Source organism: Medicago sativa, chromosome 6 (genome assembly GCF_051527215.1).
Source record: "Medicago sativa cultivar Bolivia chromosome 6, Bolivia_mono, whole genome shotgun sequence".
Lineage (NCBI taxonomy): Eukaryota > Viridiplantae > Streptophyta > Magnoliopsida > Fabales > Fabaceae > Medicago > Medicago sativa.
The window spans coordinates 64,894,419-64,955,366 of record NC_140754.1 but is presented as its reverse complement, the minus strand read 5'-3'; the positions used below and the strand labels follow the sequence as shown (position 1 = coordinate 64,955,366).

Here is a 60,948-nt window from a genome sequence, read left to right as displayed (position 1 = left end):
ATTGGATGTTTCTTAAAAAAAAAAACGTTGACGGTATGTAAATTAATTTAACTCTTTTTTTTTTGTTGAAGAAATTAATTTAACTCTTAGTCCAATGTTCGGTTAAGAAAAAAAATCTTAGTCTGATGAAATACTTCATCTAATCCTTATTGTAAGATGAAAAATAAAAACATTAAAAGCTAATTGTTGTAACTTTTTGAATAATTTTACAAATATAATTTTAAAGAAAATGCAAACCATTAAATAGATTCACTAATATTAAAAAGATAAATATTAAATAAAGGGTAAAAAAACTTTTACAATAACTACACCATAAAAGTTGTGACATTCTTTTTATAAATATGTCCGTAATTTTTTGAATTATTTTTAACAATAAAGACCGGAAAATATTTTAGACTCATCTCTTCACGATCAAGCAATGGTAGATGAAGTGATTAAAGGTGCATGACCTTGTATAAAAAATCTATTTACAAGAAAATTAATTATCAAATAGCAAATGTAAATTTACTTTTTTGGTATAAAAGAGCAACGGTAAATTTTTCCTTGAAATATGTCCATTCTCATCAAAATTTAATTAGACTTCCAAGGCTCTTTGATTCTAACATTTTTCACTTAATTTGTTTATAAATGATTGAAATGAAACTGATAGGAAAGATTGTCCATCGACATACCAACTTGTAATATATATCCACAAGAACAGTTTTCCTAAAAAGAAAAGGAAGAATAAATACATCATGTATACGTGGAGGGAAAGAAAGGGCCCATAATATCCACAAATGAAATGAGTAATTGAAATATTTTTAAAGGATCCAATCAAATAATTAATACCTCACAAAAATCACATATTATTCCCCTAAAAAAAAAAACACATATTATATTCCATGCACACTCATTTACACGTCCACTTCAATTACAAATTCTTTTTTCTGGTTGCAGCTATTGACAAGATCCTAATTAGAAATTTCCCTTTATGCCTTTTCCCACAAGATCCCCACCTCACTAGTTTGTGTCTTTCTTTAAATCCAAAATATTGTGTTTGTTTTGTGCTACAACTTCCCTTTTTATTGAAGCACCTTCTCTATCAATTTCTCCTCTTCCACTAAATCACCAAAAATCAAACCCCTTTAATTTCAATCTCTTAATTCTTCAATTTCATTAATAAAAAAAAAAAACATAAATCTTTCATTGATATGGGGGCTAGTATTTCTACCAATGATGATCATGAAGGATATCTTTCTTATTCAAAGACATGTCTAGATGATATTCCAGAAAGCTGCATCTCTTCCATAATGATGAGGTTGGATCCTCAAGAGATTTGTAAATTGGCTAGAGTTAACAAAACTTTTCATAGAGCTTCATCTGATGACTATGTGTGGGAATCTAAGTTGCCTCCAAGCTACAAGTTTCTTGTCAAGAAAATTCTTGGTGAAGAAAAACTTTGTTCTATGACCAAGAAAGAGATCTATGCTAAACTATGTCAACCTAATTTTTTTGATGGTGGTACCAAAGTAAGTAACTCAAAATTCTTGATCTCACTAGGTTTATTTTCAATTAACTAGATTGAGTTTTTATCCTTTTTTTTTTGTTAAATGTGATTGCAAATATTTTTTTTTTTCATTAGACAAATCCGTTTCTAAATTTTTTTTGTTAACTGTTCAAGATGCCAAATTTGTAGAACAATTTTATTTATTTATTTCCTATAATATTCGTCATTATTTTCACTTTTTCTCGTAGATATATAGCTTTGATATTATGCATAAAAAAGCTTATTGCTGGGGATTGTGGTTGCAAACAATTTTTTAAACTTTGCTTTTAGACTGCATTGAAAAAGTTTTAATTTGTTTCTTTTTTGTTTCTTTGTTGTGATTATTGTAGGAAATTTTGCTGGATAGATGCAGTGGACAAGTTTGTTTATTTATTTCATCAAAATCTTTCAAGATAACTGGAATAGATGATAGAAGATATTGGAATTATATTTCTACTGAGGAATCAAGGTGAGAGCGGCTCTGCATATTTAACTTTTATGATTTGTTTGGATGTATGTAAATATTATGCGATGAAATTGGATAAAAATGAAATTTTGATTATTTTATTCTATCTTTTAATGAAGAGAAAACTAAAAATAAAAATACAATATGAAATTTTTTTTTTAAAACTCGGTATCCGATCCAAGAACGAATTAATTCGAGAGAACCAATCCTACCTTCCACTTGTGAAGACTCCATTTAAAGCCATAACTATGCTCTGGACTTTGCCCACCGAAATTGACGTTAGAGGAAATCGAATATGAGACCGTGAGAATAACACACTATAAATTCCAAATCAACCGTAGGCCAACCAGAAATGAGTTTTTTTACATCATATTTTAATCAAGTTTAACTGCATATTACCTAATTTATCAATATATTTTTATTTCTAAATACCTTATTTCAAAAATCAAATATCAACTATTTTTATTTCTTTTCCCTCTTATTTTTCTCAATTCGTTGTTATTGTTTTTTTTTTTTGAATAAATTCGTTGTTATTGATTTGTTTTCATCTCAAGAGAATGAATGCATCTGTCAGGATGCAAATGACAGGTGGAACTAAAGCTTTTATTAAAAACAAGAGTAATGTTACCCTTTTCCTATTATCTTAGTCAGCAATTCATATATTAAAAATGCTATTGGCAATTTGCTTTTGCTTTACCATATTATATTTTCTCCCTAGCTTAGTCAGCCATTAATTTATTAAAGGTAATTAAAGAATAAGGAACAAAAGTGCAAGCAACTTGCCCATATAAAATGCTACAATGGTTAAAAATGTCTTCTATTGAAATAAAGTATTTAATTAAATATTGTTAAAAGTCTATTGCCAACTAATTTGTCCTAGTCCCCTTCAAAAAACAAAAACAAAAAAAAACTAATTTATCCTAGTCAGCCATTCCTATCTACAAGATAATTAAAATCAAGAGTGCAATCAAGTAGCACATTGAAAATGACATATTTCCAAAGAAAAGTGGTCCAAATAGCAAACTCTCAAATTATTTTTGAAGTTTGTTTTTTATGGGCAAATACTACTACTAGTATATTGGCCCTTTTTTATTTTATCAGAATTTGAACTATGAAACTACTTAAGCCATTGAAGTTTGATTTTTGCTGATATTTTAATGTAAAACTAAAAAGAATTGAAATTCAACCTTTGGAACTTTTCTTTTCTTCTGTCAATTGTAAGTTTTGTATAATGCATTCATAGCCGGTCTAAGGGCCAAGCCACCCAAGCAGGGGTTTTAGGCCTCAAGATTTTGGGTATAAAAAAGGCTTCAAAATAAGTCAAGTTAGCTATAAATATATTATATGACATACTAATAATCAATATTTATCTAGCTTAGTTGATCAATTTTAAGACCTCAAATCCTTTTAGTCCTAAGTTTAAATCTTGGATTTAACAAAACTTGATTTATTATGCTTTTAATAAGTATTGTGTTATTTTTATAATAAGAAATGTGTTATTTTTTTTAATTCCAAAATGGCTCTTTATAAAATTTGTTTTAGGCCTCTTGATATGTTGGGCCGGCCCTGAATGCATCACAAAACAAGCACTAGAATACAAATATATTTTCCTATTCACTTTTTTACATGGTACATTATGTAGCTTCTAATTTATCCAAGAGTGCAAAATCTCATTTTCAAAGGAAAATTGAACACCGTGCATATTTTTAATCCGGATCAAAAAAACTTTCAAGTCATATGCTTCATTTTTTTTTTTTAACATTTAATAATAGTGTTTAATGAACATGCAGGTTTAAAAGTGTTGCATATCTTCAACAAATGTGGTGGGTTGAAGCATTAGGGGAGGTAGAATTTGAATTTCCAAAAGGGAACTATAGCATATTTTTCAAGCTTCAATTGGGCAAGACTACAAAGAGATTGGGCAGAAGAGTGTGCAACCTTGAACAAGTACATGGTTGGAACCTCAAGCCCGTTAGATTTCAACTATCTACATCCGACGGTCAAAATTCACTCTCACAGTGTTATATGAATGGGCCTGGAGAATGGGCCTACTATCATGTTGGGGACTTTGTCATTGAGAAGCCCAATGGGCTAATAAACATCAAGTTTTCTTTGGCCCAAATTGATTGCACACACACCAAAGGTGGTCTTTGCATAGATGGGGCAGTGATTTGTCCTAAGGAGTTAGCACATAAGTTGAAACAATTTTAGCTACAGTTTACTCAATATTGCTTTTTCAGATTAAGCACGTTTGTAAGAGCAAATATAAGTCTTTGTGCATTTATTTTTGTTTATTATTTGAGATTTTTCGGATTAAAGATCATGGGGGAAAAGGGTTGTTGAAGAAAAAAAATGTTGGATTTTGGGACCAAACAACCTTGGATCTTGTGTGATGAGTGCCCCTACTTTTGTGTAGGTGTGAGTGTTCTTTTTCTAACTTGCATTTGAAGGAAATAGGATTGTGAAAAATAGTGCTAATTGTTGAAGCTGTTAATGTTGTAGAGATTGATTTGTTGTAATTTACTTTTGTGTCTTTATTGCCATATGTTATATGATGATCTGCTCATGTATATATGAAATGGTTGTGTTGATTGTACGAAAAAAAAAATGGTTGTCATTTCTTACAAAATAAAAATAATTTTTAAAAAATTAATTAGTTAATTAATTGTTGAAAATTCACATTTGTGGTTTTTTTTGTGGTGACCGGGGTCAGCGGTGGCCCTAAGGGCGGGCACGAGGGGCGGCAGCCCATGGCACCACTTTTTTAGGGACACCAAAATAATTATTTTTACTTAGTAGTTAGTACTATATAAATACATTTCTTTTTAATTAGCTTTGATTAATTCTATTGAAAATATATTTTTAGATAACTTTGATTATAAATGAATATTTTGCAACAAAAAATGCAAGAAGAAAATTAAAAGGGCATAATTTATTGTTTCGCCCAGGGCACATGAATATTTTGCAACAAAAAATGCAAGAAGAAAATTAAAAGGGCATAATTTATTGTTTCGCCCAGGGCACCAAAAATCTTAGAGTCTGCCCTGTCCGGGGTTTGAACCCCGGACCTTGTATATATTATGCATTATCCATACCAACTGAGCTAAGCTCACGAGGACTCACATTTGTGATTTTAGTCAAGTGGTAAGAGTTTAGTAGTATAGCCTTGACTTACAGAGTTTAAATCCTCTAAAAACTATTGTATACAAGTTGTTGAAAATTCAAGTGTTACTAATCGATAAGGGAATCGAGCTCAAGCGGGTGCCTGACTAAAAAATATGCAGGATGTACGTTTGGGAAACCCATATTCATTGATAACATGCTCCTTTTGTTTTCGGTAAAACAATACGTATGAGGGAAAACTCATCTTTGGTGAGGCGTGATTTAGAAACTATGTGTTAATATGTCTATATTGTCATGTTCTATCTTGAATGGATGAGTTTTTACGGTTTTTTTCTAACACTATCTATCTTTCCTTGTACATACGATACACGTATTTTGGACAAGATGGACGACATGAAGAACTTCTACGGGAAAGGTTTTCCTTCCCCTGCCAGTACTATCGATACTGCACCTGCCATCTCCGCTGCTCTGACAGTTCTGCCTACGTAGAAAGAGATGTTATCTACCAAGGTGGTCACTCGAGCTCAAATAACCCTTAATGCCCCTTTCAAGAGGAGGAATGTGAAAAGAAATTATCGAGGAGCCTGCCAAGAAGAAGAGTAAGGGCGACTCTACTGAAAATTATTGCACGATGGAAATGACAAGAGTCGTCATCTCCCCTCTAATTCTAAATGTTCTTGGTTGCTGATGACACATCATCTTACATTATTTTTAGCATATTTTTCAATGCGTGGAGGCTGTTCCATGATAGTGCGCCCATAAGAAGCTCATGAAACTTTCCATCATTTTTTTTTCTTCTAATTCTCATTTTTTTTTATAGCATATATGGGAAGGAATTGCCTCTTGGATGGAAATCAGAAAAGCTTTCACTCAAAATACAGTGCATCACTTTTTACAACATGAAGCAATCGTAAGAGGGAAAAAGGTAAGGAATGTAAAATATTTGTTCTAGTTGTCTAAATTGTGGTGTATATAGCTTTATAGGAATAAAATTATCTTTAATCTTGACATTCATGACTACACTTTCAAACCAAGCACCTTCCAAATCCAAGTTTACTCACAAAATGAACATTACCACAAAACAAAAGCAATCCAACCATTATACAAAACACAATCAACTGTGATATCAATTATCTCAACTTGGATCTACGTTGTAGCAAACTTAATCCTTGCCCTTCTTTATGCTTATGATATTGATTCTTACTCGACTTCACGATAACAAAGATTAACTACATCTTAAATTTCTAAAACACAGATTGTTTTATTAATACAAAAATAAAATACCAAAACTATTAAAGCTAAGGTACGAAGAGTTTTTTTTTTTTTTTTTTTAGGTAGGGGATGGGAAGATTGATAAATTAAGAACTAGTAGTTTAGAAAGATTTATAATAATCATACTTACATTTCCATATTTAGTGCTTTAACATAAAATGGGGAAGAGCAGAATTCCCATCAAGTCCCTTGTTATCATAGTAAGTGGCATATTCTTTTAGTGTAATTTCCTTATAAATTGCAGGATTATCTTCTGACAATAGTTCCTTAATAGGACCATACATTCTTGTTGTTGGATAAAAATCGAGAGCGAAAAAGCAGGCCACTGATATTCTGGGGGATTTATTATGGTTTGCCAGCACACGATGCTCCACACTTTTAAATATGTTATTGGATATTAGCTGCAATATTCAAAAATAAAATTCACGTTTAACAAATTATTTTTTCTTATAATAAATAATTTTGAAGTCATGCAAACACTGAACACACAAGGATTCCATTACATGCATTGATAGAACTATGCATAATCAAATTTTATATATATGTTATTGGATATTAGCTGCAATATTCAAAAATAAAATTCACGTTTAACAAATTATTTTTTCTTATAATAAATAATTTTGAAGTCATGCAAACACTGAACACACAAGGATTCCATTACATGCATTGATAGAACTATGCATAATCAAATTTTATATATCTTAGTGAATAATCTTGACTTACTTTATTGTTCATATCCATCTATGATATGTCCATTTGATCAAAAATATAATATTTGTTATTATGAAAAACAAAGTAAATAAAATTAATATGCAAGTTATGATCACAGTTGTGTTGATCAATATAAGTATTAATACAAAAACATAGGAAATACTTTCTTAATTATTAGGACATTTTTATTTTTTTAGGGGTAGGACATATTTATTTTATTTGTAAAGTTTGTATTCCTTTGATATTTTCTTAATTAGATGATATGATGTTTATAATTAGGTGTAAATGGTATGGGTCTAAAAGGTCCAACCTAAATATATCATGGAACGTCAACAAATGTAGCCACTCTCAAAATTAACTTTTTATAGTCTAAAATGATACATTAACTATAGATATTTAAAATGATCGAATATTAAGACTCTTAAGTAATTTTTTATCAATGAAAATCACTAAGAAAGAATTCCAGTAAATATAAAAATCATATAAGACTACATTGTAATGCAATGGAATACATTTTCGATACTATCCTTTCTTTAATTCTTTTGGTTTTCCTTTATTTTAAATTAGGTGATGCACAAAATGAATTATACAAAGAGAAGGGATTCATGTACCAAACTCTTTAAGTTGTAAAATGTTAAAAATAAATAAAGCACTTACTTGTAGTAAATCTCCGATGTTTACTAACAAAGCTCCATGAACCGGAATAACATCAATCCACCCATTAGGGCTGAGAACTTGGAGCCCACCAATGTGATCTTGAAGCAAAATCGTGAGGAAATCAGGATCGGAGTGTTGGGTAGTTCCCATAGTGAGATTAGGCTCTGGACATGGTGGATAATAGTGACTTTTAATTATATGCCCTTTTGTACAATCCATGCCTTCAAGATGGTCAGTCTTGAGTCCAAGTGCTTCTGATAATAGTTGAAACACAAGATGACCCAATTCTTGAACTTGCTTAGAGTATTCCATTGTTACATCCCTACAAATTAAATTTAATCACAAAATCAACACACACAAAAAACAACACTTAACTAAATATTTTAGGTGGGGAAATCATAGTTTTTTTTTTAATCAGAAAAATATATTGATAGGTCTTACCCAATCATACAAAGCTACCATAATGGGTAGAGAGTTGCTTTTCTGACATAGAATACTTCCTATTGACACATGAAAATGACCAAATTACCCCCAGCGGTAGTTAACTACCGTTGCTTAAAGCGCCGGTAGTTAACAGCTGCTGGCCCTCAACGGTAGTTAACTACCGCTGGAAATTGTTTTTCTGCACAGTCTTTTCGTTCTCTTTCTCTCTCTCCTCCAAATCTCTTGCCATCATTTTCATTCTCAGTAATTCCACTTAACCACCACAATCAAAATCTTAAATCTCATTTCATAATTCCAACCTTCATTTGTTATTTTATTCCCCCCAATCAAAATCTCAAAGCCATTTATTATATTCCATTTTTTTGTTTCTATTGTTTATTCTGTTTTTCTTTAAAATCTTGAACCTCTTTGTGTATTCAAGTCATAGATTTATTCTTTATCAAAACGTTAGAAGATTGTACAAATTGTTGTTGAGAAGACTGGAAGAAAGATGAATTTAATCAATGATATAAATTAACAAAAAGATAAGTACCATTAATTTTTCACCATTAAAGGAAGAAGAAAACGTAAGGGTTGAAAGTGCAGGATAAAAAATTGCAAGACAGTGAACATATGTTTGGCCAGATCTAGAAAAGGAACATATCAGTAAAGAAGAGTGATGCCAGATCAGTAAAAAAGAGTGATGTCAGATCTGCTGTATGAATTCAGTAAGAAAAGAAGAATTCAGTAAGAAAAGGAAGAAGAAAAGAAGACAGAGAAAATGAAAATGAGTAGGTTGTATGAATTCAGCGGTAGTTAACTACCGCTGGATCCTCAACGGTAGTTAACTATCGCCGGGTCCTCAGCGGTAGTTAACTACCGCTAGGGGCATTTTAGTATTTTCCATGTGTCAATGTGAACTTCTCCATGTCAGAAAAGCAATTCTCTAATGGGTAAAATTACAAGAATGAAGAAACAAACAACAATAACAAGAGCCAATAAGGACATGATGGGCTAAGCCATGTTGACTACCTACACCCCACAAACAAATGTCGTGTAAATACACACACGGGAAATACAAATGTCCTGTCAAAACCAACACAAAGTTCCAAGCAAAAAAAAAAAAACTAAAATGTCTAAACCAAAAGAACCATCAAATTGCACCTCCAAACACAAGAGGACAAACGACACTACCTCGTGATAAAGACAAACATTCGTTGCAACAGAAAAACCAGACCCAAAACAGTTTGAAACTGTAGAAAAATAATCTAGCGGCAAATGAGGATCCAAATACTCATTATTATAAAATAATCTACCTTGGGCTAAGCCATGTTGAACCCATTATAATAGATATGTGTGAGGATCCAAATACCACCCATAGAATGGGCAAATGAGGAATATTCAATCTATTTAGCCCTCAACACCACGATAAGAGCTTTTATATTATCAACTGGCTACTTTGGATCAATAATCCCATTTACAAAAATAAAATCATTCCTAGATTTTCAAATAGTCAAAGTTATCATAGAATGTCGTATCGACTAAAACCCTTTTTCTCTTTCTTACCTCTAGTCATCCCATTTAAACATTCAAACAGTAGGAACAAATTTAGAGGAATTACAATAACTGATATGAGCCATCGGAACACCTTTATCCACGCCTTTGAGGTAACATTATAGAAAAAATAGATGAAGGGATGTTTCGTCCGTATCAACATAGTGAACAAAGTTTATAGACAACCTTAACACAAACACTCGACGATGCGCTAGATTTCCTCTCATTGGGATCCGGTTATGTAAATAATTTCCTAGGGAAAGCAATCACCTTGGGCGAAGCCCAACTTTTTTAAAGATGGTGGAACACAAATAACTATGAAGGACCAAGCTCTATGCCATTCAACTTCTTCTTTTCTAGATAAGAATATGTTGATTTGACTGTGAAGTTTCATACATCGTCTAGGCCTCTAACTTATCTTCCTCCATAAACAAGGATAAGCTCGACAAACAACCCAGGAGTTGTTGTAATGATTCTTCCTCCCACATAATCAAGCTACTCTAGCATATCACACTATTTTAAACCTCTTTGAATATTTATTTCCAACAATGGACTACCGTTGACAAGAATTAGCATATTACTTGCATACACACAAGCACACATCCACTCTATCCATAAGCTACTAAAATTGAACATGTTGAGCATGTACTCAAGACAAACCTCAGTCCATTAAATCATAAGTCTTCTCGAAATCAACCTTTAACGTTATGTAATCCTAATATGTTTTCTTAGTCATATCAATCACCTCACTCACCACCATTATACCACAGTTGTCAAAGCGGAAACGCGGCGCGGGCGCTATTACATGACGCGGACACTAATATATTTAATACTAAAATACTATAATGTTGATTTTAGTATTAATATAGATGAAAAATTAAAGATTATTAATTCATTTTCACTAATAATTAGTTTATTTTCAATTTTAATAAAAACTTAATTGATTTTTAGTATTAATATAAATGAATAATATACTTAATATTAACATTTAGTATATTTTTATGAGCTTATTCATAATTAGTATTATTACACATTGTTACTTATTTAAATTAATTTTTTTTTAAATAAGAAACATAACTAATTTTTTGGTCTAGCACAAAGAAAGAAAAAAAGGGGTAAAGAAAAAGACTCAATGGTTGTTAAATGGGTAAAGAAGTCCAAATCAGAAATAGATTGGGCCTAGCCCAATACCCTACTATAAAACAAAATAATAAAACCCTAGCTTTCTCCTACAGCCGCCAGACCTCCTTCTTCTCCAACCATTCTCTGTTCATCCTCCTACAGCCGCCAGACCTCCTTCTTCTCCAACCATTCTCTGTTCATCATTTTCTTTCATTTCTTCTCATTCTTCTTTCATTTCGACCACAGATCCAGCTGTTCCGATCTCAGATCCAGCTGTTTCGACCCTGAAAAGTGGTTTTAAGTGAAAAGCGGCTGCCTTGACCTGCTTTTGGTCCGCCCCGCTCCACCGGATTGCGGCCGCGAAACCCGCTTTCTCCAAACACGTTGCGCGGTGGCGTTGTGACGTGGCAGTTCAGTTTTAGCCGCTCTGCGCCTCGATAGCGCTGGGAGCGGCCGTGTTTGACAACAGAGCATTATACCATCAACCAAATTCCTACCTTTTATGAAGGTTGGTTGTGCTGTTGTAACCACCAAATTCATCACCTTGGCTAACTTTGTTGCCAATACTTTTGTAAGTAAACTATACAAACACACCAGAAGAGATATCAGCCTAAATTGCCCCAAAGATGAAGGCACGACACCTTAGGAATAAGTAAAAGTAAGACAACAAATCTTAGAAGTCTTGCAGTCGTATGAAATTGATCAAACATTAGTCTTACCTCTCTTTTCAACAAACTCGAACTTAATAAAAGCAAAGTTAAAATATAGGGACCCGATATTTTATTTACATCACTCAAAACCACTAGCTCTCAATTTCTGTTGGTCTAACTGAGGCAATCAGAATTCAATTCTCTTCTTCTGAGAGTAATGAAAAATCTACTCCATCTAATCTAGGATGTTTCAACCGGGTAATCGAGACATGATTTGTAAAATAAGTCACCACCTCCTCTCTAATATGATTTGGCCTATCTTACCAAATGACACACCCCACCTTCAATGCTAAAATAGAATATTTCATTGATCTCAACTTCATACACTCGCAAAAGAATAATGATATTTGTACTATCATTTTGTGATAACTTTTATGGCAACATTCTTCTTCTCTCTTCTTATTGGTAAAAAATAATAGAGAGAATAAGAATACAATAAAAGTATAAATAAGATAGTTGTTCAAAAGTTGTTACATATCAAACCTAATTACATGGATTTTATGAATTTTTTTATTTTGAGAGATTTATGAATTTATTTTAAAAATCAATTAATAATTTTTTTAAATAAATTCATATGTTAAACAATTTTGCGGTATCGGTATCCAATCATACTCAATATAACTTACCTATTTTTTTTTTTAAAGGAATATAATTTACCTTAAGGAAATTACACCCATCAAGCACGAGTTCATGGATGCATATAACTACATCTTTTAAGGAAATTATTAAACCAGCATTTTATATTTTAAGAATTATTACATTTTATTTGAAGGAACTTAAGTCATCAACTCTCGATGCTAATTCCCTCAAGAGGAAATTCTCCATGCTCATATGATATATATAAACAGAAAATATTTATATTTAGTATAAAATGTGATGTAAAATATCCTTAAATTAAATTAAATTAATTAAATTAATTGTATAAAAAAAATATTCAATTTTGCCGAGTCTTTCAATTCAACTAGTGATCAATATAGTTCCACCAAATGACACATAACCGAGTATTTTGACCGAATGGATGACGACCGAACCAATTTTTTTTTAGCATAACACAATATTTAAACATATAGTTGGCCGTATGGAAAGCGGCTAGAACATTTCAGTAAACAACTCCAACTACTCGACAACAACATGGTAATATGTCTTAGATGAAACCAACGCAGGAAGATACAAATGTAACATTGATCTATCTTTTTCCAAACAGCTAAGCATGGATAGAATAGGTATTTGTATTAGAGATGAGTATGGTGCTTTCGTCCTCGCCAAGATTGAGTGGTTTAGTCCCATTTGTGATGTTCATATTAGAGAAGCTTTTGGTTTACTCTCAGCTTTAGATCATGTACATGACCTTAATTAGAGGCCTATTGAGTTCGAGCTGGATGCGAAAAGAGTAGTTGATAGTAATTTTTTTTTATATCATTAAGGCACTATGTTACTGAATGTGTAAGTATTATCCAAAATTGTAAAACTCTTTTTAGGCAAATTTATGAAAACTCGAGCTTGAGTTTGTGCGGAGACAAGCAAATAAAATTGCTCATTAGTTAACTAAGGCGACCTTATTGTCAGTTAGTTTTCAGATACTGTTTGAAATGCCAGATTGTATATATTGAACACACCTTAATTAATGAAATGTTATAAGTTTGTTTCTCTAAAAAAAATATTTGGTCCCAACTATTTTTTATTTAGTCCCTATTGTTTTTGTTTTTTATTTTAGTCCCTAAAAAAAATTAATGCAAATTTACTTCTACAAAATGTATTCAATTTAGAGCATTATTTCTATAATATATGAGTGATGAATTCCAACATAAACAACATTTTCAAGGACCAAAATGAAACACACCAATCATAAAAGTCAACATACCTACAAACAGGAGGAAGTTCTTGTGGATCAAGAGGTTCAGGACCCATGACACAAGACAGTGTGTCCCTCCAATTTGCAAACTTTGATTGATACAGATCAAAGTTGGATCTATACACCACTCTCTTCATTTTATGCCCATCCCTAGTGAAATACTCAGCCTTCATCTCTTGTGGAAGCTCATGGAACTCACGTACCACCGCCAACATCTCCTCCAATAGTTTCACCGGTATTCCATGATTCACCACCTGGAAAAACCCAGCTGTTCCAGCTGCCTGCCGGATTACAGACACAACATCAGCTCGTTTTTCGACGATATCATTAAGGTCTATTACAGGAATGTTGAACTGTGTTGAGGTCAGTTCGCCGGCTATTGGGGCGGTGTTGGCGATTTCTTCGGGTGGCATCACGAAGATTTTTGGTATTTTGGTGATGCCGGAGTCAATAAGACCTTTAACGCCGGCTTTTGTTTCTTCAAAGGCCTTCAGTTCTTTCAAACGATCGTAGATTTTAGAACTTCCGGCGTTGGAAACTTCCATCGCAAGATACTACAACTACAAGGTTAGCTTAGTTTTTGTTTTTATCAACGCAAACTTAGTTTTCTGATTAAGGAACCTCTATGGTATAGAGTTATATTTATATTGATCATGTGATTTTTTTATAGTACACTTAATTGATACTAATCTGGGTTTAATAACTTATATTATGTCGGTTTTATTAAAGTAATCAAGTGATCTCGGTTTGCCAGCTACTATCAGATTTAAGATAAGTTTTTAAATAGTTTGTATTTTTGTGATATGTCTATTTGTTTATTTATATATCTATCTATATAAAAATGGTATGAAAACTGGAGGTTAACTTCATTAACCGCCTCAAAAACTTGGGTAACTTAACCGAACTGAATTGTCTTAATAAATATAGTGGTTGATAGATAGTATGCCACTTGAAATTTCATTAAAATGATGATGGTTTTCAATTTTGGCAATAATGGTTTTAAATTAATCTCTTCCTTGTCTCACTTGATTAAGGTAAGATATTAAAAGTGTTAAAAGTTGAGTTTGAATCATAATGAGGGATAAAATATTGTCTCACTTGGTTGAGGTAAGACCGTAAGATATTAAAAGTGTTTAAATTTAAATTAAGAGTTTGAATCATAATGAAGGATAAAATACAATCATAACAATTTTAACCTTGCCTCATTTCATTCTCTAAAATGATTTGCATGCTCTCAATAAACAATTTTAACCTTGTATCTGTTTGCTCTTTTCACTATTAAATTAATGAGGTTTTTTCTCGCAATGGAGAGATAATAACAACATTTGTTTTTACCAACAAATATAATCAAACATCGGCAATTACAGAAGATATCAAAAGAGAATATAGAAATGACAAGAATTTCTGTGGATGGACATTGTGGTTGATCAATGAAAAGGAAATAATCTTCGATATATCCGTTTTATTACATTAGGGTTTAAAAATTAAACCACCTGGACTGAGGAACAATGAGTTGGGAAAAATCACCTAAGTAAATTGGAAAGAAAAAATGATCAAAAATTAAGTGAGTTAATACTCCTATAAAGAAGTTTTTTTTAGGGAATACTCCTATGAAGAAGTTAATTGCTAAAAAAAAATGGAATTAACAAAGTTTAAACGATGTTATATTATAAGGGAAAGTGCTTGTCAATTTGATAAAAAAAAGGGAGATTAGTGTTTAGTTAAAAAATAGAGCATGTGTTTGTGTTTTTTAAGAAGACCTTAAGGGAGGTTAGTGTAATTTGCCCTTGATTTTTTTTTAAAGAGTAATTAGCCCATCATAAAATCATTGAAATAGTTGTTATTAAATATTATGAAGTGGTAAAATAAAAATCTTGTCAAAAAAAAAGTGGTAAAATAAAAATATGTAAAAATAATAAAGATTTCATTATTGATAAAGATGTCGTTGACTCCCGTGTATGAATTGTACAACTAATCAACTATATTATTTAGTGACCCATTTATAATTTTTTAGTGTTTTTCATAGTTATATTTCGAAAAGATATTGGACCGTCATAATATTCCTAAAGGCCAAAGTCCCTCCATAAGGACCGGGACGCCCTCCATAAGGGCCTAGGCGCCCTCCTGAAGGGCCAAGTCGCCCGCTAGAGGGGCCAGGACCACTTCAGAAAGGCTATCCAGGCCCAGGCGCGTCTTCCATGAGGGCGCCGCCTCACTTAGTCTCCAGAACCCTCTAAAATCACCCAAAATACGTAAATACCCCTGTTGCTTGGGAACCAAGCAACCAAAGCCCAAGCCCATAGCAGGCTATAAATACCTCTCTTGAGAGCAGTCTCAAGGCATCTAATCATCAGTCTAAACCCTAGAACCCTAGTATTCCTTACCGTACTTTTTGCAAGTACAGTTGGCGCCGTCTGTGGGAAAAGGTAAAACTAACCTTGACCACGTTTCTGACCGCGAATCGCGATTCGGAAACCCTGAAACGAGACCTCCAAGTCGTGAAACTCCCTTACGATTTGGAAACCCTACCCCTTTTTCAACCAAACCTAAACCGCACCTCACGTACGGTTTAGAGAAAAGCCTCATCATGGCGACAGCCGAAGAATTAGAGTCCATGCGAACTCAACTCGCTCAGCTAAAAGAGCACAACGAAGCCCTGCAGGCTTCGATGGAGACCATGCAGCAGAAACAACAAGAAGAGAAAGATGAATCAAACCACGGCGAGATGGATGATCCAGAGCCCCAACCTCTGTCCGCCGAGATTTGGGGCGCACCAGTCCCTGAGAACTTTAAGCCTCCTCACCTCTCCGTTTTTGACGGGAAAAGCGATCCCATGGAGCACGTCACGGCCTTCAACACTCGCATGGCTGTTGTCGGAGCCCCTGATTCCCTCAAATGCAAATTATTGGCCGGTACTTTCTCTGATGCCGCCTTGCGCTGGTACATGAACCTCCCACGCTTCTCCATCCTCAGTTATCCAGATATGACAAGAAAACTTATTCAACAGTTCTCTGCTAGTCGCCACCGTAAGGTCCCCGCCACCAGCCTTTTCAACGTACGACAAGGGCACAACGAATCCCTCAGAGACTACCTGGCAAGATTCAACGAAACAACTATATAGGTAGTTAATCCTAACCAGGAAGTATTTGTGGGCGCTTTCCAGAATGGCCTTCGGGCGGGCCAGTTCAACGAGTCACTAGCCCAAAAACTTGCTGATTCCATGGAAGAAATAATCGCCAGAGCGGATTGCTATATCAAAGGAGAGGAAAGCAACGCAGAAAAGAAAGCGAGAGACGCCAAGGAGCGGGCGTCTACCAATACGGAGCGGCGACCTTACCAACCACCTTCAAACAGGGACCGCGCCCCCTATCAGAGAGCAGAAAAGCGAAACTATGCGCCTTATACTTACAGACCACGCATGGAGAACTTCACCCCGCTCAACACCAGACCGGAACGCATCATGAAGGAAATCTACGAAACCAAGCTAATTCCAGAACCACCCCCACCACGATTCAACACCATGGGAGCCGACAAAGACAAATGGTGCAAGTATCACAGGATAAAGGGTCATGACACTGATTCGTGCATACATTTGCGCCGCGAAATTGAAAGGTTGATACAAAATGGCAAGCTGAGGGGATACACCCAAGACCGGCGGGATGAAGACAAACACAAGGGGGAAAACAATAAGGAGGGGACGCCAGAAGGAAAGAGGCACACACTGAACACAATTTCTGGCGGGTTCTCTGGAGGAGGAGAATCGAGCTCATCTCGCAAGAAGTATGTAAGACAGGTCATGCTCTGCCAAGAATATGAGAAGCAAGTTCCAGAGCACGAACCTGATGTATCCTTTACTGCGAAGGATTACAAAGACGTCGTACCACATGACGACGATCCCATGGTGGTCACACTACAAATCTTCAAATGGGATGTAAAGAGGGTGCTAATAGACCCAGGGAGCTCCGCCGACATCCTTTACTACGACACGTTTGATCGAATGGGGTTAGATCCAGAGCAATTGCAACCTTTCAGAGGCACATTGGCGGGGTTCACCGACGAGCAAGTCCACGTCAGAGGCTACATTACTCTTAAGACAACGTTTGGTCACGGATCTCATGCCAAAACTGTTCGCGTACGGTATCTCGTAGTCAACTCACCAAGTTCCTACAACATCATCATTGGGCGTCCCGCGTTCAACCTGTTAGGCGGTTTCCTATCAACAAAATTCTTGGTCATGAAGTACCCTCTCGATAACGGAAAGATCGGCACTATCAAAGGCGACCAAAAACTGGCCAGAAAATGCTACCACAATAGCTTGCGCCTGCAGAAGACTCAGAAGAAATCCACCAATGAAGTCACACACGAAGTCAACATGATAGATATTGACCCCATGGAAGATTTCCAACAAGAACGAATAGAGCCCACAGAAGATCTAAAAGAGATCTCCATCGGTCCTGAAGCCCACCAAACGACGAAGATTGGCACGTCGCTCAGTGAAGAAGAAGAAACCACCCTCATCGGTCTGCTCCGAAGGAACCTAGATCTCTTCAGTTGGCATCCGTCCGAAATGCCAGGGATGGATCCTGATATCGCTTGCCACCACCTATCCATCAAGCCAGGAGTAAAACCAGTTGTACAACGAAAGCGAAAGATGGGCGAAGAAAGAAGGAAAGCCGTAGACGAAGAGGTAAAGAAGTTAGTAGACGCCCGTTTCATTAGCGAAATCAAGTACCCCACATGGTTGGCTAATACTGTTCTCGTAAAAAAGGCGATTGGCAAGTGGAGAATGTGCGTGGACTATACTGACCTAAACATGGCGTGCCCTAAGGATCCTTACCCGCTCCCGAACATCGACCATCTAATTGACAACGCCTCAGGTTACAAGACTCTGAGTTTCATGGACGCCTACTCTGGTTACAATCAAATTAGGATGGATCCCCTGGATGCTCCCAAGACTGCTTTTATGACCAATACGAAAAACTACCACTACGAAGTCATGTCCTTCGGCCTAAAAAACGCCGGAGCCACTTTTCAAAGGTCTATGGACATGGCTTTCTCCCAACAAATAGGAAGAAATCTGGAGGTATACATCGACGACCTGGTGGCAAAAACAAAGGAAGGACGCAGTCATGCCGACGACTTAGAAGAAATTTTGGGTCAAGTAAGAAAGCACAGAATTCGGTTGAACCCAGCTAAGTGTTCTTTCGGAGTACAGGCGGGAAAGTTTTTGGGATTCCTCTTAACAAGACGGGGTATAGAAGCAAATCCAGACAAGTGTCAGGCGGTTATCAACATGAGGAGTCCCTCTAGCATCAAAGAGGTCCAGCAGCTAACAGGACGACTAGCAGCGCTATCTCGTTTCCTATCTTGTGCCGGCGACAAAGCCTTTTCCTTTTTCGCATCCATCAAGAAGAAAGAGAAATTCGAGTGGACGCCAGAATGTGAAGACGCCTTCCAACAGATCAAACAATTCTTATCTAGCCCACCTATCCTTCAACGACCAAGTCCGCACGCCATCCTATTCTTGTACTTGGCTATTTCTGAGAACGCCATGAGCACAATTCTGGTAGAAGACTCGGACGCAGGAGAAAGGCCTATCTATTTTGTCAGCAGAGTTTTCAAGGGCGCTGAATTACGATATCAAAAGCTAGAGCGCCTAGCCCTTGCGGTGGTGACTACGACAAGGAAGCTCCGACCATACTTCCAAAGTCATAAGATCGTGGTGAAATCAGATTATCCTATCAAACAAGTCCTCGGAAAGCCAGATCTAGCGGGACGGATGGTCGCTTGGTCTATAGAGCTGTCAGAGTACGATGTTCAGTTCGTACCAAGAGGAAGTATCAAGTCTCAAGTTCTAGCGGATTTTGTCGTAGAGCTCACATCACCTGCATAAGCACGCCCCCCATTTGTGTGGCTTTTATCCGTTGATGGCTCCTCCAATTTAAAAGGAAGCGGGGCTGGCGTCATCCTGGAAGGACCAGATGATATCCTCATAGAACAATCCCTCAGATTCGAGTTCAAAGCGAGCAACAATCAAGCAGAGTACGAAGCGCTAATTGCTGGCATGATTTTGGCACAAGAAATGGGAGCGGAAAACCTGAGAGCAAAGAGTGATTCTCAGCTGGTGATGAGTCAGATTACGGGCGAGTATCAGACTAAAGACCCCCAACTCATCAAGTATTTGGCGAAAGTACAAGACCTCGCCAAAAGATTTGTGTTCTTCGAAGCAGTCTACGTACCACGAGAGCAAAACGCCAGGGCTGACCTACTGGCCAAACTCGCCAGCACCAAACGGCCAGGCAACAACAGGACCGTCATCCAAGAAGTTGTTACGACGCCCAACACCAATTAGTGCTGGATCATTCACGCCTAGAAACAACGAAGAAGAGCAGACAGTGCGGAAAAGAGCCTCCAAATTTGTCATCATATCAGGAAAACTTTACAAGCGAGGGCGAACGAATCCGCTGCTACGCTGCCTAGGAGAAGATGAGACCCAATTAGTGCTGCTCGAAGTACATGAAGGTGTTTGTGGCAGCCACATTGGAGGGCGGGCGTTGGCGGCGAAACTCCTCCGTGCAGGGTACTATTGGCCCACCATGCTTCAGGACAGTTCAGACTTTGTGAAAAAATGCGACAAGTGCCAAAGATTCTCCGACAAGAAGCACACCCCAGCTCAGGAGTTAACGTCTGTTTATTCTCCATGGACCTTCCACAAATGGGCGGTTGACATCGTTGGACCTTTTCCTCTCGCCCCAGGACAGCTGAAGTTTCTTATCGTGGGCGTGGACTACTTTACTAAATGGATCGAGACGGAAGCAGTCGCCAAGATAACAGCCGAAAGGGTCAAGAAGTTCTACTGGAAAAAGATCATTTGTCGCTTTGGGCTCCCCAGATGCATAGTATCGGACAATGGAACTCAATTTGCAAGCTCAAATGTAGTAGATTTCTGCAAGCACCTGGGGATCCAAACAAACTTCGCTTCAGTAATCCATCCGCAAGCTAATGGGCAAGCCGAATCAGCAAACAAAGTCATTCTGAACGGAATCAAGAAAAAGCTGGAGGCGGCCAAAGGTCTTTGGGCAGAGCAGCTACATGAGGTAAGTATAGTGGTTAAAATTGATCTAAAATATTGAATTAAACTCATTTGTCTTAAAGTATACCACGAAAAGACTACAATGAATGCCATGTCCACATAAGTACAGGTATTGTGGTCGTATCACACTACTCCACACTCCACTACCAAGGAAACGCCCTTCACAATGGTTTACGGCGCGGACGCCATGCTTCCTGTGGAAATAGATACTCCCACATGGCGGCGAGACACGTTTTCAGAAGAAGGTATCATATTGTTATTAGACTATCTAACACATTTTTCGTGCAGGAAAACAAACTTTACTTCAGATAAATTACCAAAATTGTTTCTCCAATTTACGTGTTTATTTCTCTGAAAAAGCAAATGAAGTAGGAATGGCAGTCAACATGGATATCATTGACGAGTTCAGGGAGCAAGCCCACATCCGAGAATTCGCCGCCAAGCAAAGGGCAGCTCGATGCTACAACTCTAAAGTGGCGCCCAGGGAAATGAAGGAGGGCGACCTGGTACTGAAGCAAGTCGTCGCCCCAACAAGGATAGGCAAGCTATTTCCCAATTGGGAGGGCCCCTACAGAATCCGAGAGAAGTGCTCACATGGTGCATACAAGCTGGAAGAATTAAGTGGAGAGGCTATTCCTCGCACCTGGAATATAGCTAATCTACGCCATTATTATAGTTAATATCTTATTTATTTATGAATACGGATGGCATAAAGCCACCACTATGAGTATTGTTATTTCTTCAAGTTATTAAAAGAACATAAGGTTAGGGTAGCACTCTTTTCCCCTGCAAGGGCAGGGGTTTTTAACGAGGCGCCCTCTCCTTTTCAAATATGATTGCCCCCGCACATGTTACTCGTTATTTTCATTTTTAACAGACCAAAAGTCAAGGCGACGACGCAATACAGATGAAAGAAATAAAGATTATGCGACCACCCTGTAGAGGGTTCGACTAAATAAGTCGCCAGCAACAAATAGGCGGCCACCCTAAAAGGGTTCGACTAAATAAGCCGTCGAAAGAAATAAAAAATATGCGACCACCCTGTAGAGGGTTCGACTAAATAAGTCGCCAACAACAAATAGGCGGCCGCCCTAAAAGGGTTCGACTAAATAAGCCGTCGAAAGAAAAAATATGCGACCACCCTGTAGAGGGTTCGACTAAATAAGTCGCCAGCAACAAATAGGCGGCCACCCTAAAAGGGTTCGACTAAATAAGCCGCCGAAAGAAATAAAAAATATGCGACCACCCTGTAGAGGGTTCGACTAAATAAGTCGCCAGCAACAAATAGGCGGCCGCCCTAAAAGGGTTCGACTAAATAAGCCGCCGAAAGAAAAAATATGCGACCACCCTGTAGAGGGTTCGACCAAATAAGTCGCCAGCAACAAAATAGGTGATCACCCTAAAAAGTTTCGACTAAAAAGCCGCGAAGAAAGAAGAAACGAAGATCAGATAAGTCGCCAGAAAATCAAATAAAACTGCACATAATAACGCGCCATGAAGAGAAACTTACACCAACAAAAATACTAAGGCACCGCAAAGGTCGCCATGATAACCTCGCCTTTCGTACAGAAATCATAGACAGTCGAAAGAAAAAAGCGAACGATTTTTCAACCAATACAGAGGTCGCCGGTAAGACACGGCAAAGTTCGGACAAGATCGATCATCCTTGAAACCAAATAAAAATAACTTAAGCCGCCAATACAAGCATTAAACATCCAGCATTGTTTAAGCAAAATAAGATTCAATTCGCAGAAGTATAAATATAGTTCCCAAAACACAAAAACACCAAAACTCATTGTTCAAAATAAAGGCGCTACGCAGAGTCACCATAATTAGGTACAACATAAAATTCATTCATCATCTACCAATTTACCATCCACAATGGTTTTAAAAGGATCAAGCTCCTCCATCTTGGCCTCTGGATTAAAGAGCAAAACTTGTTCGGTAGCCAGCTTGAATCCGTTCTGAAAATAGAGAGCTAAAGAGCGCCTCCCCTCATCAACCGCCAAGTTAGACTTCTTCAGAGCCGCATCCTTCTCATCTCTCTCGTTCTCAGCAGCTTCCTTCGCCCGTCTCATCTCCTCCAGTGCCTTCTCTGTCGTCTTCTTTTCCTTCAACGCATCCGATAGTCGCCCCTCCAAACCAACAGCTTTGTGCTTCCATTTCTCCACGTCCTCCGCAGCATCCAGGTGTTTCTTCTCCAATGCTCCGTACTTCAACTCCCAAGCATGAGTCAATAGCAAAGTACGGAGGGCGGCTGTGCCAACGTCGGCAACCAAGTCACTGGCCTTTGCCTTCACCGCTGCTTCAACATCAACCTGGGCAAAGGGAACTCTCTCTGCCATATACCTTCGAAACAAACAACCAAGCTCGTTTAGACTATAATAACCGAAGTCAGAATCCAGAAAACAGTAAGGAAAGAAAGTTTACCGGCGGAAGTCAAACTCTGAGTGCCAGAACGACTCCATGGCTTGGTCGTTCAGAGCAGTACCCCCAACGTTAACACGCGCTGAAGGGCGACTACCTCCTAACCTGGCGCCCTTGCCGGTCCTCGCCTTCTTGGCAGATGGCGAGTCAAGATGAACAACGACGTTCCCATCAGCAGCCACCTCCGGCTCATCAGTTTCAGTACCCCCAGCATCACCCTTCGTAGAAGCCTCCTTCCTTTTTAGCTTCCTCAAAGACATTCCCGCCGGATCACTCGACACGTACCCTTCAGGGTTCTTGTTTGCCTCCAACTCCGCCAGATACTTCCTCATCTCCGCTCCAGTTAAAGGCAGCATCTCTTCCGCAAAGAAACAAGAAACAAAAAAAAGAGACGAACGTCAATAAAAGCAAAATGGGAACCAGCAGTGGAATACGACAAACAAAGCCAAGTAGGACACTCACGCAAATAAGCCGTCAAGCGTTTTTCGTCACCTTCCCTATTCAATAGTTCATGAATCTTGGTCAGAGGAACCTCTTCAAGAAATTGTACCAAGATTCGTTCGTAAGAGGACATGGCGTCCAAGTCATATCCTCCCACCGCCAGAGGATTATTAGTCCACCGAAGAGGAAACTTGGGCTTTCCATCCAACAGCACTGACGAAGTTGAACATCCAGGCGATCCCTGAACTCTAACGAAGGTATCGCGCCACTCCTTCTTAAAATTACAAGCGTATTGAGGAAAAAGTCGTTTCCCTGAATGAGCAGAAATGGCGATCCACGTACCTTTATTGACGTCTTTCGTCCCATAGAAACAAAGGAACGCGCCAACTGAAGGCTCCAAACCTAATGTCTTACACAGTATCTCAAACCCCCTAATAAACGCCCAACTATTAGGCCGAATTTGAGTCGGAGCCACATTTAAAAACTTTAAGACGTCCATTTCAAATGGCGTGAACGGTATCTTCACACCAAACTCTTCCAGCACGGTAGTATACACAAAGTACGACTCATCTCCCTCACCAGCCATCACCTGATCACAGACTCGTTCGTCAGGATCACAAGATAACAACACCATATCCTCCTCACTCTCAGTTGCGGAAATATCAAACTTACTCCTAAATAGATCTACAGCCGAAACATCAACGTATAGCGACTCCTCCATACGCACTTCTTTCGCGAAAGGAACCATTCCAACTGAGCTAACAAACGAACCCTCGTCTTCAGATCCTTGCAAGAGTTCTCGAGGTGGAAGGCTGTCCTGGAAATCGTCCTGTCTACACTGGGTTCCTGGAGTAGCAGACAGAATCACACAGTCACTATCCCTACCCGAATCAAAGCTAGAGTCACTAGACAAGTCACTAAACAACTCCTCTCCGTGTAACCCGAAGTAGTACTTATCCCAGTCAATAATCCCATCTGGCCCAGTGGCATGTCGCAAACATTCCTTCCTCAGCTGATCCCTTTCGTTTGGGTCAGTAGGACAGATTAATTTACCATCCTCGTCACAATCCCTAATTAAAACCATCCCCCTAAAAACTATGATCGCGCTAAAGTAAAAATGAATATAATACGAGAAGCAGTGACGAGAAGACGAAGAATACCTGTATGGGAGCTTAGCACGAATCGTCGAAGCTTCGAGCAGCTGGAATAGCGAAATGAAGAGGAAGAGAAATAGAAAGAAATGTTGGAAAACCAAACACAACCTTCTTATAGAGAGGCGAGAAGTTCGTTTCGGGAAGCGTGTCGCAGACGATTGAGTGGGATAGGTCATAGGATCGTGACACGTGGCGCTCATCAGGGAAACAGAATACGAAACGATCACCGGTGAGTTGAACGCGCCGCGAAAGTCTATCACGCTCCCGGGCGTCGTAAAGTCAGACCCTCGGCGTTCACGAATTCATAACGCAACTCAAACACTTCGCCTTGTGTCCCCCAAGACTCGTGCTTGGGGGGGCTGTGGACGCTGCGCGGATTAGTGTAGCATGATATACCCACCCTCAGCAGATGTTAGAATATCTCATCACAGTCTTAAGGGAATACTTCGTACGCCAATCACACGTACACCCTCGGGAAGTAGGGCGAGAAAGTATTAGCTCTGTAAAACAACAGTGTCTCATGACGTATGTGCTAAAGACGAAACATTGCATGACTCAAACACTTCGCCTTGTCCCAAGACTCGTGCTTGGGGGGCTGTGGACCGTCATAATATTCCTAAAGGCCAAAGTCCCTCCATAAGGACCGGGACGCCCTCCATAAGGGCCTAGGCGCCCTCCTGAAGGGCCAAGTCGCCCGCTAGAGGGGCCAGGACCACTTCAGAAAGGCTATCCAGGCCCAGGCGCGTCTTCCATGAGGGCGCCGCCTCACTTAGTCTCCAGAACCCTCTAAAATCACCCAAAATACGTAAATACCCCTGTTGCTTGGGAACCAAGCAACCAAAGCCCAAGCCCATAGCAGGCTATAAATACCTCTCTTGAGAGCAGTCTCAAGGCATCTAATCATCAGTCTAAACCCTAGAACCCTAGTATTCCTTACCGTACTTTTTGCAAGTACAGATATAATAATTAATAATCTACAACAATAAAAAATATTATTTTATAATATGACATGGTGGCTTGACTTATTTGATTCTCTGTTGTTTGTTGAGATCTGCAGGTTTTAAGGTGTCTTGTTTGCCAACACTTTGGTTCAAAAGAGGTTTTATGCTTTCTGGTTTGTTCAGGGAGCTATTGGCAGTTGGATTTTGATACCGTGTTGTCGATCGGTGCATTAATTGTTCTTTGCAGATGTTTACTTTTCATATTATTTAGTAATCTGGTTTCACGCCCGTGATTAGTGAATTTTTCTTAAGATAGATTAGAGTCGACCCACTTGGTCTAATTTCTTATGTTGTATCTCTGTTTTAAGCTGTACCTGACTCAGGTCTAATGCCTCCAGTCTCTTTTTATATTTGTTTTTATTAAATATAATTTTTTTTAAATAAAAAAGATAAAGAAAAAAAACAAAGGCAAATTATTTTTAGAAAAGAAGCGATCTTGATAATGTGTAGTTTTTTGAAAAGTAGGTTGCCTTGTAATAAATATTTTGCAAGTTTCTTGAAGTTAAGTTTTTTTTTTTTTTTAAGAATGAAGCTATGTTATTTTGTGATTATCAATCAGATATTTTTTTCTTTTTTATTTTCTTAGTGAAAATATTTTTTCAGTGTTTTTTTAGTATCAACGGTAATAGTCTCAACCATATTTTGTTATTTTATCTATAAGTGAAATATATTTATTAAAATTTATTGTCATTTTTCTTATGAATATTTTTTTAGACTAAATATGTAAACTATTGTCATTTTTTCATTGGATGATGACCTACAAAAAAAACTTGTACGAATGTAGTTCTATTGCATCCTAAAAAAAGAAAATATCATAGGAAGATAATTATATTGCATCAAATAGACTCAGTGTGAGATAATAACACATGAACATCATAAAACATTTTTTTTTGGTATAATCATAAAACTTATTTTTAATAAATTTAAATTGAATATATGGTTCATTTTTAATAGAATAAAAATATATTTTGATATTCAATCATTTAGAGATTATTTTTTTAGAGATTTATTGAAAAAATATAATCAATTTTGTGTTTGTTTATTGTAATAACAATCACTTCTTCAAAAAAAATATTTGTTTGGATACAACTATATAAAATGGATTTTTTTTTTACAAAATTATCTTTATTTTTTTCGATACTTAATTTCTCTCTCTCTCTCTCTCTCATATTTTTTAAAAAAGTTATTATAATCTCTTTTCATTTAAAGACGTTTTTAGATTTTTTTCTGAATCTGATTTTTAAGTTATAAGAAACCCTGTAGGGCTTGTTTCTTATGAATTAAAATAAAAATAATATTGAAATTCAATAATTTAGCGACTTTTTTAAATTTTTATAAAAAATCATAATCTATGTTTATCATAATAAAATAATTATTTCTAAATAATTTAGTTTGTTAGATACATCAATGTAAAAAGAACTTTTTGTTATAAAAATCACATCAATCTTTTGAAAGTTATTTTCTCTCTCAGCTAAATAGAATCTTTTGTTCAAAAAAAAATCTTTTGTTACGAAAGACAGAGAAAAAATAGGGGGAGCTTAAAGCAAAAGACACAAAATGATGTAATTTTGATGACATGTTAAAAAATTAATAAGGGGTAAGTTAGTATTTTTGGTAGACATTAAGTTTCATAATTACAGAATAGATTTCTATACATAAAATTAAATAAATTTAAAATCAAATTAATATCAGTTTTATTTTTTCAACCCACTTGAGTTGGTTTGATGATATAAGTTTGAGTTGAAGCGTGTTCCTATCAAAATTTGAAGTTAAAAATTTATATTTTTCTTTCATTTATATTTACAAATACCAATTTACCAAACAATTTAATTTTAAGTTATAAATCATAAAGTTATAAGTCATCAATCTAGCTTTTCAGCTTTCCATTAACGTAGCTTATGCCTTAAATTTATGAAAGATAATTTTTATTTTTTCTCTTAAACTTGAGAGCTCAGTTATCCTTTTTAACTCAATTGATAGGAACGTTACATAATATATGCATCGACGGGATTCGAACAGACCCGTTCCTAACATTTTATGGGTCTTAGGCCAAGTTTAAGAAAAAGACCCCCTTATACAATAGATCATAATATATTTTTTTATTGATAACGAGAATGAGATATGCGTTAATTATGAGGGTCACCATAATATGATGTTTTGAAATCTCCACTATACGAACACTCCAAAACATCGTGTGTGAAATGCATCTCGTCCTATGTATCGTAAATAAAAAAGAATAACAAAACAAAAAAATTGGGCGGGCCAAACCAAACCCAACAAAACTTAGTAAAAGGATAATAGGCATACCAAGCTTTATACAAGTTTAATTACCTAATTTGATAATTCAATTGATTTACTATCTCTAAAATTTCACAAAGAGCTTCATTATCATTCGTCACCAAATCCAAAATAGTATAAAATACATTTCCCTCATACCCATTAACATGAAAACCATTTATCATTTTTCAATAGAATAAGATATGTTACTTATAAAAAATTACAAAAGACCAAATTTGACGTCCTAAACATGAAACTTTCATCATGAAAGTTGTATTATTATGAAATCTAAATACAAACTCAAATTTACTTCAATCTGAAACACCAAAATACATCCTCATAATAAAAAATAAATTTGGTCTTTGAGAATGAGTACATATTTTTCTTCCTACATGTTGCTTCTGTGATTTACATTTTATTTCTAAGTTTTGCGTTTTGGTTCCTTAAAAAAACAAGTTTTACGTTTTGCCTAATGAAATGTTGGGGTGAAAATGAAAGCGCTGAGTTGGGGGTGTGAAAATGAAATGCTGCTAGGTTGAAAAAAGGGGATGAAACGGCGGATGGGTTGAAGTTTGATAAATGTTTGGGCCCTCTTTGCGCTTATTGTTATGACTATTACTTTTTCCACTCTATGCCTTACTAGCGCGCCCTGTAAATTTTCTGAAAATGCCATTGAGGTTTTTCGGATTTTAAAATCCGAAATAATTTTGCAATAATTCGGATTTTATAATCAGAAATATGTTTATGTATAATTAGCAATCAGGATTTTTCCCATTTCAGTAGTTTTGAATTTTGCTTTTAAAAACAAAGTAAAAAATGCTAAAAATCTGTCAAATAAAATCATAAAAATACCACCAAAAAATTCTAAAAATCAAATAAAATTAACGCAAATTTTTTCGGATTTTTCTGAGAATATGAAAAATTTAAAAATGGTTCTAAACGATGGAATTTTGGATTTTGAGGGGCTGAGTCCCATAAGAAGTCCCTTCTAAGGGTGTCTTGATCCTTACTTTTTTTTTCTTCTGATTTTCTGGGGAAGTTTCGGAGCAATCCGATCATCAAGTAGCCTGAAAACCACATTTTTTTTTATTAAGAACAACTAACAATGACCCACAACATAAGCATAAGGATGAGAGCTAGAATGATTAATATTGTCCATAAAATGACTATCCATGTTACAAACATGTTTAGAATTTGTGCTAATACTGTTCGGATTATATAATCCGAACTGTTTTTTCCTTGAAATAAGTGTTTAGGGGTTCAGATTATATAATCCGAAGAAATCAAGGAACACGCCCTATTTTTTTGAATTTTTCGGATTATAAAATCCAAATTAGTGAAGAACTCATTTTTTTCACCCTATAACAAAGGAAAAACTCAGTTTACATTTTAAAATCCGAAAAGCGCAAGGACATTTTTGGAAAAATCACAGGGCACGTGAGAATGACATAGGGTGAGAAAAGTAATATTCTATTGTTATATATACCACATTTAAACCATGTATTGCTATATACGCTCATATCTATAAAAACTTTTGGGGCCCGTACAGGAATGAGCTCTAGACGGTCACACCCTCAGCCTAAGTCTAAAGCCGGCCTTGGGTTAGAACCCTAAACATCTTCTAGTTGATAGGTTACTTGAAAAAGAAGAAAAAAAAAAATTGCAATGTTAGATAACTAAGCGAAATTATAAAATCCATGTAATTAGGATTGACCAAAAAGTTAACATGATTGGCTTCTAGTTAGAGAGTCCAAATTTAAGTTAGATTGCTATTTGATCCCATATTGCTATTTAAAGCATAGAGTGTTTAATTAAGTTTTTGTAAAGGGAGTTACCATTTCTGCATTTTCATTGCCATTCATGTATACCACAACAATTTGCAACCTTTGTTTTCAGAATTCATCATTCATGGAAATAATGCTACATCATCAACCCTATTATTATCAAGGGATCACACATCCTGCCTGCACTCTCAGATTGGTATTTGATGCTTTCACTGCAAATCAAGTATTTCTTCTTCTCCTGATATGTGATTTACTAACTTTTTCATGTTCCAGTGCTTTAGTTTGTAAAAGTTTTTTTTTTTTTTTAATGTAATTTCCTAACCAATATTTCCATTTTTCTTAGCTTTTCTTTTTATTAAGTAAGTTGTATTCAATTTTCAAGTTATAATTTTTTCATAATCAAGGTTTTGGGTTGCTAAAGTTTCAAACTTTTTATATTTCAGTGCTTTAGTTGAAAAATGGTTTTTTTGTTATGATAGTGGTATTATTGAGCGTTAACTATTTTGCAGTTATTGAAAAACCATGATGATGTTTTGGAAGATGTGGTTTAAAGGGAAACCCAAAATGGATTTCATCCAATGTCTTGGACCTGATCTTTCAATTAAGATTCTCACCTCTTTGGATGACCCATGTGACCTCGTTCGTGTATCTGCTGTTTCTAAATCTTGGTACCGATTTGGTAAGCCATTTGATTTCTAATACATGCTTTGCTAGTAGTTTATAATGTGTATCAGAGTCAGAGATACTAAACTTAGCCCCCTCGTGAGCTTAGCTCAGTTGGTAGTGACATTGCATAATATATGCAAGAGTCGAAGTTCTAACCCCGAACATTCCACATATTCACCTTAAGAGGTGAATTTCTAGCTACTAGGCAACTTCACAAAAGAAAAAAAAAGAGATATCAAACTTACAGTGACACGTGTAATTCTATCAAACTCATTGTCAATCCAAACATGCACTAAATTAGTCAATTGTCATGTCTTGCTTCTAGGAGTTGAACTTATGTGATGCTATGTTGTCCTGTAAATTTGGCTTCATCGGGTTCTTTCTTGAGCAGCTCAATGCTCTTCAGCTTTAGTTTATTTTTATGGTATTAATCTTCACTGTAAATGTTTTGCAGTTATTGAAAATGGCCACTGCAAGCAACTTTGCTTCAAAATGTTTCCTGAAATATCCGATGTTATTCATAACATTGAGGTGGACGGCATGATTGAACCTGTTAGTAACATGCTTGAAGGTTATAGAAATTGGGAGTGTCTTAAAAGAAGTCACAAAGCCTATGCTATCTTGGCTTTTGATTTATCTCCTTATGTGAAAAACTGCATCTCAGAAGCCGTTGTTGCATCAAGCACTAATATTAAGCCAGAAGAAAGCATTCAAAATACATTGGAACCCGGAGATAGAACAGACAATAGGCCATCATACTGGTTAAGCAAAGGGCATACTGCACAAGAGGTTCCTGAAACTTTAGTTTATAAGCTATGTTCCAGTCCATCTTTTATCATCACAGAGATTCGTGTCCAACCATTCCAAGGTTAGCCCACTGTTTATAAGCTATGTTCCAAAATTCTGTTTTTGTTTGGATTGAGATATTTGAATTTGAATTTATTTAGTGATACGAACATTTGTAAGACTGTTTGGGAGAGTTTATGGAAATAGCGTATGACATGTCGGTAAGCTCAATAGGATAGCTAATGATTGGAGGGTTTACTAAATTGTTTATCCAAACAGAGCCCTATGTTGAATTAAAATTTAAGTAATATTGAGGAGCCTTAACTTTTGCTTTAGCTGACAAAGAATCTATATTTAATTGTCAGCATATTTTCAAGATGGCTCCCCTATATATTCAGCTGAGGCTATCCAATTCAGAATTGGCCATCCAAGATACAATATAACATTAGAGAGTGCTATAACACTTTGTATTGCTTATAGTAACATGGTGGTGAATGAAACTCAATTTGTATGGAGATATACTTCGCCTCACTATCAAATGTTTCAGGTAAGTTGCACTATGAAAATACAGGTTTTGCATATTCTCTTCCATCCTTTCAAATCACTGAACGGAAAGAAATCTTGAGATTCGTCTTTTTTTTTCTTTTTTCTGGGCATCATTTATTTTTGTAATTATTGGTTTGGGTTGAATTGAATTTACTATCCATTCTTAATGTCATTGTCTAACATAATACAATTCAACGTGAGAGTTGACATCCTGTTTTTTTTTTTTTGTATAATGTTAACTATCTCTTGTAAAGCCAAGAGAGTTTATGTTAAAATAGTGAATTGGTTGGTGTTAAGCGTACAGAGTAAGCTTGTTAGTTTCAGAAACGTAGTAGCTCAAATGTTAAAGGGAAAACACTCACGTAGGATTTGAAAGAATGTAGAGAATTTGGTGTCATTCATCAAATGCTAGAAATAAGGCATTAGCTTTGAGGGGGAACATGACTATGCACGAGATATGTTAATGAGTCGGTGTCCTTAATCTGGAAAAGAAAAGTTGAGTTACCTAATCGAAGGCAGCTACTCAACAGATTCTTCTGATTGGGAAAATAAGTCTTTTAAGATGCTTTTGTACCCAAAAAAAAAAAAAAGTCTTTTAAGATGCTCTAGATCAGGTTGACGGGGAAGGTACTACTTGGGGCACAATCGGATTTTTGATATGACCTTTATAGTAGTTTTTTAAAATAGCTAAGTACTCTGGTGGTTAAAACTGTTACGAGTAGGGTCTTAGCTTAGTTAATAGCAGAAAGGTAGGAAAGGAGCATTAAGATTTGTACATTTTGAAAATAGAGTAGTGACACAGTTGGAATAATGACTTGATTAATTGACAATATGAGACTGATGAATACTTGATTGTCACTTGAGATATGTGTTTTTTTTGAGGTGAGGTAATTTAAAGGTACCTGCTGAGTAATTTTTTATAGACAAATAAATGTTAGGGATCGAACCTAGGCCTCCTACACAGAAATCTATTCAAACACTGGGCCTCCCCAAAGAACTCCTTCGGTGTTCCAACCAATGCCTCTTGTACCTGTTGAAATTTATCCATTTCAAACTGCATGTTTTAGCGCAGAGAAATCTAATCGTGTGTATGTAACCTGAAAGTTTTGGTGACATATTGTACAGGAAAATCGGTTGCAAGTATTCAAGCTACCTAAACCTGTTTTGTGCAATGGACGTGTTCTGCTAGTAGAGTTGCTTGGGAGAGCTCAAAAACAAGGACTCTTATACTACATAGGGTTTGTTTCTCACAACGTCATACTCTCCCACATGCACACACTGAATTAATGTTGTTTGGCAGTAGATTTTAAACGTGTAACCTCGAGGAATGAATTCAAATCCCCTCGGGAACGGTTATAAGATAACCATTAGTATCACTTTAATTAATACTCCCTCTATATAGCTTCTTTTTTGTATGTTCCTTTTTTTGTTATGTTCTTTTTGACACTTCCTGACCAAAAAAATGTCATCTGTTGATAAATTTAATTACTATGATGCAGCATCTCCCATGTTCAAGCAGTTGGACTTCCTCTTTCGGCAGCGTTTAAAGAAATTTGCCATCCATCAGGGAAATATACCTTGAAGTACTGCCCTAGTACCAGAGTCCCCCCTAGTATCAGAGCCTTGTGTTCATCATCAAGCTGGTGGTACTGGTTGGAGTGTGGGTTTACTGTCATGTTCATCTTAATGATGATGTTGCTGTGGATAAAAGTATTAATTGCCCAAATTTTCAATTGACATTGGGAAAATGTATCTACTTGTGAGCTAGTTGCTGACAACTGATAACTTGAAAATGTACAAGATTGTTGGCGCACTTTATGATAGCTTGAACTAATAAACTGAGTATGTGTGGGACTTCTATAATTGATGGTAGCATTGATACAGACGATTATCATTTAACAACACTTTTAAACTAATATTTTAAAAGTTATACATGGGACAAGCCGGAAAAAAAAAAATCTAAAATAACTATTATACACGTGATAAGCTTGGCTTAATATTCCAATAGTGCAGCAGGGGCGGATCTGGACTCTCGATATTAGTGAGGCACAATTTTTTGTCAAATAATTAAATAATACTAAATTTAATAAGAAATTATATTAAAAATAGTTGTAGCAATCAAAATTACAATGAAAATAATATATTTTCCATTTGTTGAAAATGAACTAAAATTATATCATTCCTAATTGTTCTAAGTACATATATTTCGATATAGGTTACAAGAGATTAATCAAATGCTCTAGTAGGATACCCGTGCATACAGACGGGTGAGCGCGTTGCGCTCTTTTTTTTTTTTTGGAAGTCATAATTGCATAGTAATTATAAAAAAATAGACATATGTATTGATATATGAATAAAAATGTAGACATATGTACAAATGGTACAAAAAATATTTTTGTATTAAATTTGAGTAAAAATATAGACATGTGTATAAATTAAAAAAATGGTCCCCGTATTAATATATAAGTTAAGATATAGACACATGTATAAATAAAAAATAAATAAATAGGTCCTCTTATTAATATACAAGTAAATATATATACACGTGTATAAACATAAAATAATTAAGTGTCTGTATTAATATATGAGTAAAATTTATACCGTGAACCGATAAAAAAAAATATAAAAAAAAAAGATGGACCTAGGCTACTGTGGCACTTGCCACAGTGTGCCTTGTTGAGGTCCGCCCATGAGTGCACGCAACAAATTTCACAAGAGTAAAGATAGTTTGACAACAAAAGTTGTCAAGAGAACGTATAAAAATACTGCCCCCACAACTTTTTACAATTGGCACACTTGCTGTTTGTGAGAGGAGCCTTTTTACAAAGGACAAAGCTTAATGCAATTTTATAGGTGTATTTCGTGTGGTTTATCACATAAAACTCACTTTTTGTTCTTATAACAAACTTGTAAATCTTAAATTGCAATTTTTTAACGTAAGCCCCAACAAGCTATTGGCAACATTAACATGTACCGTGCTAGAATTTCTTTGCAGCAAATTAAAGCGGGACCATCTCAAGCTTGTCCCATGGAAAATTATGGTTCTTAAAATCCATCTAATTCCATAATAATTCGCTATTATGTATATCTGTTCCATTTGAGTCAAATCCATCATTAAAAGGAATTTTTGCAAAGGATGTTATAGATATGCTGTAAATACTAAAGGAAAATCTAGGTCGATTCATCGTTTATAGCGCCGCTTTCTTGTAATCGCAGGTTTTCCACTTCGATTCCTGACTTTACTTAATTGGATCTTTCTTGAGCTCTTCACTCTCCAAGACTTCCCTTTCATCCTTGAGAGGTGTACAGAGTGGCCATTTCTTCTACTTCTTTCTCTCAGTCTCAAAGATTTTCTATTTCTTCCAAAATGACGACTTCTGTAATCACGCGAATTATTGCTCTCATGATCAGTTGAGGGTGAGGTGTAGCCAAGCTCAATATCATGTTGAAAACGACGTCTTCTTCCACGGTAAACTCTCTTTGTGTTTGTTAGCTTGTGCCACAAGTTACATGTGATACTTTGTAATGTATAGCAGCATAGTTCACAAGTGACACAACACATCTTACAAAGGCTTTTTCCTATGCATTGACATATACCAAGTCTGAACAAGGAGTACAAGAACAACAAACCTAAAACCAAATCAGTGACATATGAATATCATATCATATCATATATTGCGGAAGATAACTGTTAACACTTAACAATATCATCAATAGGAAAACTTACATATGTAGCATACAACCAAAATCATCAATAGTTTGACTAGGCTGGAGATACAGAAATGTTCAATGAAACACATGACATCCAATGGTCCTGAACATATTTCTCTGCAGACAGAGTAAATGAAATTGAAACAATATCAATAGGATAAATGATGTATGAAAAAGCTAAGACTTATTCATACGAACAAGTAGAATCAAATCAAATGTTATTGAACAACTATCATGAGAAATGTCGATATCACACTCTTAAACAGATGATAAAGAGAGTATATAAAAGTACTGTATATGTTGTTGGCTAGGCTAGTACAATTATAAGCAAAAGAAACTTGTGTCACGATTATTAAGAAATTTAGTCAAGTCCAATTAATTTTTGAGTGGTGATACATTGACCGGCATAGGTGGCACAAACATTTTCTACCACCACATACAAATGTGTCACGTGGCCCTCACCACCCCACCTAACACTCTTTCACATGGGTGAAAATACTAAAATGTCATTTCACATAGGGTAGGGAAAAAAAAGGTGTCAACATAACACTTTAGTAATTTCACCAAGTGAAAGAAAGTGTTAGATGGGGTGATGAGAGTCACATGGCCACATGTCACATTTGTATGTGGTGGTAGAAGAGGTGTGTGCCATCTATGCAGAACATATGTCAAATTTACTAAATTGTCCTTTTCGTATTTAGTGGAAATACTCACTCAACAACCCGCATCGTAGGGATGGATTTCGGAGGGTTAAGTTTATATTTTGATACATATTTATTTTAAAAAATTGAAAGAGCAATATCATATTATATACCCATTTACCATGTTGTTCTTTCAATTATTTTAAAATATTAAATGAAAAAATATATATAGATTGAACCCTCTAAAATTCAACTCGCAAACACACTCTAAATGTATTTGAATTAAATGAATGGTATATTAGAAATGCTAACATTACTAAATAGGTCAAAAGTGGTTAACTTTTGCTGGTAATAGTGACCGGATTTGAAGTACTTTTCATTGCTTATAATTGTGATACGAGGAAATATGATTAATTACGAAGCTATTTTATTTTCTTTTTTAAGTGGTAAAGACGTGAATGAATAAGAATGAGGCAGAAAGAAATAAAATGGAAATGGTAATTATATATGACTTACTCGCATGATCCACCAAAGACACTCTTGAATGGAGCAGTAAAAGCACTGCCTATAGAATTTCCAAGGTCATCTACGCCTTTGCTGATTGCAGACCCCATTGTTGTGTCTTCTTCATCAAATATAAAATAGAGAAAGAGTCTCAAAAGAAAGAAATTAACACTATTATTGTCTATTCACCAACCAAATATACTTGGCCCATGATCAACAATTTATTAAGTGGGAATAACAACAATGTATGAAAGTGACATTAACACAAAACGGACACTCACACATCGACACCAATAATAACAATATTTTGAGAAAATGAGTTATTTGAAAGTAATGGTCGGTGTTGTGTTGATGTGTCGAGAGTGTTACACTGACAACAAGTATGAACGAAAAAAAAAAAAAAAAACTACTCTTTGAAATTAGAATTTAGAGTGAAACTAACTGTAAATTGAAAATGAAAACAGAGAACTAATACTCACTCTTCAGAATTCTTCCTCCTTTGTTCCTTCTTCCGCTGCTATTTATTTTGATTTATTTACAGTACAGTTTTTGTTTTTTTAAGAACAGAACAAAAGAAACACAATGCAAACTGAACCGCACTTCGTTCCCTCTATGCTCTCTTTTTTCCGCACTTTCTTTTTCTGTTAGCTATCCAATAACATTGTGTTGTGCCATGTCATATAAATAACTTCTTTGCCCACTTTATTACTAACCAGCAGCAAGGTGTCCGTTTTTCCACTTTTATCCATGAAAATAAGTGAAGTTTATAAAAAGAAATTATATAATAATTTTTTTTGTCAAAAGATAAAATAATTTAAAAAATCAAGTTATTTAATTGGAAAGAAAGGATATAATGAAAAAAAATTAATTAAGCAAGGGTAAAATTGAAAAAAAAATTGTTATTTCTTAATTGAAAAAAATTAATTAATCAATGAGTATTTCTTAAATATACCACAAGGACAAGTTGAAAACACTCTTAGCTCTTGAACAAATGAGGCTCCCAAAGAGAGAGTGGGAGGGAGGGAGGGAGGGAGAGAGTTCTTGCCAAATGTTTTCTTACAATACGTACTCACTATTTAGAGTAAGTGGTAGGTTTGGAAATAAATCCGGCCAGTTCACTAACGAATCAAAGTAAACATTGTTAATAGGCTTAATACATCCCCAGGTCCCTTAACTTATTTTTTCTTCTCACTTCAGTCCCTTAACTATTAAATGTGTCAATTTGGTCATGTAAGTCCTCTTCCGTTTACTTAGTTCGTCCAATTTTATTAATTTTAAATCCCTACCGTTGGATCAAGGAAGTTCATCATATCTTACCGTGTACCACCAACACCTAAGTATCTGAAATTTAATTTTTAAAATAATATAAATTAATTTAGAAATAAAAAAATATAAAAAATTGTAAAATTAATTTTCAAAAATAAAAAAAAAATTCTAAAAAATTTGAAAATTTATATGTCTTAACTCTCTCTTCCTCTTCCTCATTTTCTCATTTTTACATCCCTCTTCCTCTCTCTATGTCTTAACTCTCTCTTCTCTCTCTATTTTCTTCTCCAAACTCGCATGAGTTTTCCGGTGGGCAAGATTATCCGGCGCGGTGGTTAGCCGGCCAGGGAGGCGGCGCCGCCGCGCCGGAGGCCTAAACGCCTCCTTTACTAGTTTTTTTAAGCTTTTTACTCGACTTCCTTCCCTCTATTCGTTTCTAATCCCAAAATCTCCAAAGAACAACAATATGAGCCTAGATCTAAACAAAAAGAAAATGATTATACGTTTGCTTCTTCTTTCGTTTTGATTCGTGATGCAATTGGGACTGTTGGTATTGGATCAGAAACGGTTGTGTTATGTTCCCGCCTTGTTGTGCGATTTTCGTCACCTCCTACTCCCTTCTGTGTGCGTGTGTTACCGTTTGTGTGTGTGTGTGGTTCCGTTGTGGTGCTTGAATCGGTTACGGAACCGATTGTATTTGAGGCTTGATTTGGTGTTACGTCTTTGTGTACGACTTGTTTCTGGTTTGTTGACGGTTTGGTTTGTGTGTTGATTGAACGTCGAGATGGAGACTGTTGTGATGGCTTGAATCTGTCGGTTTTGGATGTGGTTTATGTGACACGGTTTTGTGGATGATTGGGTTTATGTTGCTGTCGATTGATTCTTGATGTGTTGTTGGAAATTTGGTTTAAGAGATGGTAGTACCAATCGATTGTAGTACTAGGTTTTGGTTTTGTTGGATTTTTGTGCAGGTAATTTAACCAAGTCTCCCCTTTCCTTTCGATGCCTCAATCCTCGTTTTCCTCTCCGACAAGTTCTCGTCCTCGTCCTCGTTTCTCAAATCAAATCGCCAATCAGATGTCAGTTTCCATGCTCTCGTCCTCCTCTTCCAAATGTTGTGAATCTGCCCAAAAGAAAAAGAACAGACCATGGAAATAGATTGGACTTAAGCTTTTTAATATGGATCAGTGGAAAAGAATTTGTGAATCTGTTCATATTTCAAAGTTCTCAAGAGAAAAAGTTAAAAAGAAAAGGAAGTGGTAATAACAACAACATGAGGGAGGAGTTTAATTCATGAAGAAGAGACAAATTGAATGTAAATCAATGGAAAAGAAAATTTGTATTGAAAAAGAAAATCCGTAAAAAACATTTCCAGATTTAAAAAAAAAATTCCTGAATTTTTTCAAATTTTTTAGATTTTTTTTTTATTTTTGAAAGTTAATTTTCCAATTTTTTTATTTTTGAAAATTAATTTTCCAATTTTTTAGATTTTTTTTATTTTTGAAAATTAATTTTCCAATTTTTTAGATTTTTTTATTTCTAAATTAATATAAATGGATTTATATTATTTTTAAAAATTAAATTTCAGATACTTAGGTGTTGGTGGTACACGGTAAGATATGATGAACTTCCTTAATCCAACGGTAGGGATTTAAAATTAATAAAATTGGATCAACTAAGTAAACAGAAGAGGATTTACAGGACCAAATTGACACATTTAATAGTTAAGGGACTGAAGTGAGAAGAAAAAATAAGTTAAGGGACTTGAGAATGTATTAAGCCTTGTTAATAATACTCTATTCTAATTTCCTGACAATTCTAATCATCACATAACATTTTAAACATATCAAACCACTTAAAATCAAACTACTCACGCATTAATCTATTTTTTTTAGTAAAATCCCATTCTAAAATGTCTATAAATGTAACAAATCGAAACTTCTCTACAAGTGATGTATGAATTCTTTGATTAAATTTTGAAGACTATCTAAGTCCAATCAAATTTTTAGTCATAGACAAGTTTATATTCGAAATCATCTGAATCCAAAATTTGTTACAATGCACAAAATGATACAATAGACCAAGCATAGCAGAAAACATTTCACAAATGATAATTGTTAATCAACACAACATAACCATGTGTAAATTATTTCATTAGAAATAAACCACAATCACAATCAATTTTAACATCATAAAATCTATGTTCACAAAAAAAAAATCCTTGGTTCAAGTGATAAAATTCTAGTTGTAACCAATGCCAAAATTATGGGTCTTACAAATGACCTCGATAGACTCTTTTGAGAGTTGATAGAAGATGAATTTATGGACAACATTGGTGAAGAGCTATTGATCTTAATGCTCGAGAGGGAACAACAATCTGAAAGTTTTACTAAGCCTCAAGGTTTTAGGTTTGATTATCCCTGGTTTCAATTTGGGCGGGTTAGTTTACCTTTTTCTTTAAAAAATAAATAATTATATGCAATGTGAATGGAAAAACTGTCAAGTTGCTTGGAAATGTCAGTCTTGTTGAGGTAATCATGGTAAACTCACCATCATACTTGAAGCAATGGCATCAAAAGACTTATGGATTTTAGATGCATTTTTTACATTCAGTTTCAAACAATGACACTAACGTGCTAAACCAATCCAACATGTTTAATGATATTTTGGATGGTCAAGCACCCACAATACAATATACAGTTAATAAAACTCCATATAATGCACTATCCAGCATGTGGTATATATTCTGAGTGAGGTACAAGACCATTCTAATGTAGTTTGGAGAAGAAACAAGAGTTAACTATGTGCCCAACAACGAGAATTAGGAAGAAAATATTACATAACATGATCTTGACATATGGAAACTCTCATGCATGCATACATTGTATGCATGCATCATATTACATAACATGATTGTTGAAGATCAAAATGATACACCTATGAAGGTGATTTTGATAACTTCTACGATAATGTGAATAATGACGTCTCAACAACTGAAACATCTAATGGTCCTTATCAAAATCTTAAAACAAGACTACAAAGGAGGGCAAGACTACATTAAAAAAGAGTTCATCAACAACTTCGAACAAATTTAATATAGCATATTTGGGAAAACTGTAGCATTAACATAATGAAATTTAAAATTTACTAATTATGTAATGCTATTTATTTTTATTGTTTTTAATTATATATGTCATGTATTTAATGTTAAATCCTCTCTTTTTTGGTATACATGCTTAAAGCGCTATTGATGGTATGAGTTGGCAAGTGCACCAAATCATATCAAGTAATAAAGTAGTATGTTATCGTCTCCGCATAGACTATCATCCAACTCGGTAATTAGATTGAATTTTTTTGAAAGTAAATAAAAGAAGAGATTTAAAAGTGGTTGCAGGGTTTTAATTGTGATGTTCAATACGAGATTATGTTTTGTGATTCACGGATATAGCAGTAATCAAAGAATCCTTAAATCCATCCTTCCATCCCGGGACGGGCCCACGTATAGCTCCCTGTGGGCCTGGGCCCTCACTACATTTGCAAAATAAAATACTAAAATACTACTCATTTATTGTACTGGTATGGTAATATATCATTATTCTGTAATAACTTTTGTGTGCAAGTGTAGTTTCATGACTAGAACTTAGTCAACTTACCAACAATATAAGAGTATATATTATATATTATATATATACAAAGTCTTTCAAAAAAAAAATATACAAAAGGCACCACAAAGAGAGAAGTAAGAGGGGTAGTTTTATTTTTTATTTTTTATTGAGGGGTAGTTATTATTTAGGACTATTGTTTGAGTTTTGATTATTATATTGGAAGTGTTTATTTTTTAATTGGTATATTTGTTTTTAGAGTTGTCTTTGATATTAACTATTGCAAGTGTAACCGTTAATTAAAATAATTTTCTCTGTTATGAGTCTCATCAAGAATTTTATGTGAAATCGTATGAGAGATGAATTTAAAGTGAGAAAATCATTCAATGTTTTTAAAATCTGAAAAACCGTTTCAAAAAAAATGTATATTCCTCTCATAAAATTATGATGTATATTTATGTTTTTAAGAATGAAATGTTGGCCTACACTACTTAAAAATCTTGGGTCCGTCCCTGCTTTCGTCTTTGTTAGAATTAACTCGATTGATTATTAGTTGATGACTTACCTCTTACTCCCTCCGGTCCTTATTATAAGAAACAATTGACTTTTTTGATTCATTGTGCATGTGATGTATCTAGTCTATATTTACAATAAGATACATTAATTATTCTATGAACCTAAAAAGTCAACTTTTTCTTATAATAAGGACCGGAGGGAGTATTTAATAACCAATATGAAACACAAAATAAAAATATAAGAGACCAAAAATTTGTTTAAGAAAAAGAAAAAAACACGAGCAATCATTACATAGACAAAATTAGCCTCAACTATTTTTGTGTATGGAGTTGAGCTACATGGTTATGAACTATTCCATCTACCCCTTCAAACGAATCCAAACAAAACAACAGAAAGGGAATGCGATTTCATTTGAGGAATCGCGGAGTAGAAAGAGTGAGAATGAAAATTGGGAAGAGATTGATAGCACAGGAAATGGATGGAGAACAACGAGAGAGACCGATGGATTTCTTTGATTTCAGGTATGATTTTGGATTTTCTTTTTTACTCCACTTATTATTTATGAGGTTTTTATACTTATCTTTGTATTTTGTTCTACGAATTTGTTGCTTTTATTTATTTAATTCAATATTTTTTGTATAAGCCATGGTTGTTACTTGTTAGTTTTAAGGTAACATGAATATGTGGTTCTTGTGAATTGTTACTGTTTCTATGCCCTTTAGGATTATTGGTTTGTGGTTTGTGAATAGTAATGTTGTTTTGATAAATATTTGTACGAGGATGTTTGTCCCTCGTGTTGTAGTGCACGGGTTAGCATTATTGAAACATTATATGAAGCATGGACACTCCTCTAATTAGGAGTGTCCCAGTTTCCTGAATTATGTGATTTTCTCAAATTATTAGTGTTGTCAGTGTGTTAGTGTCCGTGTCGTGTCCGGTGTCCATGTCAGTGTCTGGGTTCGAGCCTATAATGCCCACTTCCTCCTAGTGTTGGCCATTAGGTCAATATAAACAATATGACAATGTTTTTTTTTTAATTATAATTGTAAAGTGAGTTTGGAAGGGGAGCTGTGGCACAACATTAAAGTTGTTGTTACGTGACTGAAAGGTCATGGGTTGAAATTCTAGAAACAACCTCTCATGTAAAAAAACAGGGTAAAACTGTGTACAATACAAAAAAAAATGGCGAGACCCCTTCTTGAATCCTGCATATGCGGGAGCTTTAGTGCACTAGGCTACTCTTACTCTAAAGTGAGTTTGGGTTTGTACGGTTGTTACTGGGTTTGAAAAGGGAGTATATCTTTAGATTTTCTTCTTTCAGGTGTCGGTCTCGAATTGAGTACCACAACTTGAAAGAGTGAACTTGTAACCAAGTGACCTCTTTGAAAACAGGATGATAAGGGAGTATATCATGTTGGCATTCTTTGAGCTAACTAACAAGATTACTTAAAAAGTATATAAATTTTTTAAAGAATGAAAGGGATATTATTATACTCATCGGGGGGTTAAATTGGGAGAAGGCGGTTATCGAATCTAAAGTTCATATGAAACAACAACGATAAAGGTGGGTTTTGCAAAGAAGTGTTTGGGATTGACAGAGGGTAGCAGAGAGGATATATGAGGCGGATAGAGGGGATGTGGGAGAAAGTGAGAGGCTGCAACACATGATTAAAGGAAAATTGGTGTTGATTCATTTGATGAGGATCAAGTTGGCTAGAGGTTGAAGGCATGACTGAGAGGCTTTGATCCATGGCTGAGCAAAAATCTGTGGAGGCCAAGGTGGCCAGCCAGTTTTGGGGCGGATGGGGAGTGAGAGGAAGGAGGTGGGAGTGGGAAAGGAGGGGAGACAGATATGATAATATGATCCTAATTCCCTAGTCCATATATTGAATATGGACCGTCTATGAATACAAAACTAAACAAAACTTTCATCCGACGATGATTAAGAGATAAAAATATATGCACCATGGGTAAATAGTTTTTTAAAAAATTAAGATCCAATGATAATTACATGATTGTGCTTCGATACACCGCGTACATTGTATCCATTATATATATATAGGTCCCCCCTAATATGGACCTCATATAAAAAGGTCCAAACATACACCTCCCAAATGTAACAGGCTATAGCCGGTGTCTATTGTTCTTTTTAATTTTTTTTTTTTTACTGTGCTCTCTTTCCTCAGTCTTCTTGTTGTCTTCTTCTCCAGGCGTAGATGTTCTCGTCGATGTCTTTTGACCTTAGTTAACTTTACCATTTACAATTAATTAATATACAATATCTGCATATTATCTTGTCTTTTAACTACTAATACTGGTTCGTTGATTTCGGATAGAAACTTTGCAAATCAGATTTGGTAGAAATTCACAAAAGTTGTTAAAAAAAACCTCATAAAAAGAGATTTAGGACCTTTGATTCTAAAATCAAACGTGCTATCAACCATGTGCAAAGAATGTACAAACTCAATTAAATGCCCATCAAGCTTTTAAACTCGGAAAAGCAAAGTAAATGAATTCAATGGAGTAAGTAATAAATCAGTAGTCTATATGTATTTATAAAAGAAGACATCAAGCATTCATGTGAAGACTGCAGCTTGAAATTCTCTTACCCGGATTTGTTTTTAATAAAAGCTGTTTGAGCGTCAGAGAATGACGACGGGAAAATTGAGGAGATAAAGGCATCAGTGAAATGGGTGTGTTATCCTGCTCATAAAGGAGCCACAGTTTAATTGATTATATCAACCGGTTACATAACCTATTGTAGCAGGTTGAACGAAAAGGTCCATGGTTGGACCCTTTTTAAAGGGTGCATATTAGGGGCTCCCATATATATATATATATATATATATATATATATATATATATATATATATATATATATATATATATATATATATATATTTTTTTTTTTTTTTTTTTTTTTTTCTGATAAAGTACATAAAATAGTAGAGAGAAAAAAACCACCAATTTTTTTTATGACGGATGAGTCATCCTTCTAGAAGCACACTTTACCCTTAAGACACTACAATTCTAAATCCTTTGTCATTCATCGGGTTTCGTTTCCTGGCACTTTCTAGGGTTTCTTCTGTTATCTTTAGATTCATACTCTATTTGCTGAAAGGTAATTCCTTTTTCATCTTTTTCCCGTCCATGCCTATCAATTTGTGTGTTCATAGTTTCTGTGTGCAACATTGTAGCTTGATATTTTGTTGATGCAAGCATGAATTTCGTTTTCCCTCGAATGTCTCTTTTCCGTATCTTTGGTAGTTGGATTTAGCTTGATTTGGTCATCAATGCAAAATATGCGTTTAAAAAACTGTATGTGACTGTGATTGCACCTACAATGTCATGGTTTGCACCCACATCAGCCGTATTCGATCCGTTGTATCTACGATCACGGCTGGGATTTATAACCTTGATGTGTGTGTGTCTATTTATTAAAAAAAATCCTTTTTATTTTATTTTTCCGTTAGGTTTTATAATTTTTCTCTGATGGAGGAGAGTTAGATCACTAGAGGCAGAGGTAGACCTAGAAAAACTATAAGATAATTAAGAAAGATCTAGAGATTAATGAGTTGGATCGAAATATAGTTTATGATAGAACATTATGGCATAATACATGTAGCCGACCCCACTTAATGGGACGAGGCTCGGTTGTTGTTATAATTTTCCTCAGAGGTGATATTTGTTAATCATGTTTCAGGGATTGTCAAAGTTTTCAACTTTTGTTATTTTTTATTTTGCAGTGCTTTAATCATAGGAGGTCTATTTTTTCTGTTAAGAAATTGATTCAACTCATTAATATGCAATTTTCCTTGCAAATCCTAAAAAAATAATCTATATTTGGTGGAGAACTAGTTACTTGAAGAATTTATATTCCAAATAGCTAAGTTTGTGAAGTTTATTAGTTTATGTTTTGATTACACTATTGCTGGCTTTGAGCTTTAGCTGTTCTGCGGTTACTGAAGTACTACTTTTCCTTGTGATCAGGCTCTGATACTTGGGATTATGGCTGAAGTGAACAACAACTTGGATTTGGATTTAATCCAATGGCTTGGTGATGATATGTCAATAAAGGTTTTCTCCTATTTGGATGATCCTTGTGACCTTATTCGTGCATCTGCTGTTTCTCGTTCTTGGGAAAAATTTGGTAAGCTATTTGAATTTTATTACTTGCAGTTCTAAGATCTTGTTATATGTATCTTTAATTTATGAGTAATGATATTTGTACAACCATTTTGTGAAAACTTTTGGGACAACCTTCTTCTTCTCTCTTTTTATTGGTCAAAAACTATAGAGAGAGAGAGAGAGAGAGAGGAAGAGAGAGAGTAAGAACACAATGAGAGTGTGAGAGAGAGTTGTCCCAAAATGGTTTTACAAATATAATTTCTTACTTTACTTGGTTAAATACTTGTTCATTTGGAAAGTTTTTGCATATACTATATTAAGTTTTCGAATTGTGATGGCTGGCTTCTAAAAGTTTAACTTTTCTAATGCTATATTCTCTAATGGCTGACTTGAAGCATGAGGCTTTGAGTATGTAATAGAAAAGAAATAACACTTTGAGTAGCTCAATGTTCTTTGGCTATATTTTGCTGTTCAAATGGTAATAATATAAAATCTAAATGTTTTGCAGTTATTGAAAATGGCCTATGCAAGCAACTTTGCTTGAAAATTATTCCTGAAGTATCTGGCGTTGTTCATAGCATTGAGGTCGACAACGTGATTGAACCTGATAGCGACATGCTTGAGCGTCGATATGCAAACTTGGAGTGTCTTAAGAAAAATCATAAAGTCTATTCGTCCTTGGCTTTTGGTCTGACTCCTTTGAAGAACAACTGCATCTCACATTACGTGGTTGCATCTTGCACTATGGACCCCATGAAAGAAGGCGTTGCAAATACATTGGAGTTAATTTACAAACCTAAAAATGACCCTAAGATTTTGCTTTATCGGCTATGTTCAAAGATTTGCCTTGTCACTGAGATTAATATGCTACCATTCCAAGGTTAGTTCTGTAAATATATCGATTAATTGTATATCCATTTGAACTGAAAAATAAGTGATGTTGAGGATCCCTAACTTTTTCTTCCGCTGACAAAGAACTTTTTCTTTCAGCCAAGGATGTCCGATTTAGATTTGGCTATCATGTACAAGACAAGAAAATTAAGTCAAAAACTGCTGTACCTGATTCATTAACTTTTAACAGGGAATTCAAATGGACATACACTTCACCTGTATATCCACTGTCTCAGGCGAGTTGCATTATAATCATATAGATTTTGCATATTCTCCTTTTTATCATTTCAAAAAACTCAAAAGACTTGAGATTTGTCTAATGTTTATTTCTCTGGGCATCATCCATTTATACATGTGCTCTCTTTTGGGTTGAATTTATTTTCCTATCCATTCCAGATATCATTATGTAGTTTTTTTTTTTTAATCCTAAAATGAGACTTGACATGCAGTTTTTTTAATGGTAATTGACTCTGATATAGCTTAGATAGCCTCTAGCTATCCGCCAACAATATCCATGATGGGTATCCTTAGCACACACACACACAAGCCCACACAGACTCGCACACATAAAAGGGCAACCCGGTGCACTAGAACTCCCGTATATGCAGGGTCCGGGAAGGGGTCCCACCATTTGGTGTATTGTACGCAGCCTTACCCTGTTTTACACAAGAGGCTGTTTCGAGGACTTGAACCCGTGACCTTTCAGTCACATGACAACAACTTTACCAGACTCGCACAAATACAATATAATTTATTAGTTCCACAAACATAGTGGTTTTTGCCACCAAAATTCCCTCAGGGTCTCATTTCTATGCTTTGGAGGTGTACATTAGGTGTTGTTTGAAGTTCACCTAAATTGAAATTATGCAGGGTACACTATCGTTGGGTTCATTTAAGAAGAACATTTGACGATTAAAAAAACAGAAAGTGTCCAGGAGGTTAAGTGAAGCAACAGTGCACTCAACCACCGTGCCAAGTGGTAGTAGTAATGTGTACCCAAAAAATGCAAGCAACAAAGATATGTAGAATAACGATTTTGAGAGAAAGGGAGCATGTTCAGTGTGGCCAACAAATTTCTCCCTTGCATATGTGCCTAGAAAAAGATATGTAGAATAACGATTTTGACAAAAGATGAACAAAGGGGAGGGAGGGCAGATTGTTAAGATGGAATCCTAAGAGGAAGATGAAGCACATTGTGAAGGATAGTCCGATGTTGGTTCCTTGATTTCAACTTTGAGGACAAGGTTGAACTTCAAGAGGATGGTATTGGTAGGCAGGACCTAGAGTAATTGGTCTAAATAGTGAACTAGTTTGGTGGTTACAAGTTAAAACTGTTACTAATAGGGATTTAGCTTAATTAAAAGCAGAAGGGTAGATGATGAGCATTCCGATTTGTTTGTTTTGGAAAAAGAGCAACGGCTGAGTTGTAAAAGGGGAAACACGTTTAAGGGGAAATGGAGGCAGTGTTTTAAATACCGAAACGGTTGCCAACTCGATTAGAGCACTGGGTCAATGTTTGCGGAGGGTCACTTTTTAAACCACATGACCTGATCTCTGTCAGAAAAATCTAAAATATACATGACATAAATTTCATACGTGTAAAAATTTATATCATGACTTAAAAAATTCATTAAAAACACAGTTAATAATTACACAATTAACTATATGTAATTTCTTATAAACATTTCAAATAACTTGCATTGCATAACTACATGTTGCACTTTTTATACATCCTTATATTAGTGGGTTTGGTTCCCAAGGCTGGACTTTTTTTATATTATTATTACAAAAAGCTCTATATGTGCAGCAGTACTTCATCACTGCGTACATGTATTAGAATAAAAGAGAATTGTGACATCAATTCTTCATCTATTGATTGAAATGAATTGTTGAACTGAGAGTTGGTAATTAAAGTACAGTCATCTTTGAGTTATCCATCACCCTTGTATCTGCTAGTGCAAGCTGCCTAGAGATGGCTAACTAAGTATAGCCATCCTGGCAAGGGAAAGAACTATCTGCTGATACTTATAGAGTACAGCTGAAGATTCTAGAACATAAAAATTGCTAACTAACTAAGGTAGTAAAATAATTTGTAATGGCCTATATTCCTTATACATTCACACAAAATGTTACTGTTACAAGCAATACAGCCAGGATCGAGTGCTGGCACGTAGGATCGTACGATTCTACATCCCACGGCACCTCAACCATGCTTCGACTTTACTCCGGTTCGCTTACCTCTGTTTTTCCTCGGTTTCCTCTATTTTTTCTGTTTTTTTGCTTGGTTCCTCTGTTTTTCCTCTATTATCTCTGTTTATTTCTCTCAACTCTATCAACAACCTACTGAAGGTCCTACTTACGAACCGTGTTACATTTCTCGTGTTTACGTTCCTTCACCGGCCGACCAATTCTACGTAGGATCTCGATCCTGACTACATTGGTTACAAGCTAGTGCAAGTCAGTGATAAGTTCCACTGCCTATACCATATTGATTGTTTTCAAGACCTGTAGCCAGCAAAAAAAAAAAAAGATTTATCAAATAAAAATGCATGCTGCATTAAAATGTAAACCGGAACAGTTCTTACCAGTTCGAACTATTTCGGCCTGTCCAACCGGAAATTTCCCGGTTCAGTGGCATAACTGATCTATTATACTGACTGGACAGGCTATGGGTCCTGTTTCTAGTTAAACTCAACCGGTCCAATTTTTAAAACACTGCTAGGAAGTATATTCTCTCCCCTTTTTTCTCATTTCTTTCTTTTGTGGCTACGTAACGATCTCTCGATAGTTACTCAAGATCCGAATTTTATTTTTGAGGTGGTGAAACCTCACGGTACCTGCTGAATATAGCAAACTTGGATTTGAATTTTTTATTTTTTTTTTATCCATTTTGAACTTTATTTTGTAAGCATAAAGTATTCTATGCATGTTTATGAAATTAGAAATGCATTGGTCACATTATACAGGAAAATAAGCTGCAAAAATTCAAGCTACCTGAACCAGTTCTGTGTATTGGAGGTTTTCTGCTAGTGGAGTTGTTGGGTAGAGTTAAAAAAGAAAATGGGAATAATTTATTCTACCTACATTGGTATGTTTCTCAAATCTTCCCTCTTCCTCCTCCCACATGCCCATGCTGAATTTGTGTTTGTTGAGAAGTTTATCCAAATTAATTTTTTCTAGTGGCTTCTCTCTGTTTCTTAGTGTAGGTTTTTTTTTTCTTTTTAAGAAACGAGGGACTTCATAGGACAAACTATAAAATTTATATAGATGTGCCAAAGGAAAAACCCTAAATCTTTTACTCGATAACTACATAGACAAAAATATCTATATTAGTCTTACTCGATAACTGTGCTCTCTCTCCTCTTTCTTCTCCGTACTCACTCATAATTACATCATATTACATACTAAATGTTGTAACAAAAGGTGTTGTAGTAAATTTCATTTTATTTTGCCTGCGCTTTGAGTGACTACTGAAAGATATACAGGATAAAAAGTTGTTCTTGCATTCTATTTGTGCTGCTGGACTTTAATGTGCATGAAAAACACCATTAGTATCGTATCACACGTTTGGAAAAAATTGTCATGTGTGCTTATTTGTTTTTCAACTATGATAAATTGGTTTACTATGGTGCAGCATATCTCATGTTAAAGTTGTTGGACAACCAATTTCTCCAGAATTTTTTGTGAGGATGCATCCACCAGGAAGATGTAGCTTGAAATATTTACCTCACCAGCACAAGGCACAAGATTATGACTGCTGGTTTCCTTCTTTAATTAATTACAACAACCAAGCTTACCAAGTGGGGTTGGCTGCATGGATCAGGTTGCTTGATAATTAAGTATAAGAAAAATTTGGCTGACTTTCAAAGAATTAGAACTTTGGGGACATCATTTTAAATGGAACTATTGATAATTCACTCTTGTTTGGTGAATGTATTGATTTGGATTTACTATATCATCATTTACATTTTGAATTTGGTTAAATAAAAAGTTGAAATTTGACAATACAAACTTGTTTTATTTGGTCATTGCAAATGTTTTTACGCGCATAAGTTTTTTTTTCAAGAAGACGGTATGCTTGTTACATTGGTAATTGTCAAAATGATTGTTTTGGCGTGTTTTTGCAAATTTATTCGCTAAACCTCAGAAGTCTGAAACCAATAGGGTTAGGTCTAGCTGAAAGTACTAGGCTCTTAACATGGTGAATCCGGCAATATTTTTTGGATATAATGGGAGACTAATCCTCAATCTCAAGCAGGAATTCAGATTTGAGAATGAATATCGGTGCAAGAAATAGTAATGGGGATAGATAAATGTAGACAAATGAGAGAGGGAGGGAGGGAGGATGCAAACATGACAAAAATGTGTGTGCGTGCGCGTGTGGTAGTTACTAGTTAGTGTATTTTACTGCTGCAATATCAATTGTACTGAACACTTATGTTAGAGATAGAGTGAATAGACTTTTTAATCCTCACATTTGTAAGGACCAGTCAATTTCATCCCTAAATTTTGTAAAATAGCATATGCCAAGTCATGCCACACAGACATGGAATGATTTGATTTAAAGTGAAACAATCCAAGGACGATTTTGACTGAAATTGAAATAAACATTGTCTTATCTCATTGTATAACAACTCTTTCTTCCCCTATTTTATAAACTTCAAACCCTAATTTTTCAATCTCCCATTTAAAATCCGAAATCCCCAAAATTTCTTCCATAAAACTTGTTAAAATTGAATCTGAAATGATGGGCGGTGGTCATATGGGCAAAATTGATGGAGAAGAAAGGCAAGACTGATGGAGAAGGTTTAGACTATGGTTAAGGTTAAAGAAAGTGGCAATGAAGAGGTTTGCAGGGCAAGATTGATGGACAAAGTTGACTATTTAGGAAGTGAACTTATATTGATTAAGTATTTGATAGGAATACTATGCTTGTTTGAATTTTTAACATCCTATTGTAATGTATTAGATTTGTGTAATACCCTTTGTGGCTAGAGGTTAAAGATGAATGTGTTCTGACTGTGATATTATTGAAATCAAATCATTCTCTGAATTATTGTGAAAAACATCAAATCGATCCCTATATTATATGTAAATCCATCAAATAAACTTGAATTATATATTTAGTTATCAATTTGATCCTTTGTGCATAAATGTCCATAATCATAAAATGAGTTGCCAAAAGTTCAATAACTCCATGGTTTGTTATCTCCATGTATATAACTACATATATTATTGCAAGCTCTAGTTGATTTTTCAATTAATATTTATCTCACGCTTTATCTTTCGAAGTGTATCCCATCACTCAATTAAAGAGTGATAAGATTATTACTGACTGTTATAAAGGAAGGTTGATGTCTGATATACTTGATGTTTCATAGGAAGGTACTTGATGTTGCACAGGACTGTCGTTTCTCAACAACAACAACAATACCACTTAACACCATCTATCTGATGTTGCTGCCATTTTCTCAACACTCTTATTTCATAGCTTAATCAAAATCATCACTCAATTCAATTAGATCAACAATGCTTTCATAATGCTTCTAATCCATTCAACTCAATTTAATCCATGGACATTATCAATGTTCCAAGCCTCGAAACCATTTTATTTTAACAAGCCAAAATGGAATTTTTATAACCACTACCATAGCAATCGCAAAAGCACAAGATGGGCATTTGGGACTACCTACAAATAATCAAGTTTTACAACGTAACAACAGAACACAAACAACACAGCATTAGCCAATACCTAGACAAACAAAAGGGTTTGACCACCACTACTGAGTGCCAAAAACAAAAGTAGCTTTTTTAGCTTTCAACCACCCTAAAGACATCAATTTAACCTTGTCTAATAAAAGGGGTATGGGAGTGACAACATTGTTAAACAGCCGATTATTTCGTTCATTCCATACAACCCAAGCACACAAAAGCCATATGAGTTGCATAAACGAACGTCTAGCTTTACCACCACCTGTCAAATATGTAAACTGCAAAAAATGATCAGAGATATTATCAGTGTCAACTCCCGAGCAGCCAATCCAATCTCGCACCAGATGCCAAAGCGAACCAAAAGTGTTGCACGATAAAAAGAGGTGTTTTGCCGATTCATTGTCACCGCACACACGCAGACAAGTCCTGCGCCAAAATCCCCCTAGTTAACAGATTAGACTTAGTGGGTAAGCGATCATTGATGAGCCTCCACGCAAAAACAGACACCTTGAGGGGAACTTGATGGTGCCACACCAAGTCCACAACCGAAACCACATCAGAAGGAGCCTGAGAAGTTAATAAATCATATGCACCACGAACAGTGTAACCTTTTGACGGATCCGGGAGCCACACCCATCTATCTAAAACATTAGGATACAAGGAAACATCAAGAAGTAAAGCCGTACACTCCGCTAACATTTCCTCCTCCCACTGCCACAGCCTACGCCTCCACCTCCACAAATCCCCCCATTGCTCCTGGTCAACGGAGAACAAGTTTGCCACCGACATGGACTTATTCTCCGACAAATGAAACAACCGACCAAAACGCTCACAAAAGGGAACCCCACCTAACCACCTATCAAACCAAATAAATGTTTCAGTCCCATCACCCACCTTCCTCGTTACGTGCCCCTCAAACCAACTCCTACCACCATCACCGTCCCTTTCCCTAATCCGACTCACCTCCCGCCACCAACAAGAAACACTATGGCCCCCATCCTCCAACCTAGCACCTAATTCGCCATACCTGGCGACTAAAACCCTATACCACAAACCACCTCTGTCCACCAACATCATTTTTCCAACAAAGCAGTATTAAACTCCCTCATCTGCCTCACCCCCAAACATCCACCCTCCTTTTTGGAACAAACAGTTTTCCAGCCTATCCAAGTAATTTTTCTATGATCCTCAATCCCCCCCCCCCCCCCCCTCGAAATTTTGTTTTTATTAAACAAAGATTCAATAGAGGAGATTATACCCGATGGAGTTTTGAAGAAAGAAAGTGCATAGACATGCAGAGAGGCCAAGACAAATTTTAGAAGTACCAAACGACCACCAAAAGAGAGAAACCGACTATTCCAACTCGTTAGTCTAGCTTGAATTCGGTTCACAATAGGGTCCCAAAAACTAAGACGATGCGGATTACCACCAATAGGCAAACCCAAGTACATAAAAGAAACCATACCCACTTTGCAACTCAACACCACAGCTGCTTCACAAAGCCACGAATCAGGAATATTGATCCCCACCAGCATGCTTTTATTAAAATTCACTTTAAAACCAAACATTGCCTCAAAAATAAGGAGTGTTTCACGAAGAGAACGGACATTCGCCCAACTTTTAACTCCTAGTAACAGAGTATCATCCACGAACTGAAGGTGAGACAAAACCACAGAATCAACCGCTCCCACTCTATAACCTTCAAACAAATGAGCATCAACCATTGCTTTCATCAAAATATTGAGTCCTTCAGCCGCCAACAAGAACAAAAAGGGGAAAGAGGATCCCCTTGACGAAGACCTCTAAATAAAGAAAACTCTTTTGCAGGACTTCAGTTCAATAGTACAGATGCAGTAGCTATGCTAACACACTCTCGAATCCATTCTCTCCACAACGTAGGAAAAGACATATGTTCCATAATCGAATCCATGTACCCCCAGTCAACGGAATCATAAGCTTTTTCATAATTGACCTTAAACAGCATAAGATCCTTCTTACAACGACGGGCCTCGTCCACTACCTCATTAGCTATCAGAATGCCATCAAGAATCTGTCTATTTTTCACAAAAGTTGCTTGAGCTTCAGAAACAACACTGCCAATCACCCCTTTTAAACGATTTGCCAACAATTTTGCCAAGATTTTATATAAACTTCCAACCAAAGAAATGGGTCGAAAATCATTAAGTTTTCACGGACATTCAACTTTAGGAATAAGAGCAATAAATGTGGAGTTGATACCTTTAGTCAATTTACCACTGCGATGGAACTCAGACACAAACCACATAATATCATCCTTAAGAATCAACAAGAACTCCTTGATGAAACCAAAATTAACACCATCCGGGCCCAGACTTTTAAAGCTATCACACTCCCAAACATCCTCCTTCACTTCGTCAACAAAAAAAGGAATAATGAGACCTCCTCCTCTGCCACAGACAAAGTCCAGAACTTGAGATTCTCTACACTTGGTCGCTCAACATCTTGCGTCTGAAAGTGATGCGCAAAATGAGAAAAGACAGCATGCCTAACGGGTTGCACGCCCTCAATCTCCACTCTATCAACCAAAATAGAACTCAACGCATTACGACGTCGCCTCGACGACATAACAGAGTGGAAAAGCTTTGAGTTCGCATCACCTTCGCGAAGCCATTGGGCTCTAGATTGCTGCCATGCTATACTCGTATGTAACCTGGACAAAGAATGAATATCCGCAGAAACACTGCACAGCTCATCACATTTTGTCTCTGTCAAAGCCTCGAAACCATTCCTTTCCCATGTTTTTTGCAACCCCAAAAAAAACTCTATACCCACCAAGCTGTAACACCCTATTTCACAAAAAATACATTTTATTTCTACCCAACATCTTCCACAAAAATCCCAATAATGTTTTGTTGAATAAATTGGAGAACTGGGTTGATAAATATATGGAAGATATTGATTTTTGGGGTATTGGTTACGTTCCTATATTTACCGTTTATCAAGATTCATTTGCTGGTGTTAAGAGGGTTTTGCTTGAATAAAACAAAATTTTGAGAAGATTTAGGGTTCAGAGAAGTGGAATGAAATGGGAAAATGGTGAGAAGGGTAAAAGGGAAAAAACTGAAAACTGAAACGTTTTCTTTCAATTCGGTCCTTGTACATGTGTGAAACGTTTTCTTTCAATTTGGTCCTTGCACACGTGGACACATGTGGACAATACAACTTAGTAGCTAGCATCACACGTCATTCTCCCTAGCGACAAGATTTGACAGAGGGATCAATTTGATTGACGTTTGTAAAATTCAGGGACCTATTGGCTATTTCAAAAATTTCGAGGATGAAATTACCCGTATTGTGCAGATTCAGGGATAAATTAGCCTATTCAGATATATGTATGTAATAGGTGCCATCCGGGTGATGTAAGGAACCCATTATATGCTATATATTATGATATTAATTATTCAATTTTATTGCTTTTGGACTTCCACGCAAAAGAAACTGCTACATTTCATTAAAAATCAATATATCAATACATCCTAAAATATGAAAGTAAATCTGAGAATAAGATTTTTTTTTTTTGGTACAAGATCTGAGAATAAGATTAAACATAAACATTATACACAACTCAAGTTTTTGACCTTTTTCTATTTTCTCTCTTTTATATCATCATGTCAAATAAACTTATTGTCAAGCAATTAAGCTCCCAGTTCCAACTGAATTTAAAGTATTTTGTTACATATTCATTGCTCTAATTTCATAGTGTTTTAATTAAATAAATAGAAGGAGGTGTAAATAGTGGAACTGAATAGTTACAATAGAATTAGTAACAAATCTAGGGGTGTGGAGAGTAAATCTGTTAAAAAATTATGAGAAAACCAAACACAATAAGTGATTATAAATAGAGGAGAGTCTGAAGAGAATTAGGTTAGAACACACGAAGAGCAAGATTGAGAGAAGAGGCAAACTAAGGTTGTGAAGAGACCCACCCATAGAAGTTGCTAGATTTGTTGATTCTTGAGGCAAGGGGAAGTCTCTATTCACGTAAGCGTTGTATGAATATATGGGTAGTATTGAGAGAAGAGGCAAACTAAGGTTGTGAAGAGACCCACCCATAGAAGTTGCTAGATTTGTTGATTCTTGAGGCAAGGGGGAAGTCTCTATTAACATAAGCGTTGTCTGAATATATGGGCAGTAAAGGGTTTGTGTTTATTTTCCTTGTTTTCATGATCTTTTAATGAATTCATGATAAATGTGTGCTCTAATTTGTTATTGTGAGATTGGGTATGTTCTTATCTGAGTTCATATGTTGCTAAATTTATGATTTAATTGTGGTTATGTAATGTTTTTGGAATATATAATAAAAGTAAGTATCTTGATAGGTATTAATCCTTGTTAAGTTGGTTTTATGTAATTGATTTTTTGTTACCAATACTTTATATACAATTAAGCATAACACACATTATTTTTGGTTTGGGATAGTAGATTAATATGTTCAATTGGTTATGCATCAAGAATTAGCCACAGTTATAAAAGGCAACAACAAACCTTGCTTCTACCATGGTAGGGTCTGGGAAAGGGTTGGGTCCATTGTAGGTATATTGTTGGCACAAACTTATTTTGTTTTTAGTAGAGGCTGACTTCACAACTCCATAGTTGCAGTCAGTAAATAATTATACCTTATAAATGAAAATTAATCACTAAATTGAATTGATACGGTAGAGAACTAAAACCAGTTACGCGACTAAAAAAAAACACTATCAAAGCAACTTCTTTTATTGGAAACCTCTTAGCAGGGAAAAGGGGAAACAAACGAAAGTGAAATGGAATTGTAAATAATAAGTTGATTCAACTCAACTCAATATGCAAAATTTATTCATGCATATGAATTGATAACGGTGTCTATCTTGGACAATAACTCCTCCTTTGTTGCATTACATAGATGTGATAATGTTATTTTTAGTTCATTTAAATCAACTTGTATTGCTCTAGTACAATTTCAAGTGAGCAAAAATCATTATATGGACATTATAGTCATAAATCCATACTGCAAATTCCGCTTTGTGGGAAGCAAAGCGAGTCAAGCGACTTTACTTGTTCTTCTTGCTGTCCGTCTCGATGATGAGATTTGAATCAGTTCATTTGACGATCTGTAATTGATGTGTATTTAATGATGTGAAGATAATGTATAATTTTAAGATGTGTAACTAAATATATTCTTTGAAGATGTGTCATATAATGATGTTTTATTTGAAGATATGATGATACATAGATGTGTTATTTAAAGATGTGTATTTGTAAAGTCATATAAAGATCTGCATTGTTGAGTCATTACTTGGTGTTCATGCACTCATGGTTAGTTCTATTTGTTGTGAATTCGATGAAAAAACACACCAATAACAATACTTGATGTGTGAAGCAAGTGATAATCAGGCAACCAAAACAAAGTGTATGGAACAATTATAAACACAAGCCAAAAGTAGAAAACAACGAGAGAGAAAGGAAGAGAGAACACAAGAATTTGTTGACACAGTTCGATCCAAATTGACCTAATCTGGGGGAGAGAGCAGCCCTCCGTTTCACTATAATGATGAGTAACCTTACAAAAGAGATATCAATGGGTTACAAGAATAAGTCTCCCGCCTAATTCTACACAAAGTCCCAATCTCTTCCTGTAACCAAGAGACTCAATCCTAATAGTGTTTCCCAAGGTGAATCAGCCCTCAAACCCTAGTGTTTGTTGCCAAGAGACAAACTCTATACAAACCATAGTTTTGTTGTTGCCTTTCTAAACCCTTGTTTCAGCCTCCTCTATCTCAAGGTTTACTCTGATACAAAGCCTATATTTATAGTAAAAGAATCCCTCATAAATTGAAACAAAATTAGGCCCAAAAATACGTTTTTATCTTCTGATTCTGCGTAAAATCGTACTCCGATTTTGCCAGATCGTGCTCCAATTTTTTACGAATGAAAGTGCCAATTCTGCTCCAGAAAATCGTGCTCCGATTTCTCAAATCGGGCTCCGATTTTGACAGCTTCAGCAAAATTCAATTTCTCCAATTTTGAGTCACTTTCACAACAATCTCCACCTTGACTCTAAATTAGTGATGATGCTAATTTAACATCAACCACCTTGCTGCTCTTTCCCTTGCTTCCCACTACACCATGTAGCTCCACAAGTTTACACCCTAACCTCTTCAACCATCGGAATGCCTTCCGCCCTTTTGAAGATCCTTTTGTCCAAACTTACTCAAGGAATTTTAGGTAGTTCCACAAGTATACACCTTAACCCCTTCAGCCATCGGAATGTCTTCCGCCTTCTCGAAGGTCCTTGCAGTCCAACTACACTAGGAATTTTAGGTGGTTCCACAAGCATTCACCATAACATCTTCAACACAAGACATCTCCCGCTTCCTTGAAGGTCTCCTTGCATCCAATCACCCTTGGCCTTTTTTTAGGGTAATCCCGCAAGCCGTGCTATACATTCTTCAACCTCCGGAATGCCTTCCGTCTTCATGAAGAAATCCCTTGCTCACCATAGAGCATAGCAACCAAGGTCCTCCATAGTCGTACCATTACCGGTGTGTTCAACTCCACCTCAAACTGAGCGTACTCTACCTCAACTAGCAAATACGTACATCCCATTATGTCTTCAACCTTGAAACTCCACCTCAACAGGTAGATCATGAGTATTGTTGCCTTCGCCTCTCCAGACTGATCATGATTATTCTTACCACCGCCTCTCCAGGCTGATGTTGAGTGTTTAACGTCTCTCCAGACGACCGCCGCTTCACTAGACATCATTCTCAAGGTGAGAAACATCACCATCTTCATCCTCCAAACAAAACCACACCATCAGAGCACCCGCATCCTCAAGACGCACCTCAATGTTCTCCAAATCACCAATGATTTTGTTGAACTCCACAAGTAGCTCCATGATGACCTTTGACTCTACCATCATGAATGAGTAAAGTTGTTTCTTTAGGACTTGCCGATGAGCCAAATACTTTGTCATATACAAATATTTGAACTTTGACCACATCGATGCCGCGGTTGTATCCTTTTCTACTTCTCTCAAAACTTTATCCCCGAGGCACAAGACAATGGCACTCCTGACCTTGTCCACCATCTCGGTCTTCTCTGTTGGAACAAAACGTGTTTAACAATGAACCTTTAGAGTTTTGATGATAACAAGGTATTAAAAATTGATAATTGGAATTGCTAATATTTGTTCAAGTGTACAGGACCATAGACAAAAATTTATATCATACAAAGGTTCTGAATGAGCAAATAAAGAGCGAAGGAATCAACGGAATTGAAGCTTAGAAGCTCCTGAAGGCAAAACGCTCCTGAAGACTAGAGAGATCCTGAAGACTTGAAGCTCCTAAAGACTAGTGCTCCTGAACACTAGATGTCCTGAAGTACAACGTCATCAGAAGCTGTTTTCACCAGAAGCTGAAGATCAACTGAATTTACAAAATTCAAGGATTCAAGAGTTGTTTCATGGATCAAAATTCATCTAAAGATAGCAGAAGACTAGTGGAACTTTGTAACGGTCATTTCAAAAGTGTTTGAAGGCATTTGCTTGCAAAAGGAACAAAAGCGTTGACATTTGTACTTTGTACAAACTGTACAACCACCTTTTCCACTACTCTGTTTTGTGTCTCTGCTACAAGACAAAATAACAGCTCTGAATGTACAACCAAGCCTGCAGAATTGTTCCCTCTCAACTGGAATGGATTTGAAATTGGTTCTTTGTATGACAACAACCAAATCAGGCAAAAGATCATCGGTGAAAGATCAAGCTTCAACAACGACCCTTTTGATGTGCTGGCAATTTCACAACGTCTCTTTCACCTCTATATAAAGGAGTGAAGTCTTAGAGATTTGCCAATGCTGAACGAAAGACTCTCAATATTTTTACAAGTGCCAAACCTCTGCTGAAATTGTTCTGCATTCACTTATAATTTCTGTTTCTCAAAGTCTTATTCTAGAAATTCTTAAGTCTTAGAGTCTTATCTGATTTGTATTGTGAGCACCTCTGATTGTATATCAAGTGTTCAACTTCAAACATTTTTCTTTGTAATCTTGTTTGTTTAGAAGTCTCTTGCAGTTGTGCTTGAGCATAGAAGTCTCTTGATTGTGTTCTTGAGCATAAGAAGACTCTTGCAAAGTGTGCTTGAGCAAAGGAAGTCTCTTGATGTGTGATTACGCAATTGTAATAAGATATTACTTTTTAGTGAACTCTCCTTGGAAGTGCAAGGGGGACAGGACTACTTCCGGTTTGTGGAAGGAACCTGCATAATTGCTTTGTGTCTTTCTTCTTCTCTCTCTGTTTTTATCCGCTGCGTTCAGATTCTGATTATCACTTCAGAAGCTCTCTCACTTAGCTTCTAACCAGTGTGTTCAGT

General features: G+C 35.8%; 5 protein-coding genes, 1 long non-coding RNA gene and 1 pseudogene across 11 annotated transcripts; 4 read left to right on the top strand and 3 right to left on the bottom strand.

Annotated features, from left to right (window-relative positions):
• The first annotated feature begins 1,048 nt into the window (after positions 1-1,048).
• LOC146916329 (F-box protein PP2-A13-like) lies at positions 1,049-4,514 on the top strand. Its single transcript, XM_085718458.1, has 3 exons — positions 1,049-1,508; positions 1,876-1,994; positions 3,782-4,514. Exons 1-3 carry the CDS (start codon positions 1,191-1,193, stop codon positions 4,200-4,202), a joined length of 858 nt encoding a protein of 285 aa, XP_085574584.1. The 5' UTR covers positions 1,049-1,190; the 3' UTR covers positions 4,203-4,514.
• A 1,623-nt stretch (positions 4,515-6,137) lies between these two features.
• Positions 6,138-14,029, bottom strand: LOC146916328 (1-aminocyclopropane-1-carboxylate oxidase homolog 3-like). Its single transcript, XM_085718449.1, has 3 exons — positions 13,425-14,029; positions 7,755-8,076; positions 6,138-6,787 (listed from the first exon to the last, which is right to left on the bottom strand). The coding sequence occupies exons 1-3, from the start codon at positions 13,958-13,960 to the stop codon at positions 6,527-6,529; spliced, it is 1,119 nt and encodes a 372-aa protein (XP_085574575.1). The 5' UTR covers positions 13,961-14,029; the 3' UTR covers positions 6,138-6,526.
• Positions 13,846-25,844, top strand: LOC146916327 (uncharacterized). The gene is made up of 2 exons (XR_015014991.1): positions 13,846-13,982; positions 25,588-25,844. It is a non-coding gene; the product is annotated as an uncharacterized LOC146916327 (long non-coding RNA).
• A 3,557-nt stretch (positions 25,845-29,401) lies between these two features.
• LOC146916326 (F-box protein At4g00755-like) lies at positions 29,402-33,453 on the top strand. The gene is made up of 6 exons (XM_085718450.1): positions 29,402-29,815; positions 30,102-30,271; positions 30,713-31,126; positions 31,410-31,591; positions 32,716-32,828; positions 33,090-33,453. The coding sequence occupies exons 2-6, from the start codon at positions 30,115-30,117 to the stop codon at positions 33,325-33,327; spliced, it is 1,104 nt and encodes a 367-aa protein (XP_085574576.1). The 5' UTR covers positions 29,402-29,815; positions 30,102-30,114; the 3' UTR covers positions 33,328-33,453.
• Positions 33,454-34,574: 1,121 nt separating this feature from the next.
• On the bottom strand, positions 34,575-36,558 carry LOC146916325 (uncharacterized). The gene is made up of 3 exons (XM_085718459.1): positions 36,459-36,558; positions 35,318-35,418; positions 34,575-35,220 (listed from the first exon to the last, which is right to left on the bottom strand). The coding sequence occupies exons 1-3, from the start codon at positions 36,554-36,556 to the stop codon at positions 34,772-34,774; spliced, it is 648 nt and encodes a 215-aa protein (XP_085574585.1). The 5' UTR covers positions 36,557-36,558; the 3' UTR covers positions 34,575-34,771.
• Positions 36,559-42,198: 5,640 nt separating this feature from the next.
• Positions 42,199-50,877, top strand: LOC146916324 (F-box protein At4g00755-like). 6 transcript variants are annotated; one of them, XM_085718454.1, is made up of 6 exons: positions 42,199-42,351; positions 45,821-45,980; positions 46,467-46,838; positions 46,949-47,085; positions 49,816-49,937; positions 50,525-50,877. In XM_085718454.1, coding segments are annotated over exons 2-6 (774 nt in total). In that variant the 5' UTR covers positions 42,199-42,351; positions 45,821-45,838; the 3' UTR covers positions 50,526-50,877. The 6 variants fall into 6 exon arrangements, with proteins under 6 accessions (XP_085574580.1, XP_085574577.1, XP_085574578.1 ...); XM_085718451.1 differs by having other exon boundaries at positions 50,484-50,877; XM_085718452.1 differs by having other exon boundaries at positions 42,199-42,396; positions 50,484-50,877.
• A 2,086-nt stretch (positions 50,878-52,963) lies between these two features.
• On the bottom strand, positions 52,964-57,099 carry LOC146916323 (uncharacterized; annotated as a pseudogene).
• Positions 57,100-60,948: the final 3,849 nt, after the last annotated feature.

Coding starts and splice junctions, on each gene's coding strand:
- LOC146916329 (XM_085718458.1), top strand. CDS start 1,191: ATGGGGGCTAGTATTTCTACCAATGATGATCATGAAGGATATCTTTCT. Junction 1,509..1,875: donor TTTTTGATGGTGGTACCAAA/GTAAGTAACTCA, acceptor TGATTATTGTAG/GAAATTTTGCTGGATAGATG. Junction 1,995..3,781: donor ATTTCTACTGAGGAATCAAG/GTGAGAGCGGCT, acceptor ATGAACATGCAG/GTTTAAAAGTGTTGCATATC.
- LOC146916328 (XM_085718449.1), bottom strand. CDS start 13,960: ATGGAAGTTTCCAACGCCGGAAGTTCTAAAATCTACGATCGTTTGAAA. Junction 8,077..13,424: donor GAACTTCCTCCTGTTTGTAG/GTATGTTGACTT, acceptor TTTAATTTGTAG/GGATGTAACAATGGAATACT. Junction 6,788..7,754: donor ACATCGGAGATTTACTACAA/GTAAGTGCTTTA, acceptor TGAATATTGCAG/CTAATATCCAATAACATATT.
- LOC146916324 (XM_085718451.1), top strand. CDS start 45,839: ATGGCTGAAGTGAACAACAACTTGGATTTGGATTTAATCCAATGGCTT. Junction 45,981..46,466: donor TCGTTCTTGGGAAAAATTTG/GTAAGCTATTTG, acceptor AATGTTTTGCAG/TTATTGAAAATGGCCTATGC. Junction 46,839..46,948: donor TAATATGCTACCATTCCAAG/GTTAGTTCTGTA, acceptor TTTTTCTTTCAG/CCAAGGATGTCCGATTTAGA.
- LOC146916326 (XM_085718450.1), top strand. CDS start 30,115: ATGATGATGTTTTGGAAGATGTGGTTTAAAGGGAAACCCAAAATGGAT. Junction 30,272..30,712: donor TAAATCTTGGTACCGATTTG/GTAAGCCATTTG, acceptor AATGTTTTGCAG/TTATTGAAAATGGCCACTGC. Junction 31,127..31,409: donor TCGTGTCCAACCATTCCAAG/GTTAGCCCACTG, acceptor TTTAATTGTCAG/CATATTTTCAAGATGGCTCC.
- LOC146916325 (XM_085718459.1), bottom strand. CDS start 36,556: ATGGGGTCTGCAATCAGCAAAGGCGTAGATGACCTTGGAAATTCTATA. Junction 35,419..36,458: donor GTCTTTGGTGGATCATGCGA/GTAAGTCATATA, acceptor CTCTGTCTGCAG/AGAAATATGTTCAGGACCAT. Junction 35,221..35,317: donor TTTGGTTGTATGCTACATAT/GTAAGTTTTCCT, acceptor ATTTGGTTTTAG/GTTTGTTGTTCTTGTACTCC.